Consider the following 72,089-nt stretch of genomic DNA (forward strand, 5'->3'; position numbering starts at 1 on the left):
ATGAAAGGTTGGAACAGGGGCAATCATTTCCTTGAGATGGTAATGGTAATTTTTCTATTGGCAGGCAGTATTGGAACATGAAATTTAAGGATGCTACCTTTGCTGCTCAAGCAGCGGCAGAGTTTGCAGAACATGCAAGCCTAGCTGCCATAGCTGTTGTAGAACTTTCAAGGCAATATTATGTTGATGATGGTGGTTCATGCCACTTAGGTTTCAAGGATGAAAGGTTGGAACATGGGTAATCATTTCCTGGAGATGGTAATGGTAATTTTTCTGTTGGCAAGCAGAATTGGAAGATGAAATTTAAGGATGCTACCTCTGCTGCTCAAGCAATGGCAGAGTTTGCAGAACATGCAAGCCTAGCTGCCATAGCTGTTGAAGAACTTTCAAGGCAATATTGTGTTGATGATAGTAGTTCATGCCACTTAGGTTTCAAGGATGAAAGGTTGGAACATGGGCAATCATTTCCTGGAGATGGTAATTTTTCTATTGGCAGGCAGAATTGGAACATGAAATTTAAGGATGCTACCTCGGCTTCTCAAGCAGTGGCTGAGTTTGCAGAACATGCAAGCCTAGTTGCCAGAGCTGTTGTAGAACTTTCAAGGCAATATTGTGTTGATAATGGTGGTTCATGTCACTTAGGTTTCAAGGATGAAAGGTTGGAACAGGGGCAATCATTTCCTTGAGATGGTAATGGTAAGTTTTCTATTGGCAGGCAGTATTGGAACATGAAATTTAAGGATGCTACCTCTGCTGCTCAAGCAGCGGCAGAGTTTGCAGAACATGCAAGCCTAGCTGCCATAACTGTTGTAGAACTTTCAAGGCAATATTGTGTTGATGATGGTGGTTCATGCCACTTAGGTTTCAAGGATGAAAGGTTGGAACATGGGCAATCATTTCCTGGAGATGGTAATGGTAATTTTTCTGTTGGCAAGCAGAATTGGAAGATGAAATTTAAGGTTGCTACCTCTGCTGCTCAAGCAGCGGCAGAGTTTGCAGAACATGCAAGCCTAGCTGCCATGGCTGTTGTAGAACTTTCAAGGTAATATTGTGTTGATGATAGTAGTTCATGCCACTTAGGTTTCAAGGATGAAAGGTTGGAACATGGGCAATCATTTCCTAGAGATGGTAATTTTTCTATTGGCAGGCAGAATTGGAACATGAAATTCAAGGATGCTACATCTGCTTCTCAAGCAGTGGCTGAGTTTGCAGAACATGCAAGCCTAGCTGCCAGAGCTGTTGTAGAACTTTCAAGGCAATATTGTGTTGATAATGGTGGTTCATGCCACTTAGGTTTCAAGGATGAAAGGTTGGAACATGGGCAATCATTTCCTTGAGATGGTAATGGTAAGTTTTCTATTGGCAGACAGTATTGGAACATGAAATTTAAGGATGCTACCTCTGCTGCTCAAGCAGCGGCAGAGTTTGCAGAACATGCAAGCCTAGCTGCCATAGCTATTGTAGAACTTTCAAGGCAATATTGTGTTGATGATAGTAGTTCATGCCACTTAGGTTTCAAGGATGAAAGGTTGGAACATGGGCAATAATTTCCTGGAGATGGTAATTTTTCTATTGGCAGGCAGAATTGGAACATGAAATTTAAGGATGCTACCTCTGCTGCTCAAGCAGTGGCTGAGTTTGCAGATCATGCAAGCCTAGCTGCCAGAGCTGTTGTAGAACTTTCAAGGAAATTTTGTGTTGATGATGGTGGTTCATGCCACTTAGGTTTCAAGGATGAAAGTTTGGAACATGGGCAATCATTTCCTGGAGATGGTAATGGTAATTTTTCTATTGGCAGGCAGTATTGGAACATGAAATTTAAGGATGCTACCTCTGCTGCTCAAGCAGTGGCTGAGTTTGGAGAACATGCAAGCCTAGCTGTCAGAGCTGTTGGAGAACTTTCAAGGCAATATTGTGTTGATGATGGTGGTTCTTACCACTTCGGATTTAAGGATGAAAGGTTAGAAAAAGGGCTAGCATTTCCTGGAGATGGTAATGGTAATTTTTCTATTGGCAAGCAGAATTGGAACTTGAAATTTAAGGATGCTACCTCTGCTGCTCAAGCAGCGGTTGAGTTTGCAGAACAGGTAAGCCTAGCAGCCAGAGCTGTTGTAGAACTTTCAAAGCAATATTGTGTTGATGATGGTGGTTCATGCCACTTAGGTTTCAAGGATGAAAGGTTGGAACATGGGTAATCATTTCCTGGAGATGGTAATGGTAATTTTTCTGTTGGCAAGCAGAATTGGAAGATGAAATTTAAGGATGCTACCTCTGCTGCTCAAGCAATGGCAGAGTTTGCAGAACATGCAAGCCTAGCTGCCATAGCTGTTGAAGAACTTTCAAGGAAATATTGTGTTGATGATAGTAGTTCATGCCACTTAGGTTTCAAGGATGAAAGGTTGGAACATGGGCAATCATTTCCTGGAGATAGTAATTTTTCTATTGGCAGGCAGAATTGGAACATGAAATTTAAGGATGCTACCTCGGCTTCTCAAGCAGTGGCTGAGTTTGCAGAACATGCAAGCCTAGTTGCCAGAGCTGTTGTAGAACTTTCAAGGCAATATTGTGTTGATAATGGTGGCTCATGCCACTTAGGTTTCAAGGATGAAAGGTTGGAACAGGGGCAATCATTTCCTTGAGATGGTAATGGTAAGTTTTCTATTGGCAGGCTGTATTGGAAGATGAAATTTAAGGATGCTACCTCTGTTGCTCAAGCAGCGGCAGAGTTTGCAGAACATGCAAGCCTAGTTGCCATGGCTTTTGTAGAACTTTCAAGGTAATATTGTGTTGATGATAGTAGTTCATGCCACTTAGGTTTCAAGGATGAAAGGTTGGAACATGGGCAATCATTTCCTGGAGATGGTAATGGTAAGTTTTCTATTGGCAGGCAGTATTGGAACATGAAATTTAAGGATGCTACCTCTGCTGCTCAAGCAGCGGCAGAGTTTGCAGAACTTGCAAGCCTAGCTGCCATAGCTATTGTAGAACTTTTAAGGCAATATTGTGTTGATGATAGTAGTTCATGCCACTTAGGTTTCAAGGATGAAAGGTTGGAACATGGGCAATCATTTCCTGGAGATGGTAATTTTTCTATTGGCAGGCAGAATTGGAACATGAAATTTAAGGATGCTACCTCTGCTGCTCAAGCAGTGGCTGTGTTTGCAGAACATGCAAGCCTAGCTGCCAGAACTGTTGTAGAACTTTCAAGGAGATATTGTGTTGATGATGGTGGTTCATGCCACTTAGGTTTCAAGGATGAAAGGTTGGAACATGGGCAATCATTTCCTGGAGATGGTAATGGTAATTATTTTGTTGGCAGGCAGTATTGGAACATGAAACTTACTGATGCTACCTCTGCTGCTCAAGCAGCGGCTGAGTTTGGAGAACATGCAAGCCTAGCTGTCAGAGCTGTTGGAGAACTTTCAACGTAATATTGTGTTGATGATGGTGGTTCATGCCACTTCGGTTTCAAGGATGAAAGGTTAGAAAATGGGCTAGCATTTCCTAGAGATGGTAATGGTAAGTTTTCTATTGGCAGGCAGTATTGGAACATGAAATTTAAGGATGCTACCTCTGCTGCTCAAGCAGTGGTAGAGTTTGCAGAACATGCAAGCCTAGCTGCCATAGCTATTGTAGAACTTTCAAGGCAATATTGTGTTGATGATGGCGGTTCATGTCACTTCGGTTTCAAGGATGAAACGTTAGAAAATGGGCTAGCATTTCCTGGAGATGGTAATGGTAATTTTTCTATTGGCAAGCAGAATTGGAACTTGAAATTTAAGGATGCTACCTCTGCTGCTCAAGCTGCGGCTGAGTTTGTAGAACAGGTACGCCAAGCTGCCAGAGCTATTGTACAACATTCAAGGCAATATTGTGTTGATGATGGTGGTGCATGCCACTTAGGTTTCAAGGATGAAAGGTTGGAACATGGGCAATCATTTCCTGGAGTTGGAAATGGTAATTTTTCTGTTGGCAAGCAGAATTGGAACATGAAATTTAAGGATGCTACCTCTGCTGCTCAAGCAATGGCAGAGTTTGCAGAACATGCAAGCCTAGCTGCCATAGCTGTTGTAGAACTTTCAAGGCAATATTGTGTTGATGATAGTAGTTCATGCCACTTAGGTTTCAAGGATGAAAGGTTGGAACATGGGCAATCATTTCCTGGAGATGGTAATTTTTCTATTGGCAGGCAGAATTGGAACATGAAATTTAGCGATGCTACCTCTGCTTCTCAAGCAGTGGCTGAGTTTGCAAAATATGCAAGCCTAGCTGCCAGAGCTGTTGTAGAACTTTCAAGGCAATATTGTGTTGATAATGGTGGTTAATGCCACTTAGGTTTCAAGGATGAAAGGTTGGAACATGGGCAATCATTTCCTTGAGATGGTAATGGTAAGTTTTCTATTGGCAGGCAGTATTGGAACATGAAATTTAAGGATGCTACCTCTGCTGCTCAAGCAGTGGCAGAGTTTGCAGAACATGCAAGCCTAGCTGCCATAGCTGTTGTAGAACTTTAAAGGCAATATTGTGTTGATGATGGTGGTTCATGCCACTTCGGTTTCAAGGATGAAAGGTTAGAAAATGGGCTAGCATTTCCTGGAGATGGTAATGGTAATTTATCTATTGGCAAGCAGAATTGGAACTTGAAATTTAAGGATGCTACCTCTGCTGCTCAAGCAGCGGCTGAGTTTGCAGAACAGGTACGCCAAGATGCCAGAGCTGTTGTAGAACATTCAAGGCAATATTGTGTTGATGATGGTGGTTCATGCAACTTAGGTTTCAAGGATGAAAGGTTGGAACATGGGCAATCATTTCCTAGAGTTGGAAATGGTAATTTTTCTGTTGGCAAGCAGGAATTGGAACATGAAATTTAAGGATGCTACCTCTGCTGCTCAAGCAATGGCAGAGTTTGCAGAACATGCAAGCCTAGCTGCCATAGCTATTGTAGAACTTTCAAGGCAATATTGTGTTGATGATAGTAGTTCATGCCACTTAGGTTTCAAGGATGAAAGGTTGGAACATGGGCAATCATTTCTTGGAGATGGTAATTTTTCTATTGGCAGGCAGAATTGGAACATGAAATTTAACGATGCTACCTCTGCTTCTCCAGCAGTGGCTGAGTTTGCAGAACATGCAAGCCTAGCTGCCAGAGCTGTTGTAGAACTTTCAAGGCAATATTGTGTTGATAATGGTGGTTCATGCCACTTAGGTTTCAAGGATGAAAGGTTGGAACATGGGCAATCATTTTCTTGAGATGGTAATGGTAAGTTTTCTATTGGCAGGCAGTATTGGAACATGAAATTTAAGGATGCTACCTCTGCTGCTCAAGCAGCGACAGAGTTTGCAGAACATGCAAGCCTAGCTGCCATAGCTGTTGTAGAACTTTTAAGGCAATATTGTGTTGATGATGGTGGTTCATGCCACTTCGGTTTCAAGGATGAAAGGTTAGAAAATGGGCTAGCATTTCCTGGAGATGGTAATGGTAATTTTTCTATTGGCAAGCAGAATTGGAACTTGAATTTTAAGGATGCTACCTCTGCTGCTCAAGCAGCGGCTGAGTTTGCAGAACAGGTACGGCAAGCTGCCAGAGCTATTGTAGAAAATTCAAGGCAATATTGCGTTGATGATGGTGGTTCATGCCACTTAGGTTTCAAGGATGAAAGGTTGGAACATGGGCAATCATTTCCTGGAGTTGGAAATGGTAATTTTTCTGTTGGCAAGCAGAATTGGAACATGAAATTTAAGGATGCTACCTCTGCTGCTCAAGCAATGGCAGAGTTTGCAGAACATGCAAGCCTAGCTGCCATAGCTGTTGTAGAACTTTCAAGGCAATATTGTGTTGATGATAGTAGTTCATGCCACTTAGGTTTCAAGGATGAAAGGTTGGAACATGGGCAATCATTTCCTGGAGATGGTAATTTTTCTATTGGCAGGAAGAATTGGAACATGAAATTTAAGGATGCTACCTATGCTTCTCAAGTAGTGGCTGAGTTTGCAGAACATACAAGCCTAGTTGCCAGAGCTGTTGTAGAACTTTCAAGGCAATATTGTGTTGATAATGGTGGTTCATGCCACTTAGGTTTCAAGGATGAAAGGTTGGAACATGGGCAATAATTTCCTGGAGATGGTAATGGTAATTTTTCTGCTGGCAAGCAGAATTGGAAGATGAAATTTAAGGATGCTACCTCTGCTGCTCAAGCAGCGGCAGAGTTTGCAGAACATGCAAGCCTAGCTGCCATAGCTGTTGTAGAACTTTCAAGGTAATATTGTGTTGATGATAGTAGTTCATGCCACTTAGGTTTCATGGATGAAAGGTTGGAACATGGGCAATCATTTCCTGGAGATGGTAATTTTTCTATTGGCAGGCAGAATTTGAACATGAAATTTAAGGATGCTACCTCTGCTTCTCAAGCAGTTGCTGAGTTTGCAGAACATGCAAGCCTAGCTGCCAGAGCTGTTGTAGAACTTTCAAGGCAATATTGTGTTGATAATGGTGGTTCATGCCACTTAGGTTTCAAGGATGAAAGGATGGAACATGGGCAATCATTTCCTTGAGATGGTAATGGTAAGTTTTCTATTGGCAGGCAGTATTGGAACATGAAATTTAAGGATGCTACCTCTGCTGCTCAAGCAGCGGTAGAGTTTGCAGAACTTGCAAGCCTAGCTGCCATAGCTATTGTAGAACTTTTAAGGCAATATTGTGTTGATGATAGTAGTTCATTCCACTTAGGTTTCAAGGATGAAAGGTTGGAACATGGGCAATCATTTCCTGGAGATGGAAATTTTTCTATTGGCAGGCAGAATTGGAACATGAAATTTAAGGATGCTACCTCTGCTGCTCAAGCAGTGGCTGAGTTTGCAGAACATGCAAGCCTAGCTGCCAGAACTGTTGTAGAACTTTCAAGGAGATATTGTGTTGATGATGGTGGTTCATGCCACTTAGGTTTCAAGGATGAAAGGTTGGAACATGGGCAATCATTTCCTGGAGATGGAAATGGTAATTGTTTTGTTGGCAGGCAGTATTGGAACATGAAATTTACGGATGCTACCTCTGCTGCTCAAGCAGCGGCTGAGTTTGGAGAACATGCAAGCCTAGCTGCCAGAGCTGTTGGAGAACTTTCAACGCAATATTGTGTTGATGATGGTGGTTCATGCCACTTCGGTTTCAAGGATGAAAGATTAGAAAATGTGCTAGCATTTCCTGGAGATGGTAATGGTAAGTTTTCTATTGGCAGGCAGTATTGGAACATGAAATTTAAGGATGCTACCTCTGCTGCTCAAGCAGTGGCAGAGTTTGCAGATCATGCAAGCCTAGCTGCCATAGCTGTTGTAGAACTTTCAAGGCAATATTGTGTTGATGATGGCGGTTCATGTCACTTCGGTTTCAAGGATGAAACGTTAGAAAATGGGCTAGCATTTCCTGGAGATGGTAATGGTAATTTTTCTATTGGCAAGCAGAATTGGAACTTGAAATTTAACGATGCTACCTCTGCTGCTCAAGCTGCGGCTGAGTTTGCAGAACAGGTACGCCAAGCTGCCAGAGCTATTGTAGAACATTCAAGGCAATATTGTGTTGATGATGGTGGTTCATGCCACTTAGGTTTCAAGGATGAAAGGTTGGAACATGGGCAATCATTTCCTGGAGTTGGAAATGGTAATTTTTCTGTTGGCAAGCAGAATTGGAACATGAAATTTAAGGATGCTACCTCTGCTGCTCAAGCAATGGCAGAGTTTGCAGAACATGCAAGCCTAGCTGCCATAGCTGTTGTAGAACTTTCAAGGCAATATTGTGTTGATGATAGTAGTTCATGCCACTTAGGTTTCAAGGATGAAAGGTTGGAACATGGGCAATCATTTCCTGGAGATGGTAATTTTTCTATTGGCAGGCAGAATTGGAACATGAAATTTAACGATGCTACCTCTGCTTCTCAAGTAGTGGCTGAGTTTGCAGAACATACAAGCCTAGCTGCCAGAGCTGTTGTAGAACTTTCAAGGCAATATTGTGTTGATGATAGTAGTTCATGCCACTTAGGTTTCAAGGATGAAAGGTTGGAACATGGGCAATCATTTCCTGGAGATGGTAATTTTTCTATTGGCAGGCAGAATTGGAACATGAAATTTAACGATGCTACCTCTGCTGCTCAAGCAGCGGCAGAGTTTGCAGAACATGCAAGCCTAGCTGCCATAGCTGTTGTAGAACTTTCAAGGCAATATTGTGTTGATAATGGTGGTTCATGCCACTTAGGTTTCAAGGATGAAAGGTTGGAACATGGGCAATCATTTTCTTGAGATGGTAATGGTAAGTTTTCTATTGGCAGGCAGTATTGGAACATGAAATTTAAGGATGCTACCTCTGCTGCTCAAGCAGCGGCAGAGTTTGCAGAACATGCAAGCCTAGCTGCCATAGCTGTTGTAGAACTTTCAAGGCAATATTGTGTTGATGATGGTGGTTCATGACACTTAGGTTTCAAGGATGAAAGGTTGGAACATGGGCAAGCATTTCCTGGAGATGGTAATGGTAATTTTTTTATTGGCAAGCAGAATTGGAACTTGAAATTTAAGGATGCTACCTCTGCTGCTCAAGTAGCGGCTAAGTTTGCAGAACAGGTAAGCCTAGCTGCCAGAGCTGTTGTAGAACTTTCAAGGCAATATTGTGTTGGTGATGGTTGTTCATCCCACTTAGGTTTCAAGGATGAAAGGTTGGAACATGGGCAATCATTTCCTTGAGATGGTAATGGTAATTTTTCTGTTGGCAAGCAGAATTGGAACATGAAATTTAAGGTTGCTACCTCTACTACTCAAGCAGCGGCTGAGTTTGCAAAACATGCAAGCCTAGCTGCCAGAGCTGTTGTAGAACTTTAAAGGCAATATTGTGTTGATGATGGTGGTTCATGCCACTTAGGTTTCAAGGATGAAAGGTTAGAAAATGGGCAAGCATTTCCTGGAGATGGTAATGGTAATTTTTTTATTGGCAAGCAGAATTGGAACTTGAAATTTAAGGATGCTACCTCTGCTGCTCAAGTAGCGGCTGAGTTTGCAGAAAAGGTAAGCCTAGCTGCCAGAGCTGTTGTAGAACTTTCAAGGCAATATTTTGTTGATGATGGTGGTTCATCCTACTTAGGTTTCAAGGATGAAAGGTTGGAACATGGGCAATCATTTCCTGGAGATGGTAATGGTAATTTTTCTTTTGGCAAGCAGAATTGGAACATGAAATTTAAGGATGCTACCTCTGATGCTCAAGCAGCGGCAGAGTTTGCAGAACATGCAAGCCTAACTTCCATAGCTATTGGAGAAATTTCAAGGCAATATTGTGTTGATGATGGTGGTTCATGCCACTTAGGTTTCAAGGATGAAAGGTTAGAAAATGGGCAAGAATTTCCTGGAGATGGAAATGGTAATTTTTCTATTGGCAAGCAGAATTGGAACTTGAAATTTAAGGATGCTACCTTTGCTGCTCAAGTAGCGCCTGAGTTTGCAGAACAGGTAAGCCTAGCTGCCAGAGCTGTTGTAGAACTTTCAAGGCAATATTGTGTTGATGATGGTGGTTCATGCCACTTAGGTTTCAAGGATGAAAGGTTGGAACATGGGTAATCATTTCCTGGAGATGGTAATTTTTCTATTGGCAGGCAGAATTGGAACATGAAATTTAAGGTTGCTACCTCTGCTTCTCAAGCAGTGGTTGAGTTTGCAGAACATGCAAGCCTAGCTGCCAAAGCTGTTGTAGTACTTTCAAGGCAATATTGTGTTGATAACGGTGGTTCATGCCAGTTAGGTTTCAAGGATGAAAGGTTGGAACACGGGCAATCATTTCCTTGAGATGGTAATGGTAAGTTTTCTATTGGCAGGCAGTATTGGAACATGAAATTTAAGGATGCTACCTCTGCTGCTCAAGCAGCGGCAGAGTTTGCAGAACATGCAAGCCTAGCTGCCATAGCTGTTGTAGAACTTTCAAGGCAATATTGTGTTGATGATAGTAGTTCATGCCACTTAGGTTTCAAGGATGAAAGGTTGGAACATGGGCAATCATTTCCTGGAGATGGTAACTTTTCTATTGGCAGGCAGAATTGGAACATGAAATTTAAGGATGCTACCTCTGCTGCTCAAGCAGCGTCTGAGTTTGGCGAACATGCGAGCCTAGCTGCCAGAGCTGTTGTAGAACTTTCAAGGCAATATTGTGTTGATGATGGTGGTTCATGCCACTTAGGTTTCAAGGATGAAAGGTTCAAAAATGGGCAAGCATTTCCTGGAGATAGTAATGGTAATTTTTCTATTGGCAAGCAGAATTGGAAAATGAAATTTAAGGATGCTACCTCTACTGCTCAAGCAGCGGCGGATATTGCAGAACATGCAAGCCTAGCTGCCATAGCTGTTGTAGATCTTTCAAGGCAATATTGTGTTGATGATGGTGGTTCATGCCACTAAGGTTTCAAGGATGAAAGGTTGGAACATGTGCAATCATTTCCTTGAGATGGTAATGGTAATTTTTCTGTTGGCAAGCAGAATTGGAACATGAAATTTAAGGTTGCTACCTCTACTACTCAAGCAGCGGCTGAGTTTGCAGAACATGCAAGCCTAGCTGCCAGAGCTGTTGTAGAACTTTAAAGGCAATATTGTGTTGATGATGGTGGTTCATGCCACTTAGGTTTCAAGGATGAAAGGTTAGAAAATGGGCAAGCATTTTCTGGAGATGGTAATGGTAATTTTTCTATTGGCAAGCAGAATTGGAACTTGAAATTTAAGGATGCTACCTCTGCTGCTCAAGTAGCGGCTAAGTTTGCAGAACAGGTAAGCCTAGCTGCCAGAGCTGTTGTAGAACTTTCAAGGCAATATTGTGTTGGTGATGGTTGTTCATCCCACTTAGGTTTCAAGGATGAAAGGTTGGAACATGGGCAATCATTTCCTAGAGATGGTAATGGTAATTTTTCTGTTGGCAAGCAGAATTGGAACATGAAATTTAAGGATGCTACCTCTGCTGCTCAAGTAGCGGCAGAGTTTGCAGAACATGCAAGCCTAACTTCCATAGCTATTGGAGAAATTTCAAGGCAATATTGTGTTGATGATGGTGGTTCATGCCACTTAGGTTTCAAGGATGAAAGGTTAGAAAATGGGCAAGAATTTCCTGGAGATGGAAATGGTAATTTTTCTATTTGCAAGCAGAATTGGAACTTGAAATTGAAGGATGCTACCTTTGCTGCTCAAGTAGCGCCTGAGTTTGCAGAACAGGTAAGCCTAGCTGCCAGAGCTGTTGTAGAACTTTCAAGGCAATATTGTGTTGATGATGGTGGTTCATGCCACTTAGGTTTCAAGGATGAAAGGTTGGAACATGGGTAATCATTTCCTGGAGATGGTAATTTTTCTATTGGCAGGCAGAATTGGAACATGAAATTTAAGGTTGCTACCTCTGCTTTTCAAGCAGTGGTTGAGTTTGCAGAACATGCAAGCCTAGCTGCCAAAGCTGTTGTAGAACTTTCAAGGCAATATTGTGTTGATAATGGTGGTTCATGCCAGTTAGGTTTCAAGGATGAAAGGTTGGAACATGGGCAATCATTTCCTTGAGATGGTAATGGTAAGTTTTCTATTGGCAGGCAGTATTGGAACATGAAATTTAAGGATGCTACCTCTGCTGCTCAAGCAGCGGCAGAGTTTGCAGAACATGCAAGCCTAGCTGCCATAGCTGTTGTAGAACTTTCAAGGCAATATTGTGTTGATGATAGTAGTTCATGCCACTTAGGTTTCAAGGATGAAAGGTTGGAACATGGGCAATCATTTCCTGGAGATGGTAACTTTTCTATTGGCAGGCAGAATTGGAACATGAAATTTAAGGATGCTACCTCTGCTGCTCAAGCAGCGTCTGAGTTTGGCGAACATGCGAGCCTAGCTGCCAGAGTTGTTGGAGAATATTCAAGGCAATATTGTGTTGATAATGGTGGTTCATGCCACTTAGGTTTCAAGGATGAAAGGTTCAAAAATGGGCAAGCATTTCCTGGAGATAGTAATGGTAATTTTTCTATTGGCAAGCAGAATTGGAAAATGAAATTTAAGGATGCTACCTCTACTGCTCAAGCAGCGGCGGATATTGCAGAACATGCAAGCCTAGCTGCCATAGCTGTTGTAGATCTTTCAAGGCAATATTGTGTTGATGATGGTGGTTCATGCCACTAAGGTTTCAAGGATGAAAGGTTGGAACATGTGCAATCATTTCCTTGAGATGGTAATGGTAATTTTTCTGTTGGCAAGCAGAATTGGAACATGAAATTTAAGGTTGCTACCTCTACTACTCAAGCAGCGGCTGAGTTTGCAGAACATGCAAGCCTAGCTGCCAGAGCTGTTGTAGAACTTTAAAGGCAATATTGTGTTGATGATGGTGGTTCATGCCACTTAGGTTTCAAGGATGAAAGGTTAGAAAATGGGCAAGCATTTTCTGGAGATGGTAATGGTAATTTTTCTATTGGCAAGCAGAATTGGAACTTGAAATTTAAGGATGCTACCTCTGCTGCTCAAGTAGCGGCTAAGTTTGCAGAACAGGTAAGCCTAGCTGCCAGAGCTGTTGTAGAACTTTCAAGGCAATATTGTGTTGGTGATGGTTGTTCATCCCACTTAGGTTTCAAGGATGAAAGGTTGGAACATGGGCAATCATTTCCTAGAGATGGTAATGGTAATTTTTCTGTTGGCAAGCAGAATTGGAACATGAAATTTAAGGATGCTACCTCTGCTGCTCAAGTAGCGGCAGAGTTTGCAGAACATGCAAGCCTAACTTCCATAGCTATTGGAGAATTTTCAAGGCAATATTGTGTTGATGATGGTGGTTCATGCCACTTAGGTTTCAAGGATGAAAGGTTAGAAAATGGGCAAGCATTTCCTGGAGATGGTAATGGTAATTTTTTTATTGGCAAGCAGAATTGGAACTTGAAATTTAAGGATGCTACCTCTGCTACTCAAGTAGCGGCTGAGTTTGCAGAAAAGGTAAGCCTAGCTGCCAGAGCTGTTGTAGAACTTTCAAGGCAATATTGTGTTGATGATGGTGGTTTATCTTACTGAGGTTTCAAGGATGAAAGGTTGGAACATGGGCAATCATTTCCTGGAGATGGTAATGGTAATTTTTCTGTTGGCAAGCAGAATTGGAACATGAAATTTAAGGATGCTACCTCTGCTGCTCAAGTAGCGGCTGAGTTTGCAGAACAGGTAAGCCTAGCTGCCAGAGCTGTTGTAGAACTTTCAAGGCAATATTGTGTTGATGATGGTGGTTCATCCCACTTAGGTTTCAAGGATGAAAGGATGGAACATAGGCAATCATTTCCTGGAGATGGTAATGGTAATTTTTCTTTTGGCAAGCAGAATTGGAACATGAAATTTAAGGATGCTACCTCTGCTGCTCAAGCAGTGGCAGAGTTTGCAGAACATGCAAGCCTAACTTTCATAGCTATTGGAGAACTTTCAAGGCAATATAGTGTTGATGATGGTGGTTCATGCCACTTAGGTTTCAAGGATGAAAGGTTAGAAAACGGGCAAGAATTTCCTGGAGATGGTAATGGTAATTTTTCTATTGGCAAGCAGAATTGGAACTTCAAATTTAAGGATGCTACCTCTGCTGCTCAAGTAGCGGCTGAGTTGCAGAAAAGGTAAGCCTAGCTGCCAGAGCTGTTGTAGAACTTTCAAGGCAATATTGTGTTGATAATGGTGGTTCATGCCACTTAGGTTTCTAGGATGAAAGGTTGGAACATGGGCAATCATTTCCTGGAGATGGTAATTTTTCTATTGGCAGGCAGAATTGGAACATGAAATTTAAGGATGCTACCTCTGCTTCTCAAGCAGTGGCTGAGTTTGCAGAACATGCAAGCCTAGCTGCCAGAGCTGTTGTAGAACTTTCAAGGCAATATTGTATTGATAATGGTGGTTCATGCCAGTTAGGTTTCAAGGATGAAAGGTTGGAACATGGGCAATCATTTCCTTGAGATGGTAATGGTAAGTTTTCTATTGGCAGGCAGTATTGGAACATGAAATTTAAGGATGCTACCTCTGCTGCTCAAGCAGCGGCAGAGTTTGCAGAACATGCAAGCCTAGCTGTCATAGCTGTTGTAAAACTTTCAAGGCAATATTGTGTTGATGATAGTAGTTCATGCCACTTAGGTTTCAAGGCTGAAAGGTTGGAACATGGGCAATCATTTCCTGGAGATGGTAACTTTTCTATTGGCAGGCAGGACTAGAACATGAAATTTAAGGATGCTACCTCTGCTGCTCAAGCAGCGTCTGAGTTTGGAGAACATGCGAGCCTAGCTGCCAGAGTTGTTGGAGAACATTCAAGGCAATATTGTGTTGATTATGGTGGTTCATGCCACTTAGGTTTCAAGGATGAAAGGTTCGAAAATGGGCAAGCATTTCCTGGAGATAGTAATGGTAATTTTTCTGTTGGCAAGCAGAATTGCAACATGAAATTTAAGGATGCTACCTCTACTGCTCAAGCAGCGGCGGAGTTTGCAGAACATGTTGTTGTAGAACTTTCAAGACAATATTGTGTTGATGATGGTGGTTCATGCCACTTAGGTTTCAAGGATGAAAGGTTGGAACATGTGCAATCATTTCCTTGAGATGGTAATGGTAATTTTTCTGTTGGCAAGCAGAATTGGAACATGAAATTTAAGGTTGCTACCTCTACTGCTCAAGCAGCGGCGGAGTTTGCAGAACATGTTGTTGTAGAACTTTAAAGACAATATTGTGTTGATGATGGTGGTTCATGCCACTTAGGTTTCAAGGATGAAAGGTTAGAAAATGGGCAAGCATTTTCTGGAGATGGTAATGGTAATTTTTCTATTGGCAAGCAGAATTGGAACTTAAAATTTAAGGATGCTACCTCTGCTGCTCAAGTAGCGGCTAAGTTTGCAGAACAGGTAAGCCTAGCTGCCCGAGCTGTTGTAGAACTTTCAAGGCAATATTGTGTTGATGATGGTGGTTCATCCCACTTAGGTTTCAAGGATAAAAGGTTGGAACATGGGCATTCATTTCCTAGAGATGGTAATGTTAATTTTTTTGTTGGCAGGCAGAATTGGAACATGAAATTTAAGGATGCTACTTCTGCAGCTCAAGCAGCGGCTGAGTTTGCATAACGTGCAAGCTTAGCTGCCAGAGCTGTTGGAGAACTTTTGAGGCAATATTGTGTTGATGATGGTGGTTCATGCCACTTAGGTTTCAAGGATGAAAGGTTCGAAAATGGGCAAGCATTTCCTGGAGATAGTAATGGTAATTTTTCTGTTGGCAAGCAGAATTGCAACATGAAATTTAAGGATGCTACCTCTACTGCTCAAGCAGCGGCGGAGTTTGCATAACATGTTGTTGTAGAACTTTCAAGACAATATTGTGTTGATGATGGTGGTTCATGCCACTTAGGTTTCAAGGATGAAAGGTTGGAACATGTGCAATCATTTCCTTGAGATGGTAATGGTAATTTTTCTGTTGGCAAGCAGAATTGGAACATGAAATTTAAGGTTGCTACCTCTACTGCTCAAGCAGCGGCGGAGTTTGCAGAACATGTTGTTGTAGAACTTTAAAGACAATATTGTGTTGATGATGGTGGTTCATGCCACTTAGGTTTCAAGGATGAAAGGTTAGAAAATGGGCAAGAATTTCCTGGAGATTGTAATAGTAATTTTTCTATTGGCAAGTAGAATTGGAACTTGAAATCTAAGGATGCTACCTCTGCTGCTCAAGTAGCGGCTGAGTTTGCAGAACCGGTAAGCCTAGCTGCCAGAGCTATTGTTGAACTTTCAAGGCAATATTGTATTGATGATGGTGGTTCATGCCACTTAGGTTTCAAGGATGAAAGGTTGGAACATGTGCAATCATTTCCTAGAGATTGTAATGGTAATTTTTCTGTTGGCAAGAAGAATTGGAACATGAAATTTAAGGATGCTACCTCTTCTGCTCAAGCAGCGGTAGAGTTTGCAGAGCATGCAAGCCTAGCTGCCATAACTATTATAGAACTTTCAAGGCAATATTGTGTTGATGATAGTAGTTCATGCCACTTAGGTTTCAAGGATGAAAGGTGGAACATGGGCAATCATTTCCTGCAGATGGTAATGGTAATTTTTCTGTTGGCAAGCAGAATTGGAACATGAAATTTAAGGATGCTACCTCTACTGCTCAAGCAGCGGCAGAGTTTGCAGAACATGCAAGCCTAACTTCCATAGCTATTGGAGAACTTTCAAGGCAATATTGTGTTGATGATGGTGGTTCATGCCACTTAGGTTTCAAGGATGAAAGGTTAGAAAATGGGCAAGCATTTCCTGGAGATGGTAATGGTAATTTTTCTATTGGCAAGCAGAATTGGAACTTGAAATTTAAGGATGCTACCTCTGCTGCTCAAGTAGCGGCTGAGTTTGCAGAACAGGTAAGCCTAGCTGCCAGAGCTGTTGTAGAACTTTCAAGGCAATATTGTGTTGATGATGGGTGTTCATGCCACTTAGGTTTCAAGGATGAAAGGTTGGAACATGGGCAATCATTTCCTGGAGATGGTAATTTTTCTATTGGCAGGCAGAATTGGAACATGAAATTTGAGGATGCTACCTCTGCTTCTCAAGCAATGGCTGAGTTTGCAGAACATGCAAGCCTAGCTGCTAGAGCTATTGTAGAACTTTCAAGGCAATATTGTGTTGATAATGGTGGTTCATGCCAGTTAGGTTTCAAGGATGAAAGGTTGGAACATGGGCAAGAATTTCCTGGAGATGGTAATGGTAATTTTTCTATTGGCAAGCAGAATTGGAACTTGAAATTTAAGGATGCTACCTCTGCTGCTCAAGTAGCGGCTGAGTTTGCAGAACAGGTAAGCCTAGCTGCCAGAGCTGTTGTAGAACTTTCAAGGCAATATTGTGTTGATAATGGTGGTTCATGCCACTTAGGTTTCTAGGATGAAAGGTTGGAACATGGGCAATCATTTCCTGGAGATGGTAATTTTTCTATTGGCAGGCAGAATTGGAACATGAAATTTAAGGATGCTACCTCTGCTTCTCAAGCAGTGGCTGAGTTTGCAGAACATGCAAGCCTAGCTGCCAGAGCTGTTGTAGAACTTTCAAGGCAATATTGTGTTGATAATGGTGGTGCATGCCACTTAGGTTTCAAGGATGAAAGGTTGGAACATGGGCAATCATTTCCTTGAGATGGTAATGGTAAGTTTTCTATTGGCAGGCAGTATTGGAACATGAAATTTAAGGATGCTACCTCTGCTGCTCAAGCAGCGGCAGAGTTTGCAGAACATGCAAGCCTAGCTGCCATAGCTGTTGTAGAACTTTCAAGGCAATATTGTGTTGATGATAGTAGTTCATGCCACTTAGGTTTAAAGGATGAAAGGTTGGAACATGGGCAATCATTTCCTGGAGATGGTGACTTTTCTATTGGCAGGCAAAATTGGAACATGAAATTTAAGGATGCTACCTCTGCTGCTCAAGCAACGTCTGAGTTTGGAGAACATGCGAGCCTAGCTGCCAGAGTTGTTGGAGAACATTCAAGGCAATATTGTGTTGATGATGGTGGTTCATGCCACTTAGGTTTCAAGGATGAAAGGTTCGAAAATGGGCAAGTATTTCCTGGAGATAGTAATGGTAATTTTTCTGTTGGCAAGCAGAATTGGAACATGAAATTTAAGGATGCTACCTCTACTGCTCAAGCAGCGGCGGAGTTTGCAGAATATGCAAGCCTAGCTGCCAGAGTTGTTGTAGAACTTTCAAGGCAATATTGTGTTGATGATAGTAGTTCATGCCACTTAGTTTTCAAGGATGAAAGGTGGAACATGGGCAATCATTTCCTGGAGATGGTAATGGTAATTTTTCTGTTGGCAAGCAGAATTGGATCATGAAATTTAAGGATGCTACCTCTACTGCTCAAGCAGCGGCAGAGTTTGCAGAACATGCAAGCCTAACTTCCATAGCTATTGGAGAACTTTCAAGGCAATATTGTGTTGATGATGGTTGTTCATGCCACTTAGGTTTCAAGGATGAAAGGTTAGTAAATGGGCAAGCATTTCCTGGAGATGGTAATGGTAATTTTTCTATTGGCAAGCAGAATTGGAACTTGAAATTTAAGGATGCTACCTCTGCTGCTCAAGTGGCGGCTGAGTTTGCAGAATAGGTATGCCTAGCTGCCAGAGCTGTTGTAGAACTTTCAAGGCAATATTGTGTTGATGATGGTGGTTCATGCCACTTAGGTTTCAAAGATGAAAGGTTGGAACATGGGCAATCATTTCCTGGAGATGGTAATTTTTCTATTGGCAGGCAGAATTGGAACATGAAATTTAAGGATGCTACCTCTGCTTCTCAAGCAATGGCTGAGTTTGCAGAACATGAAAGCCTAGCTGCCAGAGCTATTGTAGAACTTTCAAGGCAATATTGTGTTGATAATGGTGGTTCATGCCAGTTAGGTTTCAAGGATGAAAGGTTGGAACATGGGCAAGAATTTCCTGGAGATGGTAATGGTAATTTTTCAATTGGCAAGCAGAATTGGAACTTGAAATTTAAGGATGCTACCTCTGCTGCTCAAGTAGCGGCTGAGTTTGCAGAACAGGTAAGCCTAGCTGCCAGAGCAGTTGTAGAACTTTCAAGGCAATATTGTGTTGATAATGGTGGTTCATGCCACTTAGGTTTCTAGGATGAAAGGTTGGAACATGGGCAATCATTTCCTGGAGATGGTAATTTTTCTATTGGCAGGCAGAATTGGAACATGAAATTTAAGGATGCTACCTCTGCTTCTCAAGCAGTGGCTGAGTTCGAAGAACATGCAAGCCTAGCTGCCAGAGCTGTTGTAGAACTTTCAAGGCAATATTGTGTTGATAATGGTGGTTCATGCCAGTTAGGTTTCAAGGATGAAAGGTTGGAACATGGGCAATCATTTCCTTGAGATGGTAATGGTAAGTTTTCTATTGGCAGGCAGTATTGGAACATGAAATTTAAGGATGCTACCTCTACTGCTCAAGCAGCGGCAGAGTTTGCAGAACATGCAAGCCTAGCTGCCATAGCTGTTGTAGAACTTTCAAGGCAATATTGTGTTGATGATAGTAGTTCATGCCACTTAGGTTTAAAGGATGAAAGGTTAGAACATGGGCAATCATTTCCTGGAGATGGTAACTTTTCTATTGGCAGGCAAAATTGGAACATGAAATTTAAGGATGCTACCTCTGCTGCTCAAGCAGCGTCTGAGTTTTGAGAACATGCGAGCCTAGCTGCCAGAGTTGTTGGAGAACATTCAAGGCAATATTGTGTAGATGATGGTGGTTCATGCCACTTAGGTTTCAAGGATGAAAGGTTCGAAAATGGGCAAGTATTTCCTGAAGATAGTAATGGTAATTTTTCTGTTGGCAAGCAGAATTTGAACATGAAATTTAAGGATGCTACCTCTACTGCTCAAGCAGCGGCGGAGTTTGCAGAACATGCAAGCCTAGCTGCCAGAGTTGTTGTAGAACTTTCAAGACAATATTGTGTTGATGATGGTGGTTCATGCCACTTAGGTTTCAAGGATGAAAGTTTGGAACATGTGCAATCATTTCCTTGAGATGGTAATGGTAATTTTTCTGTTGGCAAGCAGAATTGGAACAGGAAATTTAAGGTTGCTACCTCTACTACTCAAGCAGCCGCTGAGTTTGCAGAACATGCAAGCCTAGCTGCCAGAGCTGTTGTAGAACTTTAAAGGCAATATTGTGTTGATGATGGTGGTTCATGCCACTTAGGTTTCTAGGATGAAAGGTTAGAAAATGGGCAAGCATTTCCTGTAGATGGTAATGGTAATTTTTCTATTGGCAAGCAGAATTGGAACTTGAAATTTAAGGATGCTACCTCTGCTGCTCAAGTAGCGGCTAAGTTTGCAGAACAGGTAAGCCTAGCTGCCTGAGCTGTTGTAGAACTTTCAAGGCAATATTGTGTTGATGATGGTGGTTCATCCCACTTAAGTTTCAAGGATGAAAGGTTGGAACATGGGCAATCATTTCCTGGAGATGGTAATGGTAATTTTTTTGTTTGCAGGAAGAATTGGAACATGAAATTTAAGGATGCTACTTCTGTAGCTCAAGCAGCGGTTGAGTTTGCATAACGTGCAAGCCTAGCTGCCAGAGCTGTTGGAGAACTTTCAAGGCAATATTGTGTTGATGATGGTGGTTCATGCCACTTAGGTTTCAAGGATGAAAGGTTAGAAAATGGGCAAGCATTTCCTGGAGATGGTAATGGTAATTTTTCTACTGGCAAGTAGAATTGGAACTTGAAATTTAAGGATGCTACCTCTGCTGCTCAAGTAGAGGCTGAGTTTGCAGAACAGGTAAGCCTAGGTGCCAGAGCTGTTGTAAAACTTACAAGGCAATATTGTGTTGATGATGGTGGTTCATGCCACTTAGGTTTCAAGGATGAAAGGTTGGAACATGGGCAATCATTTCTTGGAGATGGTAATTTTTCTATTGGCAGGCAGAATTGGAACATGAAATTTAAGGATGCTACCTCTGCTTCTCAAGCAGTGGCTGAGTTTGCAGAACATGCAAGCCTAGCTGCCAGAGCTGCTGTAGAACTTTCAAGGCAATATTGTGTTGGTAATAGTGGTTCATGCCAGTTTGGTTTCAAGGATGAAAGGTTGGAACATGGGCAAGCATTTCCTGGAGATGGTAATGGTAATTTTTCTATTGGAAAGCAGAATTGGAACTTGAAATTTAAGGATGCTACCTCTGCTGCTCAAGTAGCGGCTGAGTTTGCAGAACAGGTAAGCCTAGCTGCCAGAGCTGTTGTAGAACTTTCAAGGCAATATTGTGTTGATGATGGTGGTTCATGCCACTTAGGTTTCAAGGATGAAAGGTTGGAACATGGGCAATCATTTCCTGGAGATGGTAATTTTTCTATTGGCAGGCAGAATTGGAACATGAAATTTAAGGATACTACCTCTGCTTCTCAAGCAGTGGCTGAGTTTGCAGAACATGCAAGCCTAGCTGCCAGAGCTGTTGTAGAACTTTTAAGGCAATATTGTGTATAATGGTGGTTCATGCCAGTTAGGTTTCAAGGATGAAAGGTTGGAACACGGGCAATCATTTCCTTGAGATGGTAATGGTAAGTTTTCTATTGGCAGGCAGTATTGGAACATGAAATTTAAGGATGCTACCTCTGCTGCTCAAGCAGCGGCAGAGTTTGCAGAACATGCAAGCCTAGCTGCCATAGCTGTTGTAGAACTTTCAAGGCAACATTGTGTTGATGATAGTAGTTCATGCCACTTAGGTTTCAAGGATGAAAGGTTGGAACATGGGCAATCATTTCCTGGAGATGGTAACTTTTCTATTGGCATGCAGAATTAGAACATGAAATTTAAGGAAGCTGCCTCTCCTACTCAAGCAGCGTCTGAGTTTGGAGAACATTCGAGCCTAGCTGCCAGAGTTGTTGGAGAACATTCAAGGCAATATTGTATTGATGATGGTGGTTCATGCCACTTAGGTTTCAAGGATGAAAGGTTCGAAAATGGGCTAGCATTTCCTGGAGATAGTAATGGTAATTTTTCTGTTGGCAAGCAGAATTGGAACATGAAATTTAAGGATGCTACCTCTACTGCTCAAGCAGCGGCTGAGTTTGCAGAACATGCAAGCCTAGCTGCCAGAGTTGTTGTAGAACTTTCAAGACAATATTGTGTTGATGATGGTGGTTCATGCCACTTAGGTTTCAAGGATGAAAGGTTGGAACATGTGCAATCATTTCCTTGAGATGGTAATGGTAATTTTTCTGTTGGCAAGCAGAATTGGAACATGAAATTTAAGGATGCTACCTCTGCTTCTCAAGCAGTGGCTGAGTTTGCAGAACATGCAAGCCTAGCTGCCAGAGCTGTTGTAGAACTTTTAAGGCAATATTGTGTTGATAATGGTGGTTCATGCCAGTTAGGTTTCAAGGATGAAAGGTTGGAACATGGGCAATCATTTCCTTGAGATGGTAATGGTAAGTTTTCTATTGGCAGGCAGTATTGGAACCTGAAATTTAAGGATGCTACCTCTGCTGCTCAAGCAGTGGCAGAGTTTGCAGAACATGCAAGCCTAGCTGCCATAGCTGTTGTAGAACTTTCAAGGCAACATTGTGTTGATGATAGTAGTTCATGCCACTTAGGTTTCAAGGATGAAAGGTTGGAACATGGGCAATCATTTCCTGGAGATGGTAACTTTTCTATTGGCATGCAGAATTGGAACATGAAATTTAAGGAAGCTACCTCTCCTACTCAAGCAGCGTCTGAGTTTGGAGAACATGCGAGCCTAGCTGCCAGAGTTGTTGGAGAACATTCAAGGCAATATTGTATTGATGATGGTGGTTCATGCCACTTAGGTTTCAAGGATGAAAGGTTCGAAAATGGGCTAGCATTTCCTGGAGATAGTAATGGTAATTTTTCTGTTGGCAAGCAGAATTGGAACATGAAATTTAAGGATGCTACCTCTACTGCTCAAGCAGCGGCTGAGTTTGCAGAACATGCAAGCCTAGCTGCCAGAGTTGTTGTAGAACTTTCAAGACAATATTGTGTTGATGATGGTGGTTCATGCCACTTAGGTTTCAAGGATGAAAGGTTGGAACATGTGCAATCATTTCCTTGAGATGGTAATGGTAATTTTTCTGTTGGCAAGCAGAATTGGAACATGAAAATTTAAGGATGCTACCTCTACTGCTCAAGCAGCGGCTGAGTTTGCAGAACATGCAAGCCTAGCTGCCAGAGTTGTTGTAGAACTTTCAAGACAATATTGTGTTGATGATGGTGGTTCATGCCACTTAGGTTTCAAGGATGAAAGGTTGGAACATGTGCAATCATTTCCTTGAGATGGTAATGGTAATTTTTCTGTTGGCAAGCAGAATTGGAACATGAAATTTAAGGTTGCTACCTCTACTACTCAAGCAGCGTCCGAGTTTGCAGAACATGCGAGCCTAGCTGCCAGAGTTGTTGGAGAACATTCAAGGCAATATTGTGTTGATGATGGTGGTTCATGCCACTTAGGTTTCAAGGATGAAAGGTTAGAAAATGGGCAAGCATTTCTTGGAGATGGTAATGATAATTTTTCTATTGGCAAGCAGAATTGGAACTTGAAATTTAAGGATGCTACCTTTGCTGCTCAAGTAGCGGCTGAGTTTGCAGAACAGGTAAGCCTAGCTGCCCGAGCTGTTGCACAACTTTCAAGGCAATATTGAGTTGATGATGGTGGTTCATCCCACTTAGGTTTCAAGGACGAAAGGTTGGAACATGGGCAATCATTTCCTGGAGATGGTAATGGAAATTGTTTTGTTGACAGGCAGAATTGGAACATGAAATTTAAGGATGCTACTTCTGTAGCTCAAGCAGCGGCTGAGTTTGCATAACATGCAAGCCTAGCTGCCAGAGATGTTGGAGAACTTTCAAGGCAATATTGTGTTGATGATGGTGGTTCATGCCACTTAGGTTTCAAGGATAAAAGGTTAGAAAATGGGCAAGCATTTCCTGGAGATGGTTATGGTAATTTTTCTATTGGCAAGTAGAAATGGAACTTGAAATTTAAGGATGCTACCTCTGCTGCTCAAGTAGCGGCTGAGTTTGCAGAACAGGTAAGCCTAGCTGCCAGAGCTGTTGTAGAACTTTCAAGGCAATATTGTGTTGATGATGGTGGTTCATGCCACTTAGGTTTCAAGGATGAAAGGTTGGAACATGGGCAATCATTTCCTAGAGATTGTAATGGTAATTTTTCTGTTGGCAAGCAGAATTGGAACATGAAATTTAAGGATGTTACCTCTGCTGCTCAAGCAGCGGTAGAGTTTGCAGAGCATGCAAGCCTAGCTGCCATAGCTGTTGTAGAACTTTCAAGGCAATATTGTGTTGATGATAGTAGTTCATGCCACTTAGGTTTCAAGGATAAAAGGTTGGAACATGGGCAATCATTTCCTGTAGATGGTAATTTTTCTATTAGCAAGAAGAATTGGAACATGAAATTTAAGGATGCTACCTATGCTGCTCAAGCAGTGGCTGAGTTTGCGGAACATGCAACCTATATCTCAGAGCTGTTGTAGAACTTTAAAGGCAATATTGTGTTGATGATGGTGGTTCATGCCCCTTAGGTTTCAAGGATGAAAGGTTGGAACATGGGCAATCATTTCCTGGAGATGGTAATGGTAATTTTTCTATTGGCAGGCAGAATTGGAACTTGAAATTTAAGGATGCTACCTCTGCTGCTCAAGCAACGGCTGAGTTTACAGAACAGGTAAGCCTAGCTGCCAGAGCTGTTGTAGAACTTTCAAGGCAATATTGTGTTGATGATGGTGGTTCATGCCACTTAGGTTTGAAGGATGAAAGGTTGGAACATGGGCAATCATTTCCTAGAGATGGTAATGGTAATTTTTCTGTTGGCAAGTAGAATTGGAACATGAAATTTAAGGATGCTACCTCTACTACTCAAGCAGCAGCACAGTTTGCAAAACATGCAAGCCTAGCTGCCATAGCTGTTGTAGAACTTTCAAGGCAATATTGTGTTGATGCTAGTAGTTCATGCCACTTAGGTTTCAAGTATGAAAGGTTGGAACATGGGCAATCATTTCCTGGAGATGGTAATTTTTCTATTGGCAGGCAGAATTGGATCATGAAATTTAAGGATGCTACCTCTGCTTCTCAAGCAGTGGCTGAGTTTGTAGAACATGCAAGCCTAGCTGCCAGAGCTGTTGTAGAACTTTCAAGGCAATATTGTGTTGATGATGGTTGTTCATCCCACTTAGGTTTCAAGGATGAAAGGTTGGAACATGGGCAATCATTTCCTGGAGATGGTAATGGTAATTTTTCTGTTGGCAGGAAAAATTGGAACATGAAATTTAAGGACGCTACTTCTGCAGCTCAAGCAGCGGCTGAGTTTGCATAACATGCAAGCCTAGCTGCCAGAGCTGTTGGAGAACTTTCAAGGCAATATTGTGTTGATGATGGTGGTTCATGCCACTTAGGTTTCAAGGATGAAAGGTTAGAAAATGGGCAAGCATTTCCTGGAGATGGTAATGGTAATTTTTCTATTGGCAAGTAGAATTGGAACTTGAAATTTAAGGATGCTACCTCTGCTGCTCCAGTAGCGGCTGAGTTTATAGAACAGGTAAGCCTAGCTGCCAGAGCTATTGTAGAACTTTCAAGGCAATATTGTGTTGATGATGGAGGTTCATGCCACTTAGGTTTCAAGGATGAAAGGTTGGAACATGGGCAATCATTTCTTGGAGATTGTAATGGTAATTTTTCTGTTGGCAAGCAGAATTGGAACATGAAATTTAAGGATGATACCTCTGCTACTCAAGCAGCGGTAGAGTTTACAGAGCATGCAAGCCTAGCTACCATAGCTGTTGTAGAACTTTCAAGGCAATATTGTGTTGATGATGGTGATTCATGCCACTTAGGTTTCAAGGATGAAAGGTTAGAAAATGGGCAAGCATTTCCTGGAGATGGTAATGGTAATTTTTCTATTGGCAAGTAGAATTGGAACTTGAAATTTAAGGATGCTACCTCTGCTGCTCAAGTAGCGGCTGAGTTTGTAGAATAGGTAAGCCTAGCTACCAGAGTTGTTGTAGAACTTTCAAGGCAATATTGTGTTGATGATGGTGGTTCATGCCACTTAGGTTTCAAGGATGAAAGGTTGGAACATGGGCAATCATTCCCTGGAGATGGTAATGGTAATTTTTCTGTTGGCAAGCAGAATTGGAACATGAAATTTAAGGATGATACCTCTGCTGCTCAAGCAGCGGTAGAGTTTGCAGAGCATGCAGGCCTAGCTGCAATAGCTGTTGTAGAACTTTCAAGGCAATATTGTGTTGATGATAGTAGTTCATGCCACTTAGGTTTCAAGGATGAAAGGTTGGAACATGGGCAATCATTTCCTGGAGATGGTAATTTTTCTATTGGCAGGAAGAATTGGAACATGAAATTTAAGGATGCTACCTATGCTGCTCAAGTAGTGGCTGAATTTGCAGAACATGCAAGCCTAGATGCCAGAGCTATTGTAGAACTTTAAAGGCAATATTGTGTTGATGATGGTGGTTCATGCCACTTAGGTTTCAAGGATGAAAAGTTGGAACATGGGCAACCATTTCCTGGAGATGGTAATGGTAATTTTTCTGTTGGCAAGTAGAATTGGAACATGAAATTTAAGAATGCTACCTCTGCTGCTCAAGCAGCAGCAGAGTTTGCAGAACATGCAAGCCTAGCTGCCATAGCTGTTGTAGAACATTCAAGGCAATATTGTGTTGATGATAGTAGTTCATGCCACTTAGGTTTCAAGTATGAAAGTTTGGAACATGGGCAATCATTTCCTGGAGATGGTAATTTTTCTATTGGCAGGAAGAATTGGAACATGAAATTTAAGGATGCTACCTATGCTGCTCAAGCAGTGGCTGAGTTTGCAGAACATGCAAGCCTAGATGCCAGAGCTGTTGTAGAACTTTAAAAGCAATATTGTGTTGATGATGGTGGTTCATGCCCCTTAGGTTTCAAGGATGAAAGATTGGAACATGGGCAATCATTTCCTGGAGATGGTAATGGTAATATTTCTATTGGCAGGCAGTATTGGAACATGAAATTTAAGGATGCTACCTCTGCTGCTCAAGCAGCAGATGAGTTTGGAGAACATGCAAGCCTAGCTACCAGAGCTGTTGGAGAACTTTCAAGGCAATATTGTGTTGATGATGGTGGTTCATGCCACTTCGGTTTCACGGATGAAAGGTTAGAAAATGGGCTAGCATTTCCTGGAGATGGTAATGGTAATTTTTCTATTGGCAAGCAGAATTGGAACTTGAAATTTAAGGATGCTACCTCTGCTGCTCAAGCAGCGGCTGAGTTTGCAGAACAGGTAAGCCTAGTTGCCAGAGCTGTTGTAGAACTTTCAAGGCAATATTGTGTTGATGATGGTGGTTCATGCCACTTAGGTTTCAAGGATGAAAGGTTTGAACATGGGCAATCATTTCCTGGAGATGGTAATGGTAATTTTTCTGTTGGCAACTAGAATTGGAACATGAAATTTAAGGATGCTACCTCTGCTTCTCAAGCAGCAACAGAGTTTGCAGAATATGCAAGCCTAGCTATCATAGCTGTTGTAGTACTTTCAAGGCAATATTGTGTTGATGATAGAAGTTCATGCCACTTAGGTTTCAAGTATGAAAGGTTGGATCATGGGCAATCATTTCCTGGAGATGGTAAAGGTAATTTTTTTGTTGGCAGGCAAAATTGGAACATGAAATATAAGGATGCTACTTCTGCAGCTCAAGCAGCGGCTGAGTTTGCATAACATGCAAGCCTAGCTGCCAAAGCTGTTGGAGAACTTTCAAGGCAATATTGTGTTGATGATGGTAGTTCATGCCACTTAGCTTTCAAGGATGAAAGGTTGGAACATGGGCAATCATTTCTTAGAGATTGTAATGGTAATTTTTTTGTTGGCAAGCAGAATTGGAACATAAAATTTAAGGATGATACCTCTGCTGCTCAAGCAGCGGTAGAGTTTGCAGAGCATGCAGGCCTAGCTGCAATAGCTGTTGTAGAACTTTCAAGGCAATATTGTGTTGATGATAGAAGTTCATGCCACTTAGGTTTCAAGTATGAAAGGTTGGAACATGGGCAATCATTTCCTGGAGATGGTAAAGGTAATTTTTTTGTTGGCAGGCAAAATTGGAACATGAAATATAAGGATGCTACTTCTGCAGCTCAAGCAGCGGCTGAGTTTGCATAACATGCAAGCCTAGCTGCCAAAGCTGTTGGAGAACTTTCAAGGCAATATTGTGTTGATGATGGTAGTTCATGCCACTTAGCTTTCAAGGATGAAAGGTTGGAACATGGGCAATCATTTCTTAGAGATTGTAATGGTAATTTTTTTGTTGGCAAGCAGAATTGGAACATAAAATTTAAGGATGATACCTCTGCTGCTCAAGCAGCGGTAGAGTTTGCAGAGCATGCAGGCCTAGCTGCAATAGCTGTTGTAGAACTTTCAAGGCAATATTGTGTTGATGATAGTAGTTCATGCCACTTAGGTTTCAAGGATGAAAGTTTGGAACATGGGCAATCATTTCCTGGAGATGGTAATTTTTCTATTGGCAGGAAGAATCGGAACATGAAATTTAAGGATGCTACCTATGCTGCTCAAGTAGTGGCTGAATTTGCAGAAAGTGCAAGCCTAGATGCCAGAGCTATTGTAGAACTTTAAAGGCAATATTGTGTTGATGATGGTGGTTCATGCCCCTTAGGTTTCAAGGATGAAAGGTTGGAACATGGGCAATCATTTCCTGGAGATGGTAATGGTAATTTTTCTATTGGCAGGCAGTATTGGAACATGAAATTTAATGATGCTACCTCTGCTGCTCAAGCAGCAGCTGAGTTTGGAGAACATGCAAGCCTAGCTACCAGAGCTGTTGGAGAACTTTCAAGGCAATATAGTGTTGATGATGGTTGTTCATGCCACTTCGATTTCAAGGATGAAAGGTTAGAAAATGGGCTAGCATTTCCTGGAGATGGTAATGGTAATTTTTCTATTGGCAAGCAGAATTGGAACTTGAAATTTAAGGATGCTACCGCTGCTGCTCAAGCAGCGGCTGAGTTTGCACAACAGGTAAGCCTAGCTGCCAGAGCTGTTGTAGAACTTTCAAGGCAATATTGTGTTGATGATGGTGGTTCATGCCACTTAGGTTTCAAGGATGAAAAGTTGGAACATGGGCAACCATTTCCTGGAGATGGTAATGGTAATTTTTCTGTTGGCAAATAGAATTGGAACATGAAATTTAAGAATGCTACCTCTGCTGCTCAAGCAGCAGCAGAGTTTGCAGAACATGCAAGCCTAGCTGCCATAGCTGTTGTAGAACATTCAAGGCAATATTGTGTTGATGATAGTAGTTCATGCCACTTAGGTTTCAAGTATGAAAGGTTGGAACATGGGCAATCATTTCCTGGAGATGGTAATTTTTATATTGGCAGACAGAATTGGAACATGAAATTTAAGGATGCTACCTCTACTTCTCAAGCAATGGCTGAGTTTGCAGAACATGCAAGCCTAGCTGCCAGAGCTGTTATAGAACTTTCAAGGCAATATTGTGTTGATGATGGTGGTTCATCCCACTTAGATTTCAAGGATGAAAGGTTGGAACATGGGCAATCATTTCCTGGAGATGGTAATGGTAATTTTTTTATTGGCAGGCAGAATTGGAACATGAAATCTAAGGATGCTACTTCTGCAGCTCAAGCAGCGGTAGAGTTTGCAGAGCATGCAGGCCTAGCTGCAATAGCTGTTGTAGAACTTTCAAGGCAATATTGTGTTGATGATGGTGATTCATGCCACTTAGGTTTCAAGGATGAAAGGTTAGAAAATGGGCAAGCATTTCCTGGAGATGGTAATGGTAATTTTTCTATTGGCAAGTAGAATTGGAACTTGAAATTTAAGGATGCTACCTCTGCTGCTCAAGTAGCGGCTGAGTTTGTAGAATAGGTAAGCCTAGCTACCAGAGTTGTTGTAGAACTTTCAAGGCAATATTGTGTTGATGATGGTGGTTCATGCCACTTAGGTTTCAAGGATGAAAGGTTGGAACATGGGCAATCATTCCCTGGAGATGGTAATGGTAATTTTTCTGTTGGCAAGCAGAATTGGAACATGAAATTTAAGGATGATACCTCTGCTGCTCAAGCAGCGGTAGAGTTTGCAGAGCATGCAGGCCTAGCTGCAATAGCTGTTGTAGAACTTTCAAGGCAATATTGTGTTGATGATAGTAGTTCATGCCACTTAGGTTTCAAGGATGAAAGGTTGGAACATGGGCAATCATTTCCTGGAGATGGTAATTTTTCTATTGGCAGGAAGAATTGGAACATGAAATTTAAGGATGCTACCTATGCTGCTCAAGTAGTGGCTGAATTTGCAGAACATGCAAGCCTAGATGCCAGAGCTATTGTAGAACTTTAAAGACAATATTGTGTTGATGATGGTGGTTCATGCCACTTAGGTTTCAAGGATGAAAAGTTGGAACATGGGCAACCATTTCCTGGAGATGGTAATGGTAATTTTTCTGTTGGCAAGTAGAATTGGAACATGAAATTTAAGAATGCTACCTCTGCTGCTCAAGCAGCAGCAGAGTTTGCAGAACATGCAAGCCTAGCTGCCATAGCTGTTGTAGAACATTCAAGGCAATATTGTGTTGATGATAGTAGTTCATGCCACTTAGGTTTCAAGTATGAAAGGTTGGAACATGGGCAATCATTTCCTGGAGATGGTAATTTTTCTATTGGCAGACAGAATTGGAACATGAAATTTAAGGATGCTACCTCTACTTCTCAAGCAATGGCTGAGTTTGCAGAACATGCAAGCCTAGCTGCCAGAGCTGTTGTAGAACTTTCAAGGCAATATTGTGTTGATGATGGTGGTTCATCCCACTTAGATTTCAAGGATGAAAGGTTGGAACATGGGCAATCATTTCCTGTAGATGGTAATGGTAATTTTTTTATTGGCAGGCAGAATTGGAACATGAAATTTAAGGATGCTACTTCTGCAGCTCAAGCAGCGGTAGAGTTTTCAGAGCATGCAGGCCTAGCTGCAATAGCTGTTGTAGAACTTTCAAGGCAATATTGTGTTGATGATGGTGATTCATGCCACTTAGGTTTCAAGGATGAAAGGTTAGAAAATGGGCAAGCATTTCCTGGAGATGGTAATGGTAATTTTTCTATTGGCAAGTAGAATTGGAACTTGAAATTTAAGGATGCTACCTCTGCTGCTCAAGTAGCGGCTGAGTTTGTAGAATAGGTAAGCCTAGCTACCAGAGTTGTTGTAGAACTTTCAAGGCAATATTGTGTTGATGATGGTGGTTCATGCCACTTAGGTTTCAAGGATGAAAGGTTGGAACATGGGCAATCATTCCCTGGAGATGGTAATGGTAATTTTTCTGTTGGCAAGCAGAATTGGAACATGAAATTTAAGGATGATACCTCTGCTGCTCAAGCAGCGGTAGAGTTTGCAGAGCATGCAGGCCTAGCTGCAATAGCTGTTGTAGAACTTTCAAGGCAATATTGTGTTGATGATAATAGTTCATGCCACTTAGGTTTCAAGGATGAAAGGTTGGAACATGGGCAATCATTTCCTGGAGATGGTAATTTTTCTATTGGCAGGAAGAATTGGAACATGAAATTTAAGGATGCTACCTATGCTGCTCAAGTAGTGGCTGAATTTGCAGAACATGCAAGCCTAGATGCCAGAGCTATTGTAGAACTTTAAAGGCAATATTGTGTTGATGATGGTGGTTCATGCCCCTTAAGTTTCAAGGATAAAAGGTTGGAACATGGGCAATCATTTCCTGGAGATGGTAATGGTAATTTTTCTATTGGCAGGCAGTATTGGAACATGAAATTTAATGATGCTACCTCTGCTGCTCAAGCAGCAGCTGAGTTTGGAGAACATGCAAGCCTAGCTACCAGAGCTGTTGGAGAACTTTCAAGGCAATATAGTGTTGATGATGGTGGTTCATGCCACTTCGATTTCAAGGATGAAAGGTTAGAAAATGGGCTAGCATTTCCTGGAGATGGTAATGGTAATTTTTCTATTGGCAAGCAGAATTGGAACTTGAAATTTAAGGATGCTACCGCTGCTGCTCAAGCAGTGGCTGAGTTTGCAGAACAGGTAAGCCTAGCTGCCAGAGCTGTTGTAGAACTTTCAAGGCAATATTGTGTTGATGATGGTGGTTCAAGCCACTTAGGTTTCAAGGATGAAAAGTTGGAACATGGGCAACCATTTCCTGGAGATGGTAATGGTAATTTTTCTGTTGGCAAGTAGAATTGGAACATGAAATTTAAGGATGCTACCTCTGCTGCTCAAGCAGCAGCAGAGTTTGCAGAACATGCAAGCCTAGCTGCCATAGCTGTTGTAGAACATTCAAGGCAATATTGTGTTGATGATAGTAGTTCATGCCACTTAGGTTTCAAGTATGAAAGGTTGGAACATGGGCAATCATTTCCTGGAGATGGTAATTTTTCTATTGGCAGGAAGAATTGGAGCATGAAATTTAATGATGCTACCTATGCTGCTCAAGCAGTGGCTGAGTTTGCAGAACATGCAAGCCTAGATGTCAGAGCTGTTGTAGAACTTTAAAGGCAATATTGTGTTGATGATGGTGGTTCATGCCTCTTAGGTTTCAAGGATGAAAGGTTGGAACATGGGCAATCATTTCCTGGAGATGGTAATGGTAATTTTTTTGTTGGCAGGCAGAATTGGAACATGAAATTTAAGGATGCTACTTCTGCAGCTCAAGCAGCGGCTGAGTTTGCATAATATGCAAGCCTAGCTGCCAGAGCTGCTGGAGAACTTTCAAGGCAATATTGTGTTGATGATGGTGATTCATGCCACTTAGGTTTCAAGGATGAAAGGTTAGAAAATGGGCAAGCATTTCCTGGAGATGGTAATGGTAATTTTTCTATTGGTAAGGAGAATTGGAACTTGAAATTTAAGGATGCTACCTCTGATGCTCAAGTAGCGGCTGAGTTTGCAGAATAGGTAAGCCTAGCTGCCAGAGTTGTTGTAGAACTTTCAAGGCAATATTGTGTTGATGATGGTGGTTCATGCCACTTAGGCTTCAAGGATGAAAGGTTGGAACATGGGCAATCATTCCCTGGAGATGGTAATGGTAATTTTTCTGTTGGCAAGTAGAATTGGAACATGAAATTTAAGGATGCTACCTCTGCTGCTCAAGCAGCAGCAGAGTTTGCAGAACATGCAAGCCTAGCTGCCATAGCTGTTGTAGAACATTCAAGGCAATATTGTGTTGATGATAGTAGTTCATGCCACTTAGGTTTCAAGTATGAAAGGTTGGAACATGGGCAATCATTTCCTGGAGATGGTAATTTTTCTATTGGCAGACAGAATTGGAACATGAAATTTAAGGATGCTACCTATGCTGCTCAAGCAGTGGCTGAGTTTGCAGAGCATGCAGGCCTAGCTGCCATAGCTGTTGTAGAACTTTCAAGGCAATATTATGTTGATGATAGTAGTTCATGCCACTTAGGTTTCAAGGATGAAAGGTTGGAACATGGGCAATCATTTCCTGGAGATGGTAATTTTTCTATCGGCAGGAAGAATTGGAACATGAAATTTAAGGATGCTACCTCTGCTGCTCAAGTAGCGACTGAGTTTGCAGAACAGGTAAGCCTAGCTACCAGAGTTGTTGTAGAACTTTCAAGGCAATATTGTGTTGATGATGGTGGTTCATGCCACTTAGGTTTCAAGGATGAAAGGTTGGAACATGGGCAATCATTTACTGGAGATGGTAATGTTAATTTTTCTGTTGGCAAGCAGAATTGGAACATGAAATTTAAGGATGCTACCTCTGCTGCTCAAGCAGCGGCTGAGTTTGCAGAACATATAAGCCTAGCTGCCAGAGCTGTTGTAGAACTTTCAATGCAATATTGTGTTGATGATGGTGGTTCATGCCACTTAGGTTTCAAGGATGAAAGGTTGGAACATGGGCAATCATTTCCTTGAGATGGTAATGGTAATTTTTCTGTTGGCAAGTAGAATTGGAACATGAAATTTAGGATGCTACCTCTGCTGCTCAAGCAGCGGTAGAGTTTGCAGAGCATGCAAGCCTAGCTGCCATAGCTATTGTAGAACTTTCAAAGCAATATTGTGTTGATGATAGTAGTTCATGCCACTTAGGTTTCAAGTATGAAAGGTTGGAACATGGGCAATCATTTCCTGGAGATGGTAATTTTTCTATTGGCAGACAGAATTGGAACATGAAATTTAAGGATGCTACCTCTACTTCTCAAGCAATGGCTGAGTTTGCAGAACATGCAAGCCTAGCTGCCAGAGCTGTTGTAGAACTTTCAAGGCAATATTGTGTTGATGATGGTGGTTCATCCCACTTAGGTCTCAAGGATGAAAGGTTGGAACATGGGCAATCATTTCCTGGAGATGGTAATGGTATTTTTTTGTTGGCAGGCAGAATTGGAACATGAAATTTAAGGATGCTACTTCTGCATCTCAAGCAGCGGCTGAGTTTGCATAATATGCAAGCCTAGCTGCCAGAGCTGTTGGAGAACTTTCAAGGCAATATTGTATTGATGATAGTAGTTCATGCCACTTAGGTTTCAAGGATGAAAGGTTGGAACATGGGCAATCATTTCTTGGAGATTGTAATGGTAATTGTTTTGTTGGCAAGCAGAATTGGAACATAAAATTTAAGGATGATACCTCTGCTGCTCAAGCAGCCGGTAGAGTTTGCAGAGCATGCAGGCCTAGCTGCAATAGCTGTTGTAGAACTTTCAAGGCAATATTGTGTTGATGATAGTAGTTCATGCCACTTAGGTTTCAAGGATGAAAGGTTGGAACATGGGCAATCATTTCCTGGAGATGGTAATTTTTCTATTGGCAGGAAGAATTGGAACATGAAATTTAAGGATGCTACCTATGCTGCTCAAGTAGTGGCTGAATTTGCAGAACATGCAAGCCTAGATGCCAGAGCTGTTGTAGAACTTTAAAGGCAATATTGTGTTGATGATGGTGGTTCATGCCCCTTAGGTTTCAAGGATGAAAGGTTGGAACATGGGCAATCATTTCCTGGAGATGGTAATGTTAATATTTCTATTGGCAGGCAGTATTGGAACATGAAATTTAAGGATGCTACCTCTACTGCTCAAGCAGCAGTTGAGTTTGGAGAACATGCAAGCCTAGCTACCAGAGCTGTTGGAGAACTTTCAAGGCAATATTGTGTTGATGATGGTGGTTCATACCACTTCGGTTTCAAGGATGAAAGGTTAGAAAATGGGCTAGCATTTCCTGGAGATGGTAATGGTAATTTTTCTATTGGCAAGCAGAATTGGAACTTGAAATTTAAGGATGCTACCGCTGCTGCTCAAGCAGCGGCTGAGTTTGCAGAACAGGTAAGCCTAGCTGCCAGAGCTGTTGTAGAACTTTCAAGGCAATATTGTGTTGATGATAGTGGTTCATGCCACTTAGGTTTCAAGGATGAAAAGTTGGAACATGGGCAACCATTTCCTGGAGATGGTAATGGTAATTTTTCTGTTGGCAAGTAGAATTGGAACATGAAATTTAAGGATGCTACCTCTGCTGCTCAAGCAACAGCAGAGTTTGCAGAACATGCAAGCCTAGCTGCCATAGCTGTTGTAGAACATTCAAGGCAATATTGTGTTGATGATAGTAGTTCATGCCACTTAGGTTTCAAGTATGAAAGGTTGGAACATGGGCAATCATTTCCTGGAGATGGTAATTTTTCTATTGGCAGACAGAATTGGAACATGAAATTTAAGGATGCTACCTCTACTTCTCAAGCAATGGCTGAGTTTGCAGAACATGCAAGCCTAGCTGCCAGAGCTGTTGTAGAACTTTCAAGGATATATTGTGTTGATGATGGTGGTTCATCCCACTTAGGTTTCAAGGATGAAAGGTTGGAACATGGGCAATAATTTCCTGGAGATGGTAATGGTAATTTTTTTGTTGGCAGGCAGAATTGGAACATGAAATTTAAGGATGCTACTTCTGCAGCTCAAGCAGCGGCTGAGTTTGCAGAACATTCAAGCCTAGTTGCCAGAGCTGTTGTAGAACTTTCAATGCAATATTGTGTTGATGATGGTGATTCATGCCACTTAGTTTTCAAGGATTAAAGGTTGGAACATGGGCAAGCATTTACTGGAGATGGTAATGTTAATTTTTCTGTTGGCAAGCAGAATTGGAACATGAAATTTAAGGATGCTACCTCTGCTGCTCAAGCAGCGGCTGAGTTTGCAGAACATATAAGCCTAGCTGCCAGAGCTGTTGTAGAACTTTCAATGCAATATTGTGTTGATGATGGTGGTTCATGCCACTTAGGTTTCAAGGATGAAAGGTTGGAACATGGGCAATCATTTCCTTGAGATGGTAATGGTAATTTTTCTGTTGGCAAGTAGAATTGGAACATGAAATTTAGGATGCTACCTCTGCTGCTCAAGCAGCGGTAGAGTTTGCAGAGCATGCAAGCCTAGCTGCCATAGCTATTGTAGAACTTTCAAAAGCAATATTGTGTTGATGATAGTAGTTCATGCCACTTAGGTTTCAAGTATGAAAGGTTGGAACATGGGCAATCATTTCCTGGAGATGGTAATTTTTCTATTGGCAGACAGAATTGGAACATGAAATTTAAGGATGCTACCTCTACTTCTCAAGCAATGGCTGAGTTTGCAGAACATGCAAGCCTAGCTGCCAGAGCTGTTGTAGAACTTTCAAGGCAATATTGTGTTGATGATGGTGGTTCATCCCACTTAGGTTTCAAGGATGAAAGGTTGGAACATGGGCAATCATTTCCTGGAGATGGTAATGGTATTTTTTTGTTGGCAGGCAGAATTGGAACATGAAATTTAAGGATGCTACTTCTGCAGCTCAAGCAGCGGCTGAGTTTGCATAATATGCAAGCCTAGCTGCCAGAGCTGTTGGAGAACTTTCAAGGCAATATTGTATTGATGATAGTAGTTCATGCCACTTAGGTTTCAAGGATGAAAGGTTGGAACATGGGCAATCATTTCTTGGAGATTGTAATGGTAATTGTTTTGTTGGCAAGCAGAATTGGAACATAAAATTTAAGGATGATACCTCTGCTGCTCAAGCAGCGGTAGAGTTTGCAGAGCATGCAGGCCTAGCTGCAATAGCTGTTGTAGAACTTTCAAGGCAATATTGTGTTGATGATAGTAGTTCATGCCACTTAGGTTTCAAGGATGAAAGGTTGGAACATGGGCAATCATTTCCTGGAGATGGTAATTTTTCTATTGGCAGGAAGAATTGGAACATGAAATTTAAGGATGCTACCTATGCTGCTCAAGTAGTGGCTGAATTTGCAGAACATGCAAGCCTAGATGCCAGAGCTGTTGTAGAACTTTAAAGGCAATATTGTGTTGATGATGGTGGTTCATGCCCCTTAGGTTTCAAGGATGAAAGGTTGGAACATGGGCAATCATTTCCTGGAGATGGTAATTTTTCTATTGGCAGACAGAATTGGAACATGAAATTTAAGGATGCTACCTCTACTTCTCAAGCAATGGCAGAGTTTGCAGAACATGCAAGCCTAGCTGCCAGAGCTGTTGTAGAACTTTCAAGGATATATTGTGTTGATGATGGTGGTTCATCCCACTTAGGTTTCAAGGATGAAAGGTTAGAAAATGGGCTAGCATTTCCTGGAGATGGTAATGGTAATTTTTCTATTGGCAAGCTGAATTGGAACTTGAAATTTAAGGATGCTACCGCTGCTGCTCAAGCAGCGGCTAAGTTTGCAGAACAGGTAAGCCTAGCTGCCAGAGCTGTTGTAGAACTTTCAAGGCAATATTGTGTTGATGATAGTGGTTCATGCCACTTAGGTTTCAAGGATGAAAAGTTGGAACATGGGCAACCATTTCCTGGAGATGGTAATAGTAATTTTTCTGTTGGCAAGTAGAATTGGAACATGAAATTTAAGGATGCTACCTCTGCTGCTCAAGCAACAGCAGAGTTTGCAGAACATGCAAGCCTAGCTGCCATAGCTGTTGTAGAACATTCAAGGCAATATTGTGTTGATGATAGTAGTTCATGCCACTTAGGTTTCAAGTATGAAAGGTTGGAACATGGGCAATCATTTCCTGGAGATGGTAATTTTTCTATTGGCAGACAGAATTGGAACATGAAATTTAAGGATGCTACCTCTACTTCTCAAGCAATGGCTGAGTTTGCAGAACATGCAAGCCTAGCTGCCAGAGCTGTTGTAGAACTTTCAAGGATATATTGTGTTGATGATGGTGGTTCATCCCACTTAGGTTTCAAGGATGAAAGGTTGGAACATGGGCAATCATTTCCTGGAGATGGTAATGGTAATGTTTTTGTTGGCAGGCAGAATTGGAACATGAAATTTAAGGATGCTACTTCTGCAGCTCAAGCAGCGGCTGAGTTTGCATAATATGCAAGCCTAGCTGTCAGAGCTGTTGGAGAACTTTCAAGGCAATATTGTGTTGATGATGGTGATTCATGCCACTTAGGTTTCAAGGATGAAAGGTTAGAAAATGGGCAAGCATTTCCTGGAGATGGTAATGGTAATTTTTCTATTGGCAAGGAGAATTGGAACTTGAAATTTAAGGATGCTACCTCTGCTGCTCAAGCAGCGGCTGAGTTTGCAGAATAGGTAAGCCTAGCTGCCAGAGTTGTTGTAGAACTTTCAAGGCAATATTGTGTTGATGATGGTGGTTCATGCCACTTAGGTTTCAAGGATGAAAGGTTGGAACATGGGCAATCATTCCCTGGAGATGGTAATGGTAATTTTTCTGTTGGCAAGCAGAATTGGAACATGAAATTTAAGGATGCTACCTCTGCTGCTCAAGCAGCGTTAGAGTTTGCAGAGCAAGCAGGCCTAGCTGCCATAGCTGTTGTAGAACTTTCAAGGCAATATTATGTTGATAATAGTAGTTCATGCCACTTAGGTTTCAAGGATGAAAGGTTGGAACATGGGCAATCATTTCCTGGAGATGGTAATTTTTCTATCGGCAGGAAGAATTGGAACTTGAAATTTAAGGATGCTACCTATGCTGCTCAAGTAGCGACTGAGTTTGCAGAACAGGTAAGCCTAGCTACCAGAGTTATTGTAGAACTTTCAAGGCAATATTGTGTTGATGATGGTGGTTCATCCCTCTTAGGTTTCAAGGATGAAAGATTGGAACATGGACAATCATTTCCTGGAGATGGTAATGGTATTTTTTTGTTGGCAGGCAGAATTGGAACATGAAATTTAAGGATGCTACTTCTGCAGCTCAAGCAGCGGCTGAGTTTGCATAATATGCAAGCCTAGCTGCCAGAGCTGTTGGAGAACTTTCAAGGCAATATTGTATTGATGATAGTAGTTCATGCCACTTAGGTTTCAAGGATGAAAGGTTGGAACATGGGCAATCATTTCTTGGAGATTGTAATGGTAATTGTTTTGTTGGCAAGCAGAATTGGAACATAAAATTTAAGGATGATACCTCTGCTGCTCAAGCAGCGGTAGAGTTTGCAGAGCATGCAGGCCTAGCTGCAATAGCTGTTGTAGAACATTCAAGGCAATATTGTGTTGATGATAGTAGTTCATGCCACTTAGGTTTCAAGGATGAAAGGTTGGAACATGGGCAATCATTTCCTGGAGATGGTAATTTTTCTATTGGCAGGAAGAATTGGAACATGAAATTTAAGGATGCAACCTATGCTGCTCAAGTAGTGGCTGAATTTGCAGAACATGCAAGCCTAGATGCCAGAGCTGTTGTAGAACTTTAAAGGCAATATTGTGTTGATGATGGTGGTTCATGCCCCTTAGGTTTCAAGGATGAAAGGTTGGAACATGGGCAATCATTTCCTGGAGATGGTAATGTTAATTTTTCTATTGGCAGGCAGTATTGGAACATGAAATTTAAGGATGCTACCTCTGCTGCTCAAGCAGCAGTTGAGTTTGGAGAACATGCAAGCCTAGCTACCAAAGCTGTTGGAGAACTTTCAAGGCAATATTGTGTTGATGATGGTGGTTCATACCACTTCGGTTTCAAGGATGAAAGGTTAGAAAATGGGCTAGCATTTCCTGGAGATGGTAATGGTAATTTTTCTATTGGCAAGCAGAATTGGAACTTGAAATTTAAGGATGCTACCGCTGCTGCTCAAGCAGCGGCTGAGTTTGCAGAACAGGTAAGCCTAGCTGCCAGAGCTGTTGTAGAACTTTCAAGGCAATATTGTGTTGATGATAGTGGTTCATGCTACTTAGGTTTCAAGGATGAAAAGTTGGAACATGGGCAACCATTTCCTGGAGATGGTAATGGTAATTTTTCTGTTGGCAAGTAGAATTGGAACATGAAATTTAAGGATGCTACCTCTGCTGCTCAAGCAACAGCAGAGTTTGCAGAACATGCGAGCCTAGCTGCCAGAGCTGTTGGAGAACATTCAAGGCAATATTGTGTTGATGATGGTGGTTCATGCCACTTAGGTTTCAAGGATGAAAGGTTGGAACATGGGCAATCATTTCTTGGAGATTGTAATGGTAATTTTTCTTTTGGCAAGCAGAATTGGAACATGAAATTTAAGGATGATACCTCTGCTGCTCAAGCAGCGGTAGAGTTTGCAGAGCATGCAGGCCTAGCTGCCATAGCTGTTGTAGAACTTTTAAGGCAATATTGTGTTGATGATAGTAGTACATACCACTTAGCTTTCAAGGATGAAAGGTTAGAACATGGGCAATCATTTCCTAGAGATGTTAATTTTTCTATTGGCAGGAAGAATTGGAACTTGAAATTTAAGGATGCTACCTCTGCTGCTCAAGCAGTGGCTGAGTTTGCAGAACATGCAAGCCTAGCTGCCAGAGCTGTTGAAGAACTTTCAAGGCAATATTGTGTTGATGATGGTGGTTCATGCCACTTAGGTGTCAAGGATGAAAGGTTGGAACATGGGCAATCATTTCCTTGAGATGGTAATGGTAAGTTTTCTATTGGCAGGCAGTATTGGAACATGAAATTTAAGGATGCTACCTCTGCTGCTCAAGCATCGTCTGAGTTTGGAGAACATGCGAGCCTAGCTGCCAGAGCTGTTGGAGAACATTCAAGGCAATATTGTGTTGATGATGGTGGTTCATGCCACTTAGGTTTCAAGGATGAAAGGCTCGAAAATGGGCAAGCATTTCCTGGAGATAGTAATGGTAATTTTTCTGTTGGCAAGCAGAATTGGAACATGAAATTTAAGGATGCTACCTCTGCTACTCAAGCAGCGGCTGAGTTTGCAGAACATGCAAGCCTAGCTGCCAGAGCAATTGTAGAACTTTCAAGGCAATATTGTGTTGATGATGGTGGTTCATGCCACATAGGTTTCAAGGATGAAAGGTTAGAAAATGGGCAAGCATTTCCTGGAGATGGTAATGGTAATTTTTCTATTGGCAAGTAGAACTGGAACTTGAAATTTAAGGATGCTACCTCTGCTGCTCAAGTAGCGGCTGAGTTTGCAGAACAGGTAAGCCTAGCTGCCAGAGCAGTTGTAGAACTTTCAAGGCAATATTGTGTTGATGATGGTGGTTCATGCCACTTAGGTTTCAAGGATGAAAGGTTGGAACATGGGCAATCATTTCTTGGAGATTGTAATTGTAATTTTTCTGTTGGCAAGCAGAATTGGAACATGAAATTTAAGGATGCTACCTCTGCTGCTGAAGCAACGGCAGAGTTTGTAGAACATGCAAGCCTAGCTGCCATAGCTGTTGTAGAACTTTCAAGGCAATATTGTGTTGATGATAGTAGTTCATGCCACTTAGCTTTCAAGGATGAAAGGTTGGAACATGGGCAATTATTTCCTGGAGATGCTAATTTTTCTATTGACAGGCAGAATTGGAACATGAAATTTAAGGATGCTACCTCTGCTGCTCAAGCAGCGGCTGAGTTTGCAGAAAATGCAAGCCTAGCTGCCAGAGTTGTTGGAGAACTTTCAAGGCAATATTTGTGTTGATGATGGTGGTTCATGCCACTTCGGTTTCAAGGATTAAAGGTTAGAACATGGGCAATCATTTTCTTGTGTTGATGATGGTAATATTTCTATTGGCAGGCAGAATTGGAACATGAAATTTAAGGATGCTACCTATGCTGCTCAAGCAGCGGCTGAGTTTGCAGAACGTGCAAGCCTAGATGCCATAGCTGTTGTAGAACTTTCATGGCAATATTGTGTTGATAATGGTGGTGCATGCCACTTAGGTTTCAAGGATGAAAGGTTGGAACATAGGCAATCATTTCCTGGAGATGGTAATGGTAATTTTTCTGTTGGCAAGTAGAATTGGAACATGAACTTTAAGGATGCTACCTCTGCTGCTCAAGCAGCGGCTGAGTTTGGAGAATATGCGAGCCTAGCTGCCATAGCTGTTGTAGAACTTTCAAGGCAATATTGTGTTGATGATAGTAGTACATACAACTTAGCTTTCAAGGATGAAAGTTGGAACATGGGCAATCATTTCCTAGAGATGGTAATTTTTCTATTGGCAGGAAGAATTGGAACTTGAAATTTAAGGATGCTACCTCTGCTGCTCAAGCAGTGGCTGAGTTTGCAGAACATGCAAGCCTAGCTGCCAGAGCTGTTGTAGAACTTTCAAGGCAATATTGTGTTGATGATGGTGGTTCATGCCACTTAGGTGTCAAGGGTGAAAGGTTGGAACATGGGCAATCATTTCCTTGAGATGGTAATGGTAAGTTTTCTATTGGCAGGCAGTATTGGAACATGAAATTTAAGGATGCTACCTCTGCTGCTCAAGTATCGTCTGAGTTTGGAGAACATGCGAGCCTAGCTGCCAGAGCTGTTGGAGAATATTCAAGGCAATATTGTGTTGATGATGGTGGTTCATGCCACTTAGGTTTCAAGGATGAAAGGCTCGAAAATGGGCAAGCATTTCCTGGAGATAGTAATGGTAATTTTTCTGTTGGCAAGCAGAATTGGAACATGAAATTTAAGGATGCTACCTCTGCTACTCAAGCAGCGGCTGAGTTTGCAGAACATGCAAGCCTAGCTGCCAGAGCTATTGTAGAACTTTCAAGGCAATATTGTGTTGATGATGGTGGTTCATGCCACATAGGTTTCAAGGATGAAAGGTTAGAAAATGGGCAAGCATTTCCTGGAGATGGTAATGGTAATTTTTCTATTGGCAAGTAGAACTGGAACTTGAAATTTAAGGATGCTACCTCTGCTGCTCAAGTAGCGGCTGAGTTTGCAGAACAGGTAAGCCTAGCTGCCAGAGCAGTTGTTGAACTTTCAAGGCAATATTGTGTTGATGATGGTGGTTCATGCCACTTAGGTTTCAAGGATGAAAGGTTGGAACATGGGCAATCATTTCTTGGAGATTGTAATGGTAATTTTTCTGTTGGCAAGCAGAATTGGAACATGAAATTTAAGGATGCTACCTCTGCTGCTGAAGCAACGACAGAGTTTGTAGAACATGCAAGCCTAGCTGCCTTAGCTGTTGTAGAACTTTCAAGGCAATATTGTGTTGATGATAGTAGTTCATGCCACTTAGCTTTCAAGGATGAAAGGTTGGAACATGGGCAATTATTTCCTGGAGATGCTAATTTTTCTATTGACAGGCAGAATTGGAACATGAAATTTAAGGATGCTACCTCTGCTGCTCAAGCAGCGGCTGAGTTTGCAGAACATGCAAGCCAAGCTGCCAGAGCTGTTGGAGAACTTTCAAGGCAATATTTGTGTTGATGATGGTGGTTCATGCCACTTCGGTTTCAAGGATGAAAGGTTAGAACATGGGCAATCATTTTCTTGTGTTGATGATGGTAATATTTCTATTGGCAGGCAGAATTGGAACATGAAATTTAAGGATGCTACCTATGCTGCTCAAGCAGCGGCTGAGTTTGCAGAACATGCAAGCCTAGCTGCCATAGCTGTTGTAGAACTTTCATGGCAATATTGTGTTGATAATGGTGGTGCATGCCACTTAGGTTTCAAGGATGAAAGGTTGGAACATAGGCAATCATTTCCTGGAGATGGTAATGGTAATTTTTCTTTTGGCAAGTAGAATTGGAACATGAAATTTAAGGATGCTACCTCTGCTGCTCAAGCAGCGGCTGAGTTTGGAGAACATGCGAGCCTAGCTGCCATAGCTGTTGTAGAACTTTCAAGGCAATATTGTGTTGATGATAGTAGTACATACAACTTAGCTTTCAAGGATGAAAGTTGGAACATGGGCAATCATTTCCTAGAGATGGTAATTTTTCTATTGGCAGGAAGAATTGGAACTTTAAATTTAAGGATGCTACCTCTGCTGCTCAAGCAGTGGCTGAGTTTACAGAACATGCAAGCCTAGCTGCCAGAGCTGTTGTAGAACTTTCAAGGCAATATTGTGTTGATGATGGTGGTTCATGCCACTTAGGTGTCAAGGATGAAAGGTTGGAACATAGGCAATCATTTCCTTGAGATGGTAATGGTAAGTTTTCTATTGGCAGGCAGTATTGGAACATGAAATTTAAGGATACTACCTCTGCTGCTCAAGCATCGTCTGAGTTTGGAGAACATGCGAGCCTAGCTGCCAGAGCTATTGGAGAACATTCAAGGCAATATTGTGTTGATGATGGTGGTTCATGCCACTTAGGTTTCAAGGATGAAAGGTTGGAACATGGGCAATCATTTCTTGGAGATTGTAATGGTAATTTTTCTTTTGGCAAGCAGAATTGGAACATGAAATTTAAGGATGATACCTCTGCTGCTCAAGCAGCGGTAGAGTTTGCAGAGCATGCAGGCCTAGCTGCCATAGCTGTTGTAGAACTTTTAAGGCAATATTGTGTTGATGATAGTAGTACATACCACTTAGCTTTCAAGGATGAAAGGTTGGAACATGGGCAATCATTTCCTAGAGATGGTAATTTTTCTATTGGCAGGAAGAATTGGAACTTGAAATTTAAGGATGCTACCTCTGCTGCTCAAGCAGTGGCTGAGTTTGCAGAACATGCAAGCCTAGCTGCCAGAGCTGTTGAAGAACTTTCAAGGCAATATTGTGTTGATGATGGTGGTTCATGCCACTTAGGTGTCAAGGATGAAAGGTTGGAACATGGGCAATCATTTCCTTGAGATGGTAATGGTAAGTTTTCTATTGGCAGGCAGTATTGGAACATGAAATTTAAGGATGCTACCTCTGCTGCTCAAGCATCGTCTGAGTTTGGAGAACATGCAAGCCTAGCTGCCAGAGCTATTGGAGAACATTCAAGGCAATATTGTGTTGATGATGGTGGTTCATGCCACTTAGGTTTCAAGGATGAAAGGCTCGAAAATGGGCAAGCATTTCCTGGAGATAGTAATGGTAATTTTTCTATTGGCAAGCAGAATTGGAACATGAAATTTAAGGATGCTACCTCTGCTACTCAAGCAGCGGCTGAGTTTACAGAACATGCAAGCCTAGCTACCAGAGTTGCTGTAGAACTTTCTAGGCAATATTGTGTTAATGATGGTGGTTCATGCCACATAGGTTTCAAGGATGAAAGGTTAGAAAATGGGCAAGCATTTCCTGGAGATAGTAATGGTAATTTTTCTATTGGCAAGTAGAATTGGAACTTGAAATTTAAGGATGCTACCTCTGCTGCTCAAGTAGCGGCTGAGTTTGCAGAACAGGTAAGCCTAGCTGCCAGAGCAGTTGTAAAACTTTCAAGGCAATATTGTGTTGATGATGGTGGTTCATGCCACTTAGGTTTCAAGGATGAAAGGTTGGAACATGGGCAATCATTTCTTGGAGATTGTAATGGTAATTTTTCTGTTGGCAAGCAGAATTGGAACATGAAATTTAAGGATGATACCTCTACTGCTCAAGCAGCGGTAGAGTTTGCAGAGCATGCAAGCCTAGCTGCCATAGCTGTTGTAGAACTTTCAAGGCAATATTGTGTTGATGATAGTAGTTCATGCCACTTAGGTTTCAAGGATGAAAGGTTGGAACATGGACAATCATTTCCTGGAGATGGTAATTTTTCTATCGGCAGGAAGAATTGGAACATGAAATTTAAGGATGCTACCTATGCTGCTCAAGCAGTGGCTGAGTTTGCAGAACATGCAAGCCTAGATGCCAGAGCTGTTGTAGAACTTTAAAGGCAATATTGTGTTGATGATGGTGGTTCATGCCCCTTAGGTTTCAAGGATGAAAGGTTGGAACATGGGCAATCATTTCCTGGAGATGGTAATGGTAATATTTCTATTGGGAGGCAGTATTGGAACATGAAATTTAAGGATGCTACCTCTGCTGCTCAAGCAGCGGATGAGTTTGGAGAACAAGTAAGCCTAGCTACCAGAGCTGTTGGAGAACTTTCAAGGTAATATTATGTTGATGATGGTGGTTCATGCCACTTCTATTTCAAGGATGAAAGGTTAGAAAATGGGCTAGCATTTCCTGGAGATGGTAATGGTAATTTTTCTATTGGCAAGCAGAATTGGAACTTGAAATTTAAGGATGCTACCTCTGCTGCTCAAGCAGCGGCTGAGTTTTCAGAACAGGTAAGCCTAGCTGCCAGAGCTGTTATAGAACTTTCAAGGCAATATTGTGTTGATGATGGTGGTGCATGCCACTTAGGTTTCAAGGATGAAAGGTTGGAACATGGGCAATCATTTCCTGGAGATGGTAATGGTAATTTTTCTGTTGGCAAGCAGAATTGGAACATGAAATTTAAGGATGCTACCTCTGCTGCTCAAGCAGCGGCTGAATTTGGAGAACATGCGAGCCTAGCTACCATAGTTGTTGTAGAACTTTCAAGGCAATATTGTGTTGATGATAGTAGTACATACAACTTAGCTTTCAAGGATGAAAGTTGGAACATGGGCAATCATTTCCTAGAGATGGTAATTTTTCTATTGGCAGGAAGAATTGGAACTTGAAATTTAAGGATGCTACCTCTGCTGCTCAAGCAGTGGCTGAGTTTGCAGAACATGCAAGCCTAGCTGCCAGAGCTGTTGTAGAACTTTCAAGGCAATATTGTGTTGATGATGGTGGTTCATGCCACTTAGGTGTCAAGGATGAAAGGTTGGAACATAGGCAATCATTTCCTTGAGATGGTAATGGTAAGTTTTCTATTGGCAGGCAGTATTGGAACATGAAATTTAAGGATGCTACCTCTGCTGCTCAAGCATCGTCTGAGTTTGGAGAACATGCGAGCCTAGCTGCCAGAGCTGTTGGAGAACATTCAAGGCAATATTGTGTTGATGATGGTGGTTCATGCCACTTAGGTTTCAAGGATGAAAGGTTGGAACATGGGCAATCATTTCTTGGAGATTGTAATGGTAATTTTTCTTTTGGCAAGCAGAATTGGAACATGAAATTTAAGGATGATACCTCTGCTGCTCAAGCAACGGTAGAGTTTGCAGAGCATGCAGGCCTAGCTGCCATAGCTGTTGTAGAACTTTTAAGGCAATATTGTGTTGATGATAGTAGTACATACCACTTAGCTTTCAAGGATGAAAGGTTGGAACATGGGCAATCATTTCCTAGAGATGGTAATTTTTCTATTGGCAGGAAGAATTGGAACTTGAAATTTAAGGATGCTACCTCTGCTGCTCAAGCAGTGGCTGAGTTTGCAGAACATGCAAGCCTAGCTGCCAGAGCTGTTGAAGAACTTTCAAGGCAATATTGTGTTGATGATGGTGGTTCATGCCACTTAGGTGTCAAGGATGAAAGGTTGGAACATGGGCAATCATTTCCTTGAGATGGTAATGGTAAGTTTTCTATTGGCAAGCAGTATTGGAACATGAAATTTAAGGATGCTACCTCTGCTGCTCAAGCATCGTCTGAGTTTGGAGAACATGTGAGCCTAGCTGCCAGAGCTGTTGGAGAACATTCAAGGCAATATTGTGTTGATGATGGTGATTCATGCCACTTAGGTTTCAAGGATGAAAGGCTCGAAAATGGGCAAGCATTTCCTGGAGATAGTAATGGTAATTTTTTTATTGGCAGGCAGTATTGGAACATGAAATTTAAGGATGCTACCTCTGCTGCTCAAGCAGCGGCTGACTTTGGAGAACATGCAAGCCTAGCTGCCGGAGCTGTTGGAGAACTTTCAAGGCAATATTGTGTTGATGATGGTGGTTCATCCCACTTAGGTTTCAAGGATGAAAGGTTGGAACATGGGCAATCATTTCTTGGAGATGGTAATGGTAATTTTTTTGTTGGCAGGCAGAATTGGAACATGAAATTTAAGGATGCTACTTCTGCAGCTCAAGCAGCGGCTGAGTTTGCATAACATGCAAGCCTAGCTGCCAGAGCTATTGGAGAACTTTCAAGGCAATATTATGTTGATGATGGTGGTTCATGCCACTTAGGTTTCAAGGATAAAAGGTTAGAAAATGGTCAAGCATTTCCTGGAGATGGTAATGTTAATTTTTCTATTGGCAAGTAGAATTGGAACTTGAAATTTAAGGATGCTACCTCTGCTGCTCAAGTAGCGACTGAGTTTGCAGAACAGGTAATCCTAGCTGCCAGAGTTGTTGTAGAACTTTCAAGGCAATATTGTGTTGATGATGGTTGTTCATGCCACTTAGGTTTCAAGGATGAAAGGTTGGAACATGGGCAATCTTTTCCTGGAGATGGTAATGGTAATTTTTCTGTTGGCAAGTAGAATTGGAACATGAAATTTAAGGATGCTACCTCTGCTGCTCAAGCAGCGGTAGAGTTTGCAGAGCATGCAAGCCTAGCTGCCATAGCTGTTGTAGAACTATTAAGGCAATATTGTGTTGATGATAGTAGTTCATGCCACTTAGGTTTCAAGTATGAAAGGTTGGAACATGGGCAATCATTTCCTGGAGATGGTAATTTTTCTATTGGCAGTAAGAATTGGAACATGAAATTTAAGGATGCTACCTATGCTTCTCAAGCAGTGGCTGAGTTTGCAGAACATGCAAGCCTAGATGCCAGAGCTGTTGTAGAACTTTAAAGGCAATATTGTGTTGATGATGGTGGTTCATGCCCCTTAGGTTTCAAGGATGAAAGGTTGGAACATGGGCAATCATTTCCTGGAGATGGTAATGGTAATTTTTTTGTTGGCAGGCAGAATTGGAACATGAAATTTAAGGATGCTACTTCTGCTGCTCAAGCAGCGGCTGAGTTTGGAGAACATGCAAGCCTAGCTGCCAGAGCTGTTGGAGAACTTTCAAGGCAATATTGTGTTGATGATGGTGGTTCATGCCACTTAGGTTTCAAGGATGAAAGATAGAAAATAGGCAAGCATTTCCTAGAGATGGTAATGGTAATTTTTCTATTGGCAAGTAGAATTGGAACTTGAAATTTAAGGATGCTACCTCTGCTGCTCAAGCAGCGTCTGAGTTTGAAGAACAGGTAAGCCTAGCTGCCAGAGCTGTTGTAGAACTTTCATGGCAATATTGTATTGATGATGGTGGTTCATGCCACTTAGGTTTCAAGGATGAAAGGTTGGAACATGGGCAATCATTTCCTGGAGATGGTAATGGTAATTTTTCTGTTGGCAAGCAGAATTGGAACATGAAATTTAAGGATGCTACATCTGCTGCTCATACAACGGTAGAGTTTGCAGAGCATGCAAGACTAGCTGCCATAGCTGTTGTAGAACTTTCAAGGCAATATTGTGTTGATGATAGTAGTTCATGCCACTTAGGTTTCAAGGATGAAAGGTTGGAACATGGGCAATCATTTCCTGGAAATGGTAATTTTTCTATTGGCAGGAAGAATTGGAACATGAAATTTAATGATGCTACCTATGCTGCTCAAGCAGTGGCTGAGTTTGCAGAACATGCAAGCCTAGATGCCAGAGCTGTTGTAGAACTTTAAAGGTAATATTGTGTTGATGATGGTGGTTCATGCCCCATAGGTTTCAAGGATGAAAGGTTGGAACATGGGCAATCATTTCCTGGAGATGGTAATGGTAATTTTTTTAATGGCAGGCAGTATTCGAACATGAAATTTAAGGATGCTACCTCTGCTGCTCAAGCAGCGGCTGACTTTGGAGAACATGCAAGCCTAGCTGCCGAAGCTGTTGGATAACTTTCAAGGCAATATTGAGTTGATGATGGTGGTTCATCCCACTTTGGTTTCAAGGATGAAAGGTTGGAACATGGGTAATCATTTCCAGGAGATGGTAATGGTTATTTTTTTGTTGGCAGGCAGAATTGGAACATGAAATTTAAGGATGCTACTTCTGCAGCTCAAGCTGCGGCTGAGTTTGCATAACATGCAAGCCTAGCTGCCAGAGCTATTGGAAAACTTTCAAGGCAATATTGTGTTGATGATGGTGGTTCATGCCACTTAGGTTTCAAGGATGAAAGGTTAGAAAATGGGCAAGCATTTCCTGGAGATGGTAATGTTAATTTTTCTATTGGCAAGTAGAATTGGAACTTGAAATTTAAGGATGCTACCTCTGCTGCTCAAGTAGCGACTGAGTTTGCAGAACAGATAAGCCTAGCTGCCAGAGTTGTTGTAGAACATTCAAGGCAATATTGTGTTGATGATGGTGGTTCATGCCACTTAGGTTTCAAGGATGAAACGTTGGAACATGGGCAATCATTTCCTGGAGATGGTAATGGTAATTTTTCTGTTGGCAAGTAGAATTGGAACATGAAATTTAAGGATGCTACCTCTGTTGCTCAAGCAGCGGTAGAGTTTGCAGAGTATGCAAGCCTAGCTGCCATAGCTGTTGTAGAACTTTCAAGGCAATATTGTGTTGATGATAGTAGTTCATGCCACTTAGGTTTCAAGGATGAAAGGTTGGAACATGGGCAATCATTTCCTGAAGATGGTAATTTTTCTATTGGCAGGAAGAATTGGAACATGAAATTTAAGGATGCTACCTATGCTCCTCAAGCAGTGGCTGAGTTTGCAGAACATGCAAGCCTAGATGCCAGAGCTGTTGTAGAACTTTAAAGGCAATATTGTGTTGATGATGGTGGTTCATGCCCCTTAGGTTTCAAGGATGAAAGGTTGGAACATGGGCAATCATTTCCTGGAGATGTTAATGGTAATTTTTCTATTGGCAGGCAGTATTGGAACATGAAATTTAAGGATGCTACCTCTGCTGCTCAAGCAGCGGCTGAGTTTGGAGAACATGCAAGCCTAGCTGCCAGAGCTGTTAGAGAACTTTCAAGGCAATATTGTGTTGATGATGGTGGTTCATGCCACTTAGGTTTCAAGGATGAAAGATAGAAAATAGGCAAGCATTTCCTGGAGATGGTAATGGTAATTTTTCTATTGGCAAGTAGAATTGGAACTTGAAATTTAAGGATGCTACCTCGGCTACTCAAGTAGCGTCTGAGTTTTCAGAACATGTAAGCCTAGCTGCCAGAGCTGTTGTAGAACTTTCAAGGCAATATTGTGTTGATGATGGTGGTTCATGCCACTTAGGTTTCAAGGATGAAAGGTTGGAACATGGGCAATCATTTCCTGGAGATGGTAATGGTAATTTTTCTGTTGGCAAGCAGAATTGGAACATGAAATTTAAGGATGCTACCTCTGCTGCTCATACAACGGTAGAGTTTGCAGAGCATGCAAGCCTAGCTGCCATAGCTGTTGTAGAACTTTCAAGGCAATATTGTGTTGATGATAGTAGTTCATGCCACTTAGGTTTCAAGGATGAAAGGTTGGAACATGGGCAATCATTTCCTGGAAATGGTAATTTTTCTATTGGCAGGAAGAATTGGAACATGAAATTTAATGATGCTACCTATGCTGCTCAAGCGGTGGCTGAGTTTGCAGAACATGCAAGCCTAGATGCCAGAGCTGTTGTAGAACTTTAAAGGTAATATTGTGTTGATGATGGTGGTTCATGCCCCTTAGGTTTCAAGGATGAAAGGTTGGAACATGGGCAATCATTTCCTGGAGATGGTAATGGTAATTTTTTTATCGGCAGGCAGTATTGGAACATGAAATTTAAGGATGCTACCTCTGCTGCTAAAGCCGCGGCTGACTTTGGAGAACATGCAAGCCTAGTTGCCAGAGCTGTTGGAGAACTTTCAAGGCAATATTGAGTTGATGATGGTGGTTCATCCCACTTAGGTTTCAAGGATGAAAGGTTGGAACATGGGCAATCATTTCCTGGAGATGGTAATGGTAATTTTTTTGTTGGCAAGCAGAATTGGAACATGAAATTTAAGGATGCTACTTCTGCAGCTCAAGCAGCGGCTGAGTTTGCATAACATGCAAGCCTAGCTGCCAGAGCTGTTGGAGAACATTCAAGGCAATATTGTGTTGAGGATGGTGGTTCATGCCACTTAGGTTTCAAGGATGAAAGGTTAGAAAATGGGCAAGCATTTCCTGGAGATGGTAATGTTAATTTTTCTATTAGCAAGTAGAATTGGAACTTGAAATTTAAGGATGCTACCTCTGCTGCTCAAGTAGCGACTGAGTATGCAGAACAGGTAAGCCTAGCTTCCAGAGTTGTTGTAGAACATTCAAGGCAATATGGTGTTGATGATGGTGGTTCATGCCACTTAGGTTTCAAGGATGAAACGTTGGAACATGGGCAATCATTTCCTGGAGATGGTAATGGTAATTTTTCTGTTGGCAAGTAGAATTGGAACATGAAATTTAAGGATGCTACCTCTGCTGCTCAAGCAGCGGTAGAGTTTGCAGAGCATGCAAGCCTAGCTGCCATAGCTGTTGTAGAACTTTCAAGGCAATATTGTGTTGATGATAGTAGTTCATGCCACTTAGGTTTCAAGGATGAAAGGTTGGAACATGGGCAATCATTTCCTGACGATGGTAATTTTTCTATTGGCAGGAAGAATTGGAACATGAAATTTAAGGATGCTACCTATGCTCCTCAAGCAGTGGCTGAGTTTGCAGAACATGCAAGCCTAGATGCCAGAGCTGTTGTAGAACTTTAAAGGCAATATTGTGTTGATGATGGTGGTTCATGCCCCTTAGGATTCAAGGATGAAAGGTTGGAACATGGGCAATCATTTCCTGGAGATGGTAATGGTAATATTTCTATTGGCAGGAAGTATTGGAACATGAAATTTAAGGATTCTACCTCTGCTGCTCAAGCAGCGGCTGAGTTTGGAGAACATGCAAGCCTAGCTGCCAGAGCTGTTGGAGAACTTTCAAGGCAATATTGTGTTGATGATGGTGGTTCATGCCACTTAGGTTTCAAGGATGAAAGATAGAAAATATGCAAGCATTTCCTGGAGATGGTAATGGTAATTTTTCTATTGGAAAGTAGAATTGGAATTTGAAATTTAAGGATGCTACCTCTGCTGCTCAAGTAGCGGCTGAGTTTGCAGAACAGGTAAGCCTAGCTGCCAGAGCTGTTGTAGAATTTCAAGGCAAAATTGTGTTTATGATGGTGGTTCATGCCACTTAGGTTTCAAGGATGAAAGGTTGGAACATGGGCAATCATTTCCTAGAGATGGTAATGGTAATTTTTCTGTTGGCAAGCAGAATTGGAACATGAAATTTAAGGATGCTACCTCTGCTGCTCATACAACGGTAGAGTTTGCAGAGCATGCAAGCCTAACTGCCATAGCTGTTGTAGAACTTTCAAGGCAATATTGTGTTGATGATAGTAGTTCATGCCACTTAGGTTTCAAGGATGAAAGGTTGGAACATGGGCAATCATTTCCTGGAAATGGTAATTTTTCTTTTGGCAGGAAGAATTGGAACATGAAATTTAATGATGCTACCTATGCTGCTCAAGCAGTGGCTGAGTTTGCAGAACATGCAAGCCTAGATGCCAGAGCTGTTGTAGAACTTTAAAGGTAATATTGTGTTGATGATGGTGGTTCATGCCTCTTAGGTTTCAAGGATGAAAGGTTGGAACATGGGCAATCATTTCCTGGAGATGGCAATGGTAATTTTTTTATCGGCAGGCAGTATTGGAACATGAAATTTAAGGATGCTACCTCTGCTGCTCAAGCAGCGGCTGACTTTGGGGAACATGCAAGCCTAGCTGCCAGAGCTGTTGGAGAACTTTCAAGGCAATATTGAGTTGATGATGGTGGTTCATCCCACTTAGGTTTCAAGGATGAAAGGTTGGAACATGGGCAATCATTTCCTGGAGATGGTAATGGTAATTTTTTTGTTGGCAGGCAGAATTGGAACATGAAATTTAAGGATGCTACTTCTGCAGCTCAAGCAGCGGCTGAGTTTGCATAACATGCAAGCCTAGCTGCCAGAGCTGTTGGAGAACTTTCAAGGCAATATTGTGTTGATGATGGTGGTTCATGCCACTTAGGTTTCAAGGATGAAAGGTTAGAAAATGGGCAAGCATTTCCTGGAGATGGTAATGTTAATTTTTCTATTGGCAAGTAGAATTGGAACTTGAAATTTAAGGATGCTACCTCTGCTGCTCAAGTAGCGACTGAGTTTGCAGAACAGGTAAGCCTAGCTGCCAGAGTTGTTGTAGAACATTCAAGGCAATATTGTGTTGATGATGGTGGTTCATGCCACTTAGGTTTCAAGGATGAAAGGATGGAACATGGGCAATCATTTCCTGGAGATGGTAATGGTAATTTTTCTGTTGGCAAGTAGAATTGGAACATGAAATTTAAGGATGCTACCTCTGCTGCTCAAGCAACGGTAGAGTTTTCAGAGCATGCAAGCCTAGCTGCCATAATTGTTGTAGAACTTCCAAGGCAATATTGTGTTAATGATAGTAGTTCATGCCACTTAGGTTTCAAGGATAAAAGGTTGGAACATGGGCAATCATTTCCTGAAGATGGTAATTTTTCTATTGGCAGGAAGAATTGGAACATGAAATTTAAGGATGCTACCTATGCTCCTCAAGCAGTGGCTGAGTTTGCAGAACATGCAAGCCTAGATGCCAGAGCTGTTGTAGAACTTTAAAGGCAATATTGTGTTGATGATGGTGGTTCATGCCCCTTAGGTTTCAAGGATGAAAGGTTGGAACATGGGCAATCATTTCCTGGAGATGGTAATGGTAATTTTTCTATTGGCAGGCAGTATTGGAACATGAAATTTAAGGATTCTACCTCTGCTGCTCAAGCAGCGGCTGAGTTTGGAGAACATGCAAGCCTAGCTGCCAGAGCTGTTGGAAAACTTTCAAGGCAATATTGTGTTGATGATGGTGGTTCATGCCACTTAGGTTTCAAGGATGAAAGGTTAGAAAATGGGCAAGCATTTCCTGGGGATGGTAATGGTAATTTTTCTATTGGCAAGTAGAATTGGAACTTGAAATTTAAGGATGCTACCTCTGCTGCTCAAGTAGCGGCTGAGTTTGCAGAACAGGTAAGCCTAGCTGCCAGAGCTGTTGCAGAATTTCAAGGCAAAATTGTGTTGATGATGGTGGTTCATGCCACTTAGGTTTCAAGGATGAAAGGTTGGAACATGGGCAATCATTTCCTGGAGATGGTAATGGTAATTTTTCTATTGGAAGGCAGTATTGGAACATGAAATTTAAGGATTCTACCTCTGCTGCTCAAGCAGCGGCTGAGTTTGGAGAACATGCAAGCCTAGCTGCCAGAGCTGTTGGAAAACTTTCAAGGCAATATTGTGTTGATGATGGTGGTTCATGCCACTTAGGTTTCAAGGATGAAATGTTGGAACATGGGCAATCATTTCCTGGAGATGGTAATGGTAATTTTTCTGTTGGCAAGTAGAATTGGAACATGAAATTTAAGGATGCTACCTCTGTTGCTCAAGCAGCGGTAGAGTTTGCAGAGTATGCAAGCCTAGCTGCCATAGCTGTTGTAGAACTTTCAAGGCAATATTGTGTTGATGATAGTAGTTCATGCCACTTAGGTTTCAAGGATGAAAGGTTGGAACATGGGCAATCATTTCCTGAAGATGGTAATTTTTCTATTGGCAGGAAGAATTGGAACATGAAATTTAAGGATGCTACCTATGCTCCTCAAGCAGTGGCTGAGTTTGCAGAACATGCAAGCCTAGATGCCAGAGCTGTTGTAGAACTTTAAAGGCAATATTGTGTTGATGATGGTGGTTCATGCCCCTTAGGTTTCAAGGATGAAAGGTTGGAACATGGGCAATCATTTCCTGGAGATGGTAATGGTAATTTTTCTATTGGCAGGCAGTATTGGAACATGAAATTTAAGGATGCTACCTCTGCTGCTCAAGCAGCGGCTGAGTTTGGAGAACATGCAAGCCTAGCTGCCAGAGCTGTTGGAGAACTTTCAAGGCAATATTGTGTTGATGATGGTGGTTCATGCCACTTAGGTTTCAAGGATGAAAGATAGAAAATAGGCAAGCATTTCCTGGAGATGGTAATGGTAATTTTTCTATTGGCAAGTAGAATTGGAACTTGAAATTTAAGGATGCTACCTCTGCTACTCAAGTAGCGTCTGAGTTTGCAGAACAGGTAAGCCTAGCTGCCAGAGCTGTTGTAGAACTTTCAAGGCAATATTGTGTTGATGATGGTGGTTCATGCCACTTAGGTTTCAAGGATGAAAGGTTGGAACATGGGCAATCATTTCCTGGAGATGGTAATGGTAATTTTTCTGTTGGCAAGCAGAATTGGAACATGAAATTTAAGGATGCTACCTCTGCTGCTCATACAACGGTAGAGTTTGCAGAGCATGCAAGCCTAGCTGCCATAGCTGTTGTAGAACTTTCAAGGCAATATTGTGTTGATGATAGTAGTTCATGCCACTTAGGTTTCAAGGATGAAAGGTTGGAACATGGGCAATCATTTCCTGGAAATGGTAATTTTTCTATTGGCAGGAAGAATTGGAACATGAAATTTAATGATGCTACCTATGCTGCTCAAGCGGTGGCTGAGTTTGCAGAACATGCAAGCCTAGATGCCAGAGCTGTTGTAGAACTTTAAAGGTAATATTGTGTTGATGATGGTGGTTCATGCCCCTTAGGTTTCAAGGATGAAAGGTTGGAACATGGGCAATCATTTCCTGGAGATGGTAATGGTAATTGTTTTATCGGCAGGCAGTATTGGAACATGAAATTTAAGGATGCTACCTCTGCTGCTAAAGCCGCGGCTGACTTTGGAGAACATGCAAGCCTAGTTGCCAGAGCTGTTGGAGAACTTTCAAGGCAATATTGAGTTGATGATGGTGGTTCATCCCACTTAGGTTTCAAGGATGAAAGGTTGGAACATGGGCAATCATTTCCTGGAGATGGTAATGGTAATTTTTTTGTTGGCAAGCAGAATTGGAACATGAAATTTAAGGATGCTACTTCTGCAGCTCAAGCAGCGGCTGAGTTTGCATAACATGCAAGCCTAGCTGCCAGAGCTGTTGGAGAACATTCAAGGCAATATTGTGTTGATGATGGTGGTTCATGCCACTTAGGTTTCAAGGATGAAAGGTTAGAAAATGGGCAAGCATTTCCTGGAGATGGTAATGTTAATTTTTCTATTAGCAAGTAGAATTGGAACTTGAAATTTAAGGATGCTACCTCTGCTGCTCAAGTAGCGACTGAGTATGCAGAACAGGTAAGCCTAGCTTCCAGAGTTGTTGTAGAACATTCAAGGCAATATGGTGTTGATGATGGTGGTTCATGCCACTTAGGTTTCAAGGATGAAACGTTGGAACATGGGCAATCATTTCCTGGAGATGGTAATGGTAATTTTTCTGTTGGCAAGTAGAATTGGAACATGAAATTTAAGGATGCTACCTCTGCTGCTCAAGCAGCGGTAGAGTTTGCAGAGCATGCAAGCCTAGCTGCCATAGCTGTTGTAGAACTTTCAAGGCAATATTGTGTTGATGATAGTAGTTCATGCCACTTAGGTTTCAAGGATGAAAGGTTGGAACATGGGCAATCATTTCCTGACGATGGTAATTTTTCTATTGGCAGGAAGAATTGGAACATGAAATTTAAGGATGCTACCTATGCTCCTCAAGCAGTGGCTGAGTTTGCAGAACATGCAAGCCTAGATGCCAGAGCTGTTGTAGAACTTTAAAGGCAATATTGTGTTGATGATGGTGGTTCATGCCCCTTAGGATTCAAGGATGAAAGGTTGGAACATGGGCAATCATTTCCTGGAGATGGTAATGGTAATATTTCTATTGGCAGGAAGTATTGGAACATGAAATTTAAGGATTCTACCTCTGCTGCTCAAGCAGCGGCTGAGTTTGGAGAACATGCAAGCCTAGCTGCCAGAGCTGTTGGAGAACTTTCAAGGCAATATTGTGTTGATGATGGTGGTTCATGCCACTTAGGTTTCAAGGATGAAAGATAGAAAATATGCAAGCATTTCCTGGAGATGGTAATGGTAATTTTTCTATTGGCAAGTAGAATTGGAATTTGAAATTTAAGGATGCTACCTCTGCTGCTCAAGTAGCGGCTGAGTTTGCAGAACAGGTAAGCCTAGCTGCCAGAGCTGTTGTAGAATTTCAAGGCAAAATTGTGTTTGATGATGGTGGTTCATGCCACTTAGGTTTCAAGGATGAAAGGTTGGAACATGGGCAATCATTTCCTGGAGATGGTAATGGTAATTTTTCTGTTGGCAAGCAGAATTGGAACATGAAATTTAAGGATGCTACCTCTGCTGCTCATACAACGGTAGAGTTTGCAGAGCATGCAAGCCTAACTGCCATAGCTGTTGTAGAACTTTCAAGGCAATATTGTGTTGATGATAGTAGTTCATGCCACTTAGGTTTCAAGGATGAAAGGTTGGAACATGGGCAATCATTTCCTGGAAATGGTAATTTTTCTTTTGGCAGGAAGAATTGGAACATGAAATTTAATGATGCTACCTATGCTGCTCAAGCAGTGGCTGAGTTTGCAGAACATGCAAGCCTAGATGCCAGAGCTGTTGTAGAACTTTAAAGGTAATATTGTGTTGATGATGGTGGTTCATGCCCCTTAGGTTTCAAGGATGAAAGGTTGGAACATGGGCAATCATTTCCTGGAGATGGCAATGGTAATTTTTTTATCGGCAGGCAGTATTGGAACATGAAATTTAAGGATGCTACCTCTGCTGCTCAAGCAGCGGCTGACTTTGGAGAACATGCAAGCCTAGCTGCCAGAGCTGTTGGAGAACTTTCAAGGCAATATTGAGTTGATGATGGTGGTTCATCCCACTTAGGTTTCAAGGATGAAAGGTTGGAACATGGGCAATCATTTCCTGGAGATGGTAATGGTAATTTTTTTGTTGGCAGGCAGAATTGGAACATGAAATTTAAGGATGCTACTTCTGCAGCTCAAGCAGCGGCTGAGTTTGCATAACATGCAAGCCTAGCTGCCAGAGCTGTTGGAGAACTTTCAAGGCAATATTGTGTTGATGATGGTGGTTCATGCCACTTAGGTTTCAAGGATGAAAGGTTAGAAAATGGGCAAGCATTTCCTGGAGATGGTAATGTTAATTTTTCTATTGGCAAGTAGAATTGGAACTTGAAATTTAAGGATGCTACCTCTGCTGCTCAAGTAGCGACTGAGTTTGCAGAACAGGTAAGCCTAGCTGCCAGAGTTGTTGTAGAACATTCAAGGCAATATTGTGTTGATGATGGTGGTTCATGCCACTTAGGTTTCAAGGATGAAATGATGGAACATGGGCAATCATTTCCTGGAGATGGTAATGGTAATTTTTCTGTTGGCAAGTAGAATTGGAACATGAAATTTAAGGATGCTACCTCTGCTGCTCATACAACGGTAGAGTTTGCAGAGCATGCAAGCCTAGATGCCATAGCTGTTGTAGAACTTTCAAGGCAATATTGTGTTGATGATAGTAGTTCATGCCACTTAGGTTTCAAGGATAAAAGGTTGGAACATGGGAAATCATTTCCTGGAAATGGTCATTTTTCTATTGGCAGGAAGAATTGGAACATGAAATTTGATGATGCTACCTACGCTGCTCAAGCAGTGGCTGAGTTTGCAGAACATGCAAGCCTAGATGCCAAGAGCTGTTGTAGAACTTTAAAGGCAATATTGTGTTGATGATGGTGGTTCATGCCCCTTAGGTTACAAGGATGAAAGGTTGGAACATGGGCAATCATTTCCTGGAGATGGTAATGGTAATTTTTTTATCAGCAGGCAGTATTGGAACATGAAATTTAAGGATGCTACCTCTGCTGCTCAAGCAGCGGCTGACTTTGGAGAACATGCAAGCCTAGCTGCCAGAGCTGTTGGAGAACTTTCAAGGCAATATTGAGTTGATGATGGTGGTTCATCCCACTTAGGTTTCAAGGATGAAAGGTTGGATCATGGGCAATCATTTCCTGGAGATGGTAATGGTAATTTTTTTGTTGGCAGGCAGAATTGGAACATGAAATTTAAGGATGCTACTTCTGCAGCTCAAGCAGCGGCTGAGTTTGCATAACATGCAAGCCTAGCTGCCAGAGCTGTTGGAGAACTTTCAAGGCAATATTGTGTTGATGATGGTGGTTCATGCCACTTAGGTTTCAAGGATGAAAGGTTAGAAAATGGGCAAGCATTTCCTGGAGATGGTAATGGTAATTTTTCTATTGGCAAGCAGAATTGGAACTTGAAATTTAAGGATGCTACCTCTGCTGCTCAAGTAGCGACTGAGTTTGCAGAACAGGTAAGCCTAGCTGCCAGAGCTGTTGTAGAATTTCAAGGCAAAATTGTGTTGATGATGGTGGTTCATGCCACTTAGGTTTCAAGGATGAAAGGTTGGAACATGGGCAATCATTTCCTGGAGATGGTAATGGTAATTTTTCTGTTGGCAAGCAGAATTGGAACATGAAATTTAAGGATGCTACCTCTGCTGCTCATACAACGGTAGAGTTTGCAGAGCATGCAAGCCTAGATGCCATAGCTGTTGTAGAACTTTCAAGGCAATATTGTGTTGATGATAGTAGTTCATGCCACTTAGGTTTCAAGGATAAAAGGTTGGAACATGGGAAATCATTTCCTGGAAATGGTCATTTTTCTATTGGCAGGAAGAATTGGAACATGAAATTTAATGATGCTACCTACGCTGCTCAAGCAGTGGCTGAGTTTGCAGAACATGCAAGCCTAGATGCAAGAGCTGTTGTAGAACTTTAAAGGCAATATTATGTTGATGATGGTGGTTCATGCCCCTTAGGTTACAAGGATGAAAGGTTGGAACATGGGCAATCATTTCCTGGAGATGGTAATGGTAATTTTTTTATCAGCAGGCAGTATTGGAACATGAAATTTAAGGATGCTACCTCTGCTGCTCAAGCAGCGGCTGACTTTGGAGAACATGCAAGCCTAGCTGCCAGAGCTGTTGGAGAACTTTCAAGGCAATATTGAGTTGATGATGGTGGTTCATCCCACTTAGGTTTCAAGGATGAAAGGTTGGATCATGGGCAATCATTTCCTGGAGATGGTAATGGTAATTTTTTTTTTGGCAGGCAGAATTGGAACATGAAATTTAAGGATGCTACTTCTGCAGCTCAAGCAGCGGCTGAGTTTGCATAACATGCAAGCCTAGCTGCCAGAGCTGTTGGAGAACTTTCAAGGCAATATTGTGTTGATGATGGTGGTTCATGCCACTTAGGTTTCAAGGATGAAAGGTTAGAAACTGGGCAAGCATTTCCTGGAGATGGTAATGGTAATTTTTCTATTGGCAAGTAGAATTGGAACTTGAAATTTAAGGATGCTACCTCTGCTGCTCAAGTAGCGACTGAGTTTGCAGAACAGGTAAGCCTAGCTGCCAGAGCTGTTATAGAACTTTCAAGGCAATATTGTGTTGATGATGGTGGTTTATGCCACTTAGGATTCAAGGATGAAAGGTTGGAACATGGGCAATCATTTCCTGGAGATGGTAATGGTAATTCTTTTGTTGGCAGGCAGAATTGGAACATGAAATTTAAGGATGCTACTTTTGCAGCTCAAGCAGCGGCTGAGTTTGCATAACATGCAAGCCTAGCTGCCAGAGCTATTGGAGAACTTTAAAAGCAATATTGTGTTGATGATGGTGGTTCATGCCACTTAGGTTTCAAAGATGAATTGATAGAAAATGGGCAGGCATTTCCTGGAGATGGTAATGGTAATTTTTCTATTGGCAAGTAGAATTGGAACTTGAAATTTTAGGATGCTACCACTGCTGCTCAAGTAGCGGCTGAGTTTGCAGAACAGGTAAGCCTAGCTGCCAAAGCTGTTGTAGAACTTTCAAGGCAATATTGTGTTGATGATGGTGGTTCATGCCACTTAGGTTTCAAGGATGAAAGGTTGGAACATGGGCAATCATTTCCTGGAGATGGTAATGGTAATTTTTCTGTTGGCAAGCAGAATTGGAACATGAAATTTAAGGATGCTACCTTTGCTGCTCAAGCAGTGGTAGAGTTTGCAGAGCATGCAAGCCTAGCTGCCATAGCTGTTGTGGAACTTTCAAGGAAATATTGTGTTGATCAGAGTAGTTCATGCCACTTAGGTTTCAAGGATGAAAGGTTGGAACATGGGCAATCATTTCATGGAGATGGTAATTTTTCTATTGGCAGGCAGAATTGGAACATGAAATTTAAGGATGCTACCTCTGCTGCTCAAGCAGTGGCTGAGTTTGCAGAAACATGCAAGCCTAGCTGCCAGAGCTTTTGTAGAACTTTCAAGGCAATATTGTGTTGATGAGGGTGGTTCATGCAACTTAGGTTTCAAGGATGAAAGGTTCGAAAATGGGCAAGCATTTCCTGGAGATAGTAATGGTAATTTTTCTGTTAGCAAGCAGAATTGGAACATGAAATTTAAGGATGCTACCTCTGCTACTCTAGCAGCGGCTGAGTTTGCAGAACATGCAAGCCTAGCTGCCAGAGTTGTTGTAGAACTTTCAAGACAATATTGTGTTGATGATGGTGGTTCATGCCACTTAGGTTTCAAGGATGAAAGGTTGGAACATGTGCAATCATTTCCTTAAGATGGTAATGGTAATTTTTCTGTTGGCAAGAAGAATTGGAACATGGAATTTAAGGTTGCTACCTCTGCTGGTCAAGCAGCGGTTGAGTTTGGAGAATAAGCAAGCCTAGCTGCCAGAGCTGTTGGAGAACTTTGAAGGCAATATTGTGTTGATGATGATGGTTCATGCCACTTAGGTTTCAAGGATGAAAGGTTAGAAAATGGGCAAGCATTTCCTGTAGATGGTAATTGTAATTTTTCTATTGGCAAGCAGAATTGGAAATTGAAATTTAAGGATGCTACCTCTGCTGCTCAAGTAGCGGCTCAGTTTGTAGAATAGGTAAGCCTAGCTGCAAGAGTGTTTGTAGAACATTCAAGGCAATATTGTGTTGATGATGGTGGTTCATGCCACTTAGGTTTCAAGGATGAAAGGTTGGAACATGGGCAATCATTTCCTGGAGATGGTAATGGTAATTTTTCTGTTGGCAAGCAGAATTGGAACATGAACTTTAAGGATGCTACCTCTGCTGCTAAAGCAGCGGCAGAGTTTGCAGAACATGCAAGCCTAGCTGCCATAGCTGTTGTAGAACTTTCAAGGCAATATTGTGTTGATGATAGTAGTTCATGCCACTTAGGTTTCAAGGATGAAAGGTTGGAACATGGGCAATCATTTCCTGGAGATAGTAATTTTTCTATTGGCAGGAAGAATTGGAACATGAAATTTAAGGATGCTACCTATGCTGCTCAAGCAGTGGCTGAGTTTGCAGAACATGCAAGCCTAGCTGCCAGAGCTGTTGTAGAACTTTAAAGGCAATATTGTGTTGATGATGATGGTTCATGCCACTTAGGTTTCAAGGATAAAAGGTTGGAACATGGGAAATCATTTCCTGGAGATGGTAATGGTAATTTTTCTATTGGCAGGCAGTATTGGAACATGAAATTTAAGGATGCTACCTCTATTGCGCAAGCAGAGGCAGAGTTTGCGGAACATGCAAGCCTAGCTACCAGAGCTGTTGGAGAACATTCAAGGCAATATTGTGTTGATGATAGTGGTTCATGCCACTTCGGTTTCAAGGATGAAAGGTTAGAACATGGGCAATCATTTCCTTGTGTTGATGTTGGTAATTTTTCTATTGGCAGGCAGAATTTCAACATAAAATTTAAGGATGCTACCTCTACTGCCCAAGCAGCGGCTGAGTTTGCAGAACATACAAGCCTAGCTGCCATAGCTGTTGTAGAACTTTCATGGCAATATTGTGTTGATGATGGTGGTTCATGCCACTTAGGTTTCAAGTATGAAAGGTTGGAACATGGGCAATCATTTCCTGGAGATGGTAATGGTAATTTTTCTGTTGGCAAGCAGAATTGGAACATGAAATTTAAGGATGCTACCTCTGCTGCGCAAGCAGAGGCAGAGTTTGCGGAACATGCAAGCCTAGCTGCCATAGCTGTTGTAGAACTTTCAAGGCAATATTGTGTTGATGATAGTAGTTCATGCCACTTAGCTTTCAAGGATGAAAGGTTGGAACATGGGCAATTATTTCCTGGAGATGGTGATTTTTCTATTGGCAGGCAGAATTGGAACATGAAATTTAAGGATGCTACCTCTGCTTCTCAAGCAGCGGCTGAGTTTGCAGAACATGCAAGCCTAGCTGCCAGAGCTATTGGAGAAATTTCAAGGCAATATTTGTGTTGATGATGGTGGTTCATGCCACTTCGGTTTCAAGGATGAAAGGTTAGAACATGAAATTTAAGGATTCTACCTATGCTGCTCAAGCAGCGGCTGAGTTTGCAGAACATGCAAGCCTAGCTGCCATAGTTGTTTTAGAACTTTCATGGCAATATTGTGTTGATGATGGTGGTTCATGCCACTTAGGTTTCAAGGATGAGAGGTTGGAACATGGGAAATCATTTCCTGGAGATGGTAATGGTAATTTTTCTGTTTGCAAGCAGAATTGGAACATGAAATTTAAGGATGCTACCTCTGCTGCTAAAGCAGCGGCTGAGTTTGGAGAACATGCGAGCCCAGCTGCCATAGCTGTTGTAGAACTTTCAAGGCAATATTGTGTTGATGATAGTAGTTCATGCCACTTAGCTTTCAAGGATGAAAGGTTGGAACATGGGCAATCATTTCCTAGAGATGGTAATTTTTCTATTGGCAGGATGAATTGGAACTTGAAATTTAAGGATGCTACCTCTGCTGCTCAAGCTGTGTCTTAGTTTGCAGAACATGCAAGCCTAGCTGCCAGAGTTGTTGTAGAACTTTCAAGGCAATATTGTGTTGATGATGGTGGTTCATGCCACTTAGGTTTCAAGGATGAAAGGTTGGAACATGGGCAATCATTTCCTTGAGATGGTAATGGTAAGTTTTCTATTGGCAGGCAGTATTGGAACATGAAATTTAAGGATGCTACCTCTGCTGCTCAAGCATCGTCTGAGTTTGGAGAACATGCGAGCCTAGCTGCCAGAGCTGTTGGAGAACATTCAAGGCAATATTGTGTTGATGATGGTGGTTCATGCCACTTAGGTTTCAAGGATAAAAGGCTCAAAAATGGGCAAGCATTTCCTGGAGATAGTAATGGTAAGTTTTCTGTTGGCAAGAAGAATTGGAATATGAAATTTAAGGATGCTACCTCTGCTACTCAAGCAGTGGCTGAGCTTGCAGAACATGCAAGCCTAGCTGCCAGAGTTGTTGTAGAACTTTCAAGACATTATTATGTTGTTGATGGTGGTTCATGCCACTTAGGTTTCAAGGATGAAAGGTTGGAACATGTTCAATCATTTCCTTGAGATGGTAATGGTAATTTTTCTGTTGGCAAGCAGAATTGGAACATGAAATTTAAGGTTGCTACCTCTGCTGCTCAAGTAGCGGCTGAGTTTGGAGAACATGCAAGCCTAGCTGCCAGAGCTGTTGGAGAACTTTCAAGGCAATATTGTGTTAATAATGGTGGTTCATGCCACTTAGTTTTCAAGGATGAAAGGTTGGAACATGGGCAATCATTGCCTGGAGATGGTAATGGTAATTTTTCTGTTGGCAAGCAGAATTGGAACTTAAAATTTAAGGATGCTACCTCTGCTGCTCAAGCAGCGGCTGAGTTTGGAGAACATGTGAGCCTAGCTGCCATAGCTGTTGTAGAACTTTCAAGGCAATATTGTGTTGATGATAGTAGTTCATGCATCTTAGCTTTCAAGGATGAAAGGTTGGAACATGGGAAATCATTTCCTAGAGATGGTAATTTTTCTATTGGCAGGCAGAATTGGAACATGAAATTTAAGGATGCTACCTCTGCAGCTCAAGCAGTGGCTGAGTTTGCAGAACATGCAAGCCTAGCTGCCAGAGCTGTTGTAGAACTTTCAAGGCAATATTGTGTTGATGATGGTGGTTCATGCCACTTAGGTTTCAAGGATGAAAGGTTAGAAAATGGGCAAGCATTTCCTGGAGATGGTAATGGTAATTTTTCTATTGGCAAGCAGAATTGGAACTTGAAATTTAAGGATGCTACCTCTGCTGCTCAAGTAGCGGCTGAGTTTGCAGAACATGCAAGCTTAGCTGCCATAGCTGTTGTAGAACTTTCAAGGAAATATTGTGTTGATGATAGTAGTTCATGCCACTTAGGTTTCAAGGATGAAAGGTTGGAACATGGGCAATCATTGCCTGGAGATTGTAATGGTAATTTTTCTGTTGGCAAGCAGAATTGGAACATAAAATTTAAGGATGCTACCTCTGCTGCTCAAGCAGCGGCTGAGTTTGGAGAACATGTGAGCCTAGCTGCCATAGCTGTTGTAGAACTTTCAAGGCAATATTGTGTTGATGATAGTAGTTCATGCCACTTAGCTTTCAAGGATGAAAGGTTGGAACATGGGAAATCATTTCCTAGAGATGGTAATTTTTCTATTGGCAGGCAGAATTGGAACATGAAATTTAAGGATGCTACCTCTGCAGCTCAAGCAGTGGCTGAGTTTGCAGAACATGCAAGCCTAGCTGCCAGAGCTGTTGTAGAACTTTCAAGGCAATATTGTGTTGATGATGGTGGTTCATGCCACTTAGGCTTCAAGGATGAAAGGTTAGAAAATGGGCAAGCATTTCCTGGATATGGTAATGGTAATTTTTCTATTGGCAAGCAGAATTGGAACTTGAAATTTAAGGATGCTACCTCTGCTGCTCAAGTAGCGGCTGAGTTTGCAGAACATGCAAGCTTAGCTGCCATAGCTGTTGTAGAACTTTCAAGGAAATATTGTGTTGATGATAGTAGTTCATGCCACTTAGGTTTCAAGGATGAAAGGTTGGAACATGGGCAATCATTTCCCGGAGATGGTAATTTTTCTATTGGCAGGCAGAATTGTAACTTGAAATTTAAGGATGCTACCTCTGCTGCTCAAGCAGTGGCTGAGTTTGCAGAACATGCAAGCCTAGCTGCCAGAGCTGTTGTAGAACTTTCAAGGCAATATTGTGTTGATGATGGTGGTTCATGCCACTTAGGTTTCAAGGATGAAAGGTTGGAACATGGGCAATCATTTCCTTGAGATGGTAATGGTAAGTTTTCTATTGGTAGGCAGTATTGGAACATGAAATTTATGGATGCTACCTCTGCTGCTCAAGCATCGTCTGAGTTTGGAGAACATGCGAGCCTAGCTGCCAGAGCTGTTGGAGAACATTCAAGGCAATATTGTGTTGATGATGGTGGTTCATGCCACTTAGGTTTCAAGGATGAAAGGTTCGAAAATGGGAAAGCATTTGCTGGAGATAGTAATGGTAATTTTTCTGTTGGCAAGCAGAATTGGAACATGAAATTTAAGGATGCTACCTCTGCTACTCAAGCAGCGGCTGAGTTTGCAGAACATGCAAGCCTAGCTGCCAGAGTTGTTGTAGAACTTTCAAGACATTATTGTGTTGTTGATGGTGGCTCATGTCACTTAGGTTACAAGGATGAAAGGTTGGAACATGTGCAATCATTTCCTTGAGATGGGAATGGTAATTTTTCAGTTGGCAAGCAGAATTGGAACATGAAATTTAAGGTTGCTACCTCTGCTGCTCAAGTAGCGGCTGAGTTTGGAGAACATGCAAGCCTAGCTGCCAGAGCTGTTGGAGAACTTTCAAGGCAATATTGTGTTGATAATGGTGGTTAAAGCCACTTAGTTTTCAAGGATGAAAGGTTGGAACATGGGCAATCATTTCCTGGAGATGGTAATGGTTATTTTTCTGTTGGCAAGCAGAATTGGAACATGTAATTTAAGGATGCTACCTCTGCTGCTCAAGCAGCGGCTGAGTTTGGAGAACATGCGAGCCTAGCTACCATAGCTGTTGTAGAACTTTCAAGGCAATATTATGTTGATGATAGTAGTTCATGCCACTTAGCTTTCAAGGATGAAAGGTTGGAACATGGGCAATCATTTCCTGGAGATGGTAATTTTTCTATTGGTAGGCAGAATTGGAACATGAAATTTAAGGATGCTACCTCTACTGCTCAATCAGTGGCTGAGTTTGCAGAACATACAAGCCTAGCTGCCAGAGCTGTTGTAGAACTTTCAAGGCAATATTGTGTTGATGATGGTGGTTCATGCCACTTAGGTTTTTAAGGATGACAGGTTAGAAAATGGGCAAGCATTTCCTGGAGATGGTAATGGTAGTTTTTCTATTGGCACGCAGAATTGGAACTTGAAATTTAAGGATGCTACCTCTGCTGCTCAAGTAGCGACTGAGTTTGCAGAACATGCAAGCCTAGCTGCCGTAGCTGTTGTAGAACTTTCAAGGCAATATTGTGTTGATGATAGTAGTTCATGCCACTTAGGTTTCAAATTTGAAAGGTTGGAACATGGGCAATCATTTCCTAGAGATGGTAATTTTTCTATTGGCAGGCAGAATTAGAACTTGAAATTTAAGGATTCTACCTCTGCTGCTCAAGCAGTGGCTGAGTTTGCAGAACATGCAAGCCTAGCTGCCAGAGCTGTTGTAGAACTTTCAAGGCAATATTGTGTTGATGATGGTGGTTCATGCCACTTAGGTTTCAAGGATGAAAGGTTGGAACATGGGCAATCATTTCCTTGAGATGGTAATGGTAAGTTTTCTATTGGCAGGCAGTATTGGAACATGAAATTTAAGGATGCTACCTCTGCTGCTCAAGCATCGTCTGAGTTTGGAGAACATGCGAGCCTAGCTGCCAGAGCTATTGGAGAACATTCAAGGCAATATTGTGTTGATGATGGTGGTTCATGCCACTTAGGTTTCAAGGATGAAAGGTTCGAAAATGGGCAAGCATTTCCTGGAGATAGTAATGGTAATTTTTCTGTTGGCAAGCAGAATTGGAACATGAAATTTAAGGATGCTACCTCTGCTACTCAAGCAGCGGCTGAGTTTGCAGAACATACAAGCCTAGCTGCCAGAGTTGTTGTAGAACTTTCAAGACATTATTGTGTTGTTGATGGTGGTTCATGCCACTTAGGTTTCAAGGATGAAAGGTTGGAACATGTGCAATCATTTCCTTGAGATGGTAATGGTAATTGTTCTGTTAGCAAGCAGAATTGGAACATGAAATTTATGGTTGCTACCTCTGCTGCTCAAGTAGCGGTTGAGTTTGGAGAACATGCAAGCCTAGCTGCCAGAGCTGTTGGAGAACATTTAAGGCAATATTATGTTGATGATGGTGGTTCATGCCACTTAGGTTTCAAATATGAAAGGTTGGAACATGGGCAATCATTTCCTAGAGATAGTAATGGTAATTTTTCTGTTGGCAGGCAGAAATGGAACATGAAATTTAAGGATGCTACTTCTGCAGCTCAAGCAGCGGGTGAGTTTGCATAACATGCAAGCCTAGCTGCCAGAGCTGTTGTAGAACTTTCAAGGCAATAATATGTTGATGATGGTGGTTCATGCCACTAAGATTTCAAGGATGAAAGGTTAGAAAATGGGCAAGTTTCATGTTTCAATTTCGCCTGCCAACAGAAAAATTATCATTACCATCATCTCTAGGAAATGATTGCCCATCTCTAGGAGATGGCAATGGTAATTTTTCTGTTGGCAGGCAGAATAGGAACATGAAATATAAGGATGCTACCTCTGCTGCTCAAGCAGCGCCTGAGTTTGCAGAACATGCAAGCCTAGCTGCCAGAGCTGTTGTAGAACTTTCAAGGCAATATTGTGTTGATGATGGTGGTTCATGCCACTTAGGTTTCAAGGATGAAAGGTTGGAACATGGGCAATCATTTCCTGGAGATGGTAATGGTAATTTTTCTGTTGGCAGGCAGAATTGGAACATGAAATTTAAGGATGCTACCTCTGCTGCTCAAGCAGCGGCTGAGTTTGCAGAACATGCAAGCCTAGCTGCCAGAGCTGTTGTAGAACTTTCAAGGCAATATTGTGTTGATGATGGTGGTTCATGCCACTTAGGTTTCAAAGATGAAAGGTTGGAACATGGGCAATCATTTCCTAGAGATGGTAATTTTTCTGTTGGCAAGCAGAATTGGAACATGAAATTTAAGGATGCTACCTCTGTTGCTCAAGCAGCGGCTGAGTTTGGAGAACATGCAAGCCTAGATGCCAGAGCTGTTGGAGAACTTTCAAGGTAATATTGTGTAGATGATGGTGGTTCATGCCACTTAGGCTTCAAGGATGAAAGGTTGGAACATGGGCAAGCATTTCCTTGAGATGGTTATGGTAATTTTTCTATTGGCAAGCAGAATTGGAACATGAAATTTAAGGATGCTACCTCTGCTGCTCAAGCAGCGAGTGAGTTTGCAGAACATGCAAGCCTAGATGCCAGAGCTGTTTGTAGAACTTTCAAAGCAATATTGTCTTGATGATGGTGGTTCATGCCACTTAGGTTTCAAGGATGAAAGGTTGGAACATGGGCAATCGTTTACTGGAGATGGTAATGGTAATTTTTCTATTGGCAGGTAGAATTGGAACATGAAAGTTAAGGATGCTACCTCTGCTGCTCAAGCAGCGGCTGAGTTTGCAAAACATGCAGGCCTAGCTGCCAGAGCTATTGTAGAACTTTCAAGGCAATATTGTGTTAATGATGGTGGTTCATGCCACTTAGGTTTCAAAGATGAAAGGTTGGAACATGGGCAATCATTTCCTAGAGATGGTAATTTTTCTGTTGGCATGCAGAATTGGAACATGAAATTTAAGGATGCTACCTCTGCTGCTCAAGCAGTGGCTGAGTTTGGAGAAAATGCAAGCCTAGCTGCCAGAGCTGTTGGAGAACTTTCAAGGCAATATTGTGTTGATGATGGTGGTTCATGCCACTTAGGTTTCAAGGATGAAAGGTTGGAACATGGGCAAGCATTTCCTAGAGATGGTAATGGTAATTTTTCTGTTGGCAAGCAAAATTAGAACATGAAATTTAACGATGCTACCTCTGCTACTCAAGCAGCGTCTGAGTTTATAGAACATGTAAGCCTAGCTACCAGAGTTATTGTAGAACTTTCAAAGCAATATTATGTTGATGATGATGGTTCATGCCACTTAGGTTTTAAGGATGAAAGGTTGGAACATAGGCAATCATTTCTTGGAGAGGGTAATGGTAATTTTTCTATTGACAGGCAGAATTGGAACATGAAATTTAAGGATGCTACCTCTGCTGCTCAAGCAGCGGGTGCATTTGCAGAACATGCAGGCCTAACTGCCAGAGCTGTTGTAGAACTTTCAAGGCAATATTGTGTTGATGATGGTGGTTCATGCCACTTAGGTTTCAAGGATGAAAGATTGGAACATGGGCAATCATTTCCTAGAGATGGTAATTTTTCTGTTGGCAAGCAGAATTAGAGCATGAAATTTAAGGATGCTACCTCTGCTTCTCAAGCAGCAGCTGAGTTTGGAGAACATGCAAGCCTAGCTGCCAAAGCTGTTGGAGAACTTTCAAGGCAATAATGTGAAGATGATGGTGGTTCATGCCACTTAGGTTTCAAGGATGAAAGGTTGGAACATGGGCAATAATTTCCTAGAGATGGTAAATGGTAATATTTCTATTGGCAGGCAGAATTGGAACATGAAATTTAAGGATGCTACCTCTGCTGCTCAAGCAGCGTCTGAGTTTATAGAACATGTAAGCCTAGCTACCAGAGCTATTGTAGAACTTTCAAGGCAATATTGTGTTGATGATGGTGGTTCATGCCACTTAGTTTTCAAGGATGAAAGGTTGGAACATGGGCAATCATTTCCTGGACATGGTAATGGTAAATTTTCTATTGGCAAGCAGAATTGGAACATGAAATTTAAGGATGCTACCTCTGCTGCTCAAGCAGTGGCTGGGTTTGGAGAACATGCAAGCCTAGCTGCCAGAGCTGTTGTAGAACTTTCAAGGCAATATTGTCTTGATGATGGTGGTTCATGCCACTTAGGTTTCAAGGATGAAAGGTTGGAACATGGGCAATCATTTCCTGGAGACGGTAATGGTAATTTTTCTGTTTGCAGGTAGAATTAGAACATGAAATTTAAGGATGCTACCTCTGCTGCTCAAGCAGCGGCTGAGTTTGCAGAACATGCAGGCCTAGCTGCCAGAGCTGTTGTAGAACTTTCAAGGCAATATTGTGTTGATGATGGTGGTTCATGCCACTTAGGTTTCAAAGATGAAAGGTTGGAACATGGGCAATCATTTCCTAGAGATGGTAATTTTTCTATTGGCAAGCAGAATTGGAACATGAAATTTAAGGATGCTACCTCTTTGCTCAAGCAACAGCTGAGTTTGGAGAACATGCAAGCCTAGGTGCCAGAGCTGTTGGAGAACTTTCAAAGATAATATTGTGTAAATGATAGTTGTTCATGCCACTTAGGTTTTAAGGATGAAAGGTTGGAACATGGGCAAGCATTTCCTGGAGATGGTAATGGTAATTTTTCTGTTGGCAAGCAGAATTGGAACATGAAATTTAAGGATGCTACATCTGCTGCTCAAGAAGTGGGTGAGCTTGCAGAACATGCAAGCCTAGCTGCCAGAGCTGTTGTAGAACTTTCAAAGCAATATT

This window comes from Nicotiana tomentosiformis, unplaced genomic scaffold (genome assembly GCF_000390325.3).
Source record: "Nicotiana tomentosiformis unplaced genomic scaffold, ASM39032v3 Un00011, whole genome shotgun sequence".
NCBI lineage: Eukaryota > Viridiplantae > Streptophyta > Magnoliopsida > Solanales > Solanaceae > Nicotiana > Nicotiana tomentosiformis.